The sequence below is a fragment of the Microtus oregoni genome, unplaced genomic scaffold (genome assembly GCF_018167655.1).
Source record: "Microtus oregoni isolate MIOR12 unplaced genomic scaffold, Mior012 000003F_ref0000135, whole genome shotgun sequence".
NCBI classification, from domain to species: Eukaryota; Metazoa; Chordata; class Mammalia; order Rodentia; family Cricetidae; genus Microtus; species Microtus oregoni.
In genome coordinates this window covers 8,889,511-8,957,962 of record NW_024543062.1, presented here as the reverse complement: position 1 = coordinate 8,957,962, position 68,452 = coordinate 8,889,511, and the positions used below count along the sequence as shown (strand labels likewise).

Below are 68,452 nucleotides of genomic sequence, written 5' to 3'. Positions count from 1 at the left end.
GGAATTGAACTCAGGACCTTTGGAAGAGCAGGCAGTGCTCTTAACCACTTGAGCCATCTCTCCAGCCCCCGAGAATATTCTTTTCTAGTACAAAGATGGCTCAGTGATTAAGAGCGCTTGTTGCTCTTGCAGAGGATCTGAGATCAATTCTCAGCACCCATGTCAGGTGGCTCTCAGTCGTTTGTAATTCCAGCTCCAAAGGATCCAACGCCCTCATCTGGCCTCCAAAGGCGTCCGTGTACACATAAACTAAAAACAAAAGCAAAAACAAAACAAAACAAAAAAACAGCAACAACGCAAACTGTACAATAAATACTTCGGGGTTGTAGCTCAGAGGTAGAGCATCTTCCTTAGAATTCCGCCAGTGAGGGGCTACTGGCGTGGCTCAGTAAGTGGAGTGCGTGTGTGAGGCTCTGGGTTTTATCCCCAACGCTAAAAAAAAAAAAAAAAAAATACGTTAGGTGGAGAAAGCTTCCTCTTCCTCCTCCAGGTGCGCAAACCCCCTCTCATCACACTGTCAGGGTGACGCTGACACCAGCTGGAGGACTTCTGTCACTGGTGATTTCATCCCAGACTGAGCACACGCACACAGGTGCACGGGAAAGCACCTGGACAAGCGAGGCAGTAACGCCCTTGACCTGTAGGTGGCAGCAGCTCCCAGCCGCAGAGATCCAATGAACGGACCCTAATCCCCGAGTGCGTGAGATGGAACCAGCGGTGCCCAAGACGCTTGGCAACTCCCAGGGTTCCTTTGCAAAAATTCTGCTCATTTGCTCCGGCACGATTCCTACTCAGTCTGTCGACACATCGGGAATCGAGGGACACGATCCAGTGGGTGGTGGCTGTGGCACAGGCGTGTAATCCCAGCATTGGGGAGGTGAAGGCCGAAAGAAAACAAATTCCCGGTCATCCTTGGCTACATATCAAGGTAGAGGCCAGCCTGGAGTAAATGAGACTCCGTTGTACATAAAAAGAAACCGACTCTGTTGATGTCTTCCAGCCTGGCTCTCCCCTGAATTCCAGGGCACACCTGTCTGTTAGCTTTCCCACTGGGCTGTGATGAGGAGTTCATATTTAAGAGTCTCAACCTCAGTTCAATTATCCCTTACTCAGCGGGGAGGTAGTGGCGCTTGCCTTTAATTCCAGTACTCGGGAGGCAGAGGCAGGCGGATCTCTGTGAATTCGAGGCCAGCCTGGTCTACAAGAGCTGGTTCTAGGACAGGCTCCAAAACCACAGAGAAACCCTGTCTCGAAAAACAAAAAAAAAACCCAACCAAACAAACAAACAAAAAATCCCTTACTCTGGCACGTCCTACTCCCTCCCCAGCCCATCTCCCTTCCCAATGAGATAGGCACCCTCACCCTAAGTAGCCTCGGCTGTTCTGGAACTCATTATGTAAACAAAACTGGCCTTGAACTTATTGCTATCCTGCCTTTGTCTTCCCAGTGTTGGGGGGTTACCTGTGCAACTCACACACAGCTTAGTGTTTTGTTTTTTTTTTCTTCTTAATGTATAGGTATTTTACCTGATGCCCAGGGAAGTCAGAAGAGGGTGTCAGAACCTCTGAGCTGCCCATGTGGGAGCTGAGAAGCAACCCAGGTCTTCTGGTAGAGCAGCTCTTAACTGATGACTTATCTCTCCAGCCACCCCACTTCTACCCCCCACCCCAGTCACACACCACCCTCACCGCACCCCTGAGTTTTAATATGTAGTCCTGGCTGGCCTGCGCTCTGCCTACTGAGCGCTTGAAGGCTGGCGCTAAAGCATGCGCCTTCATGCCAATCTTCTTGGCTTTAAAAAAATTTCATGTGTATTTGTGGGGGGGCGGGCAGAAAGGCAGACAGACAGACAGAGAGGGAGGGAGGGGAGGAGGAAAGGAAGGAGGGAAGGAAGGATCAGGAAATGTCATGTGTGCTGGTCCCCATGAGGCTAAATGAAGGTGTCTGATGCCCTGGAGCTGGAATTACAGGCAGTTGTGAGGGGTTCATTGTGGGTGCTGGGAACCAAATCCTGGTCATTTGAAAGAGCAACAAATGCAAAAGCAGTCAGTCTCTTAACAGCTGAGCCATCTCTCCAGCCCCTGGCAAAGCTAAAAAAAAAAGGCAATAACCATTCAAGTATTGAATTCCGTTGGCTCCATCTTTTTTTGTTTGCTTGTTTGCTTGGTTTGTTTTTCAAGTCAGGATTTCTCTGTGCAACATCCCTAGCTGTCCTGGAACTCGCTCTGTAGACTGGGCTGGCCTCGAACTCATAGGCATCCGCCTGCCTCTGCCTCCCGAGCCCACCACCGCCACCCGGCTGTTGGCTCCACTGTTAATAGATATCCACAATATGACTGTTTCTCTGACCGTGCCACCGTTCTGTCTCCTACATTCAGGAACCTGCCCTCAACCCCAGGCCATCTGTTCTAACCTGGAACAATCCTGTTAAAGCTTATGGTGGATAATACACATGACCTTTCTATGGCTCCCACGCCCCCCCTCCCCCCCTCGAGAAGCTGAGGATGGAGGTCTTCGCATAAAGCTTCCTGCGCCCAGCCCCTCCCAGGACTCTGGCTTCCCCTCTTCTCAGTCACAATGCACCAGGCCTCCTCACCTCCCTGCTGTTCCTACACACATACAAGACACGCTCCAGAGTCATTGCTGTTGTATATACTCTTCCTTTTGCCCCAAATGCTTTTCCTGACATGCCTTAACCCTCACCTAGAATTTCTTCAAAACCTGCCTTCTCAGCAGAGACTGGCACTGGGAGGCAGAGGCATGGGTTCTCTGTGAGTTTGAGGCCAGCCTACTCTACAGAGCAAGTTCTAGGCCAACCAAGGCTACATAGTGAGACCCTGGGAGAGTGTACAGATTGCAAATCTAGATTTGGGGAAGTAGAAACGGGGACCAGGAGGTCCCTCGGTTTTATACACAGTGAGTTCAAGGCTCCTTTGGGCTGCATGAGATCTTGATTGGTTTTTCGAGGCAAGGTTTGTTTCCTGGCTGGCTGTAGACCAGGCTGGCCTCAGTGACCCATTTGCCTCTCCTTCCCAAGGGCTGGGATTAAAGACTTGCAGGCCACCGCAGTACCACCACGGACTGCAGTTGAGACTCTGATTTTAGGAAAACAAACATTGAAAGGAGCCGAGGGGTCAGCTTAGTGAGCAAGTGCTTGCTTTGCAAGCATGAGGACCTTAGTTGGTTCCCCAAAACCCGTGTGAGAAAACTAGGTATGGTGGCCTGTGCTTGTGGGAGCAATGCTGGGGAGATGGAAGCGGGAAGATTCCGGGCCAGCCAGTATGGCCTGTTTGGCTCCAGACCCATGAGAGACTGTCTCTAAAGTGTGTCTGTGCCTATGTGTGTGTGTTGGCAGGGTAGCAGGCTCAGCAGTTAAGAGCACTGGCTGCTCTTGCAGAGGAACAGGGTTCGATTCCCATCACTCACGTGGCAGCTCACAGCTGTCATTAATTCCAGTCCCAGGGTATCTGCTGCCCTCTTCTGTTCTCCTTAGGCCCCAGGCATACATGCGATCCCCATGTACACCTGCAGACAAAAATACCCATATGCATAATTTTTTTTTTTTTGAGACAGGGTTTCTGTCCTGGAACTTGCTCTGTAGACGAGGCTGGCCTCAAACTCAGAAATTTGTCTGCCTCTGCCTCCAGAGTGCTGGGATTAAAGTTGTGCGCCACCACTGCCTGGCTCATAAATAAATATTTTTTTAAAAAGAATGTTGGTTCAGCCTGGTCTACAAGAGCTAGTTTCAGGACAGGCTCCAAAACCACAGAGAAACCCTGTCTCGAAAAACCAAAAAAAAAAAAAAAAAAAAAAAAAGAATGTTGGTTGCTGGGCGGTAGTGGTGCACGCCTTTAATCCCAGTACTTGGGAGGCAGAGGCAGGCAGATCTCTGTGAGTTCGAGGCCAGCCTTGGTCTGCAAGAGCTAGTTCCAGGATAGGCTCCAAAACTACAGAGAAACCCTGTCTTGGAAAAAAAAAAAAGAATGTTGGCACAGAGATAGAAATTATATAAATAAATTATGTTTTAAAACAAAACAAAAAAAACACCTGAAGAACAATAGCAGAGGTTGATCTTAGGTCTTCACACAAACCACTCTCTACAAACACAGAGGAGGGGAGGGTTAAATTGCAATTCTTAAGCCAGGAGTGATGACTAGTGCCTGTAATCCCTGTCCCTTGGGAAACTGAGACAGGATGATTGCATCAAGTTTGAGGCAGTCTGAGTGGACTACATAGTGAGTTCTAGACCAGCCTCCAATGTTAGAGGCTAGGATTATAACTCCATGGTAAAATTCCTGCTTAGGATCCCCCTCTGAGGGGATGGGGTGTGGCTCAGTGGTAGAGCCCCTGCCTAGAATCCCCCAGTGTGGGGCTGGAGTGTGGCTCAGTGGTAGAGCCCCTGCCTAGAATCCCCCAGTGAGGGGCTGGGGTGTGGCTCAGTGGTAGAGCCCCTGCCTAGAATTCCCCAGTGAGGGGCTGGGGTGTGGCTCAGTGGTAGAGCACCTGCCTAGAATTCCCCAGTGAGGGGCTGGGGTGTGGCTCAGTGGTAGAGCACCTGCCTAGAATTCCCCAGTGAGGGGCTGGGGTGTGGCTCAGTGGTAGAGCACCTGCCTAGAATTCCCCAGTGAGGGGCTGGGGTGTGGCTCAGTGGTAGAGCACCTGCCTAGAATTCCCCAGTGAGGGGCTGGGGTGTGGCTCAGTGGTAGAGCACCTGCCTAGAATTCCCCAGTGAGGGGCTGGGGTGTGGCTCAGTGGTAGAGCACCTGCCTAGAATTCCCCAGTGAGGGGCTGGGGTGTGGCTCAGTGGTAGAGCACCTGCCTAGAATCCCCTAGAGAATAAACAGGGCCATTGCTTTGTAGTAGATCATTCACCAATCCAAAAAAAAAAAAAGAAGAAGTTTAGAGCAAAGTGCACACTTTCATTTCTTCATTCATTTTTCATGCTAACATTTAACCTGTCTGCATGAGTGATGTTGGCAGGATTTCTCTGGAATCAGCTGTCTCATTTTCCTGAAGTCTCTCCATTCAGCCAGATACTGAGTTCTGAGGGCATAGCTGCGACCCACTGCACTGGCTTCTCCCTAAACGCCGGAAGCCCACCAGATGAGGGGCCAGGGAGCCTCCCCTCTCAGTCAAATAAGCCCTGTGGAGCACACAGGGTAGGGATGCGCAGTCTAGTTGCTCACTGTGCCTGCACTCCCAGCACTCAGGAGGTGGAGTGAGAAGCAGCACTAACCTCTGAGCCAAACTTCACCATCTTCAGGAACTGGGCTGGGCCTGTTCAAAACACCATCCCAGATGGGCTTGCTGACTTTCTCATAGAAGGATGGAGTAGAGAGGCTCATGGGACCTTTGCCTGAGTTCCCAGGCAGAGAGGCTCATGGGATCCCCACCTGAGTACCCAGGCACTCCTCCCAACCAGTTGTATATTTTATTTTAGGGGGTATTAACGTGGGGAGACCTAGAGGAAGGGGCTCCATCCATGCAACCATGGGGAAACCATCATCCCTCCTAAGGAGACTTTCCAGTGGGGCCTTTTGGGGTGTAGCATCGTATACCTGTGAAAGCCCCCTCACCCACGCTCTCTAAGTAAGGCCAATAGACTCACTGATGTTCCAGGGTTAACTTCGGTGGCATCATACTTTGGTTTGTTTTGGTGACCTTATAGTAGGGGGAAAGAATTTTAGCAACACTGGACCAGGAAGATGAAGGTTTCAGCATCTTCAGCTACAGAGCAAGTTTGAGGCCAACCCGAGACACAAGAGACCCTTTAAACACACCTACACACACACACACACACGCAGAGGAACACACATATATGATAAGATTGCTCACTGAGTACAGGCCAAGCCTGATGACCTGGGTTTGACCCCTGTGACCCACACGGTGGAGGTAGAAAACTAACTCCTGCAAGTTGTCCTCTGACCTCTGTATGCATGCTGTGCCATTACCATGCACAAAAAAATGATATTAAAAATAAAATATAGCGTAATGTTGATGTCTGGACAACGGGGGAGGATGTGGTTGTCTCCCATGCCAGGCCACATTTATCTCCTGTCAGATTTTCTAGGGATAAAGGAAAGGCTGAAACAGTGTCGCAGCTTGCCAGCCTGCCAGCCATCTAACCTTCGCTCAAAGTCTGGGAGAGGCGCCAGGGCCAGACACGCTGGGCAGCAGGCGGCTGGATCGCATCCAGAACCATGCCTTGGTAACCCTATGGTACAAAGAGACCTAAATGCGCTTGGCTTGGGGTCAGGAAGGCCTGAGACCACTTAAACAGAAGGTAGGTGGCAGTGGGGTGGGCAGATGAGGATGTAGAGGTGTGTGTGTGTGTCTATTCGGTAACAAGATGCTGGCAGGGAGCTAAAAGGTACATGTCTGCCAGTACAGTGGTTCACATCACTGTACGGGTACTGTCCCGCTGGGCCTGGGTCTGAGCAGCCTGCAACTTCTGCACAGGAGATAAAACACAGGCCTGCCATTTGAACTCTGGGGATGAGGCGTGAGAAAAGGGGTGGGGGTGGGTGGCAAAACTTTTATTTATTTATTTGGCTTTTCAAGACAGGGTTTCTCTGTGTAGCCCCAGCTGTCCTGGAACTCACTCTGTAAAACAAGAATTCATGGAGATCCACCTGTCTCTGCCTCCCAAGTGCTGGGATTAAAGGTGTGCACCACCACCACCTGGCTAAACGTTTGCATATGAGTACTCTGCCTGCAGGTATGCCTGCGTTCCAGGGTATCAGATCCCATCATAGATGGTTGTGAGCCACCATGCGGTTGCTGGGAGTTGAACTCAGGACCTCTGGAAGGGCAGCCGGTCCCTTTAACCACTGCCGACTAAACATTTTTTTTATTATTGTGCATAAGGAGAAAGTCAGTGGTTCTGAATCCAACAGATGAGCCGAGAAACCCTGGGAAAGGGGACAAAGTCTCATTCTGGACAGGAAGATGCTCGGAGAGGTGGGATCACTGAGGACTGACCGCTCTAGAGAGGGATTTTATTTTATTTATTTTGGGTTTTTTTTAAATATTTCTTTATTTATTATGTATACAATACTCTGTTTGTGTGTATGCCTGCAGGCCAGAAGAGGGCAGCAGACCCCATTACAGATGGTTGTGAGCCACCATGTGGTTGCTGGGAATTGAACTCAGGACCTTTGGAAGAGGAGGCAATGCTCTTAACCTCTGAGCCGTCTCTCCAGCCCCCTTATTTTGGTTTTTTGAGACAGGGTTTCTAGTGTGTGTTTGGAGCCTGTCCTGTGTAGACCAGGCTGGCCTCAAACTCACAGAGATCCGCCTGCCTCTGCCTCCACAATGCTGGGATTAAAAGCGCGCAACAGCACCGCCCGGTTTATTTCCTTTTAAATTCACTCATTCATCCCCCTGCCTCCTTCATGTAGTTGTACAGACTCATGTTGTAGAGCTCATGTAGAGATAAAAGGACAACTTAAAAGAGAGGATTCTCTCCTTCCGTCACGTAGGTTCCAGGAATAGAACTGAGATCTTTAGGCTTGGTGGCAAGCACCATAACCAGTTCAGCCATCTCAGGACATGGTGAAGGGGGATTTTGACTTTGGGAAGTGTAGGGGTGGAGGAGGTCTGAGGCAGTCAATTCAAGATGGGACTTTCAAACTCGGCAGGAAGGTTCATGCCTGCAAACCCTGTACTCCTGAGACTGAGACAGAAGCAGGACCGAGTTCAAGGCTAGCCTGGGCTACTCAGTGAGACTCTACCTTTAAAACAAAGGTGTGTGTGTGTTGTGGGGAAGTCCACTCCAGCCACTCTTTGAGGGTCAGGATCCTGGATCTAGATTAGGGACACTGGGTGGTTGAACAGAGGTGGGGGCTGAGTTGGAGCCACATCGAGGAAGAGATCACTCGCGGATGCCTGGAGGTAGGTACCAGAATCTAAAGGCCGGATTTGTACCCACTTTGGACTCCCCGGGGGCGGAGCCCTGGGCGGGATCTATCCCAGCGCGGAAGGATGATGGGCGTGGCCATCTGGGGTTGGGCTGGTGGGGGGGTCCCAGGGACTGGGGCGGGGCGCGGGCTGGCGCTGCGCAGCCGCGGGGAGGCATCCGCGCATGCGGGGCTCACTCGGCTGCAGCCGGCGCCTACTGCCACTCCCGGGAGCATGAAGGACCGAACCCAGGAGCTCCGCACGGTGAGTCCGATCCCCGCGCGCTTCTCGCCCCGCGCCCCACAATTCTCCACTCGGCTCCCGCCGACCACCGGTGCGTCCACAAGGAGTCAGAGGTAGCTTTGCAAGCCTGAGGGACCTCCAAACCCCCCTGGGAGTCCCACCCCTCCGATCCACTTCGGGTCACGGACTCGAGCTCTTCAGCACTGGGACTGATGGCTGGAACCTGGGGTCTTGAGGAACTTTTTGGGGCGCTCCTGTTTGGGGGCGATTGGGGAGCTGTTATGGGGTTTCAGTGGCGGGATGCAAAATCGTGACCTGTTCCCCGCCCGCTTGAAGCCGTCCTTGTACTGTCCCCTGGAGGCTGAGCCTCTCGTCTCCCCCACCCCCTGCCCAGAGTTCCCCTCCCAACTCCATCCTTGGGCGCGCTGCGGAAATGAGGCCGCCGGGTGGGGGTGGCCTCTGCGGGAGCTGTCTCTTGGGGCGCCCCATCACCTGTGGCTCCCATCACCTGTGGCTCCCGATCCACCCTGGTCGTCTTAGGGATCCCCGGCTTGCTCTGAATTAAGCACTCAACCATACCTACCCTTGGCCCACCTTTGGGCTTCTAGGCCACTCAAGCTGGCGTTGCCCAGACCCTTCCCGGATTTCCAGGTCTAACTGCGACCTGGATCTATTTTCCTACCTGTGTGACGGTGGCCTCTGGGGTGTGGCTCTTGGGGCGGGGTTTGGAGAGGAGTGGAAGGCTGTAGAACGGCTCTAAGTTAGACCCATCATCTCTAAATCCTGAGACCCCGGTCGCCTACTCTCATTACCCAGGGAAATATCCTTCCTCGGGCCTCAGACCGAGGGATAGAAGTTAAGCTAGCCCGAGGGAAGGTTGAATAAGGATGCTTTATCGGGCTGTCTTATCTGATTACCGGGCTGACCATCCCCAGCGAGCTCCACCCACTGATTTCTGGGAGCCCCCTCCCCCCAGCTGGGTGGCTCCCTAGATCTCTCTTCTTGTGCCCCACTTACAGCGTTTCATGGAAAGTTTTGTCTTTGGGCTTTTGCCTAATGGCTTTGATTTCTGCTTAGCTTCCCCGTTTATGCCTGGATCCCCCCACCCCCACCGTAATGCCAGCCACATCTGTCCTCTCCAGTCTTGTCTTCCTCTTGGTCTACCTGCAACCGACCCCCACATGCCTTCAGACCCCTATTATTCCTGGCTGGCTGCCCAGTGCCTCATCTATTTCAAAGGAAATAGACAGTCTCTCATGTCATGTATAGTCTTTAAACACTTCCCCCTCCGGTCCCTTGTCACCCCCCTCAAGTTTCCTGTGCTATGTTTTTTGTGTTTTATGTCGTGTCTTTTTTTTTTTTTTAAATAAAATCTTTCTTGTAGCCCAAGGTAGCTTGGAACCATGTAGCCCAGTTGGGTCTTAAACTCAAAGCAATCCTCCTGCCTCAACTTCGTGAGTGCTGAGATAGCAGCATGCACCACCGCGTCGGACTGGTGCCAGACTGATTCAGATAGCATGTCCAGGTGATGGACAGCCGTGCACATGGCCGAGTCCGGCTGGGGTACCTAGTGCGTCTGTTGTGGGTGGGTGAGGGAAATCGTGCCCAGGAACACAGCAGGCTTTTCCACATGATTGTACTCTCTGGCTCTCAGCCGTCAGCCTCTCTGCCGAAGGTAAAACTGAGGCACAGAAAAAGTGGCCCACTTGTTTGTCGAACAGGTGGTAGATCAAGGTCAGACAGTTGGGTTGTAAAAAACTTGAACCTAGGGCCGGAATGGTGGCTCAGTGGTTAAGAGCACTAGTTGCTCTTCCGGAGGTCCTGAGTTCAATTCCCAGCAACCACATAGTGGCTCAGAACCGTCTGTAATGGGAAATGTTGCCTCTCTTCTGTCATGCAGACCTTCAAGAAGGCAGAGTACTCATATACATAAAATCTTTAAAAATTTTTTAAAAATCTTAAATTTATCTTAAAATCTTAAGGAAAAAAAAGCTTGAACCTAGATATATGTTCCCAACACTAGCTTGGGGATGACTAACTGACTAACAAATTAACCGTACATGCATTCTACTCCATCTAGGCATCAAAGCCCCTGGAGATGGTCCTCATGGCCTGCTGGCCATGTCCGTGGAGGACATAGCTGATGCAGGCATGGCTGGACTGAAATAGTCATGGGGGCTGCTGCCATTTTTAGAAATCCCTTACTCTCGCTGGGGAGTGATGGTGCATGCTTTTCATCCCAGCACCCGGAGGCAGAGTCAGGTGGATTTCTGTGAGCTCGAGGCCAGCCTGGTCTACAGGTCGAGTTTCAGGACAGCCAGGGCTACACAGAGAAACCCTGTCTTGAAAAAGACATCCGGCCGGGCGGTGGTGGCGCACGCCTTTAATCCCAGCACTCAGGAGGCAGAGGAAGGCGGATCTCTGGGAGTTCGAGGCCAGCCTGGTCTACAAGAGCTAGTTCCGGGACAGGCACCAAAAGCTACAGAGAAACCCTGCCTCGAAAAACCAAAAGAAAAAAAGAAAAGAAAAATCAAAAAAACATCCGTTGCTCTCCTGTCCCAGAGTTCCTGTTTATGAGATGCAAAGAGGGGATGCTTGGCATATAGCTCAGCTGGTAGAGTGCTTGCCTAGCATAAACCCAGAGTGTTGGGGCACACCTGTCAGTCATCTCAGCACTTTGGAGGTGGAGGCAGAAGGATACAGAATTCACCATCATTCTTAGCCCTATGGGAATTTTGATGCTAGATAGCATGGGGTATGTGAGAAAATAAAAAGGGAGAAACTCAGAGCCCAGCTTCTTGGGGCTTGGGAGGAGATCCCAGGTCTTCCAGTTGTGACTGCATTTGCAGGAGCCCCTGAAGTGCAGGAGTCACCAGGGATGGGGACGCTGGTGCTGATGCTGCAGGACGCCTTCATGGCATCGATGTGCCTGCTCCAGCCTTCCCTCCCTTTTCCTCGTCCTCTGCCTCCTCCTCCTCCCTTTTCTCCCCCACCCAGCACCAGCACATTTGGAAGGAAGGAGAAGAGAGCTTATTTATAAAAGTCACACTTGGGGAAGGAGCTGGCGTGCTTCCTCGCTGCTGCGCTGTGGGCTAGGCCCAGCCCTCTAGCCTTCCTCAGCCCCACCTCTCCCAGATCTGCAGATGCACAGTGAAATCGATCATGACAGGGCTAGCAGGTTCCCCTGTCCCTTGCCTTGTAGCTAGGCCCCCAGATCAGAAGCCTAACCCGGCAGAGGTCAAGATCGGTCTAGGATCACACAGCTGGGGAGAGAATTGGGGAGTAAGCTGTTCCCCTGACATGTGACATGCAGAGGCCTCATGCCTGGAATTCAGAGGTCTCCCTCGCTTTCTTCCTTCTTCCTGCCTTCATTTGTTGGAGAAGGGCTCATCTTAAACTTGTTATGTTGCCTGGAACTCCTGATCTTGCAGGCTCAACTCCCTACTGCTAGGGTGGCAGGTGCGTACCACCAAACTGATTCTTTTCCTTTTTTTTTTCTTTTTTTTTTCATGTTCCCCCCCCCCCCCCCCGACACAGGTTTTCCCTGCATCCCAGGCTGGCCTGGAATTCATTATGTAGCCAAGGGTGGCCTCAGACTTTAAGCATTTTACCTCAGTTTCCTAAGTGTTGAGTAAGCCACCACACCCAGCTTTTATTTATTATCATTATTATTATTTTAATATCTTTACATGTATTCATTTATTTATTATGGGACGGCTGCGTGTGCATGGAGGTCAGAGGACAACTTTAAGGAGCCCTCTCCTTTCATCATGTGGGTTCCAAGGATAGAACTTAAGGTGTCATGGTTGGTGGCAGGCACCCTTACCTGCTGAGCCATCTTGTCGGCCCTTAATTTTTCTTGGGACAGGGTCTTTCCTACATTGGCCATGTGAGTCTACTCTTTTGGCCTCTCTAGCATTGGTATTTTGGACACGCGTGAACAGGTCTGTACCCTGATTTTCTGTGGGGTTTTGTTTTTTTTTAAGTTAAGGTCTCCTATAGCTGAGGATGACTTTGGACTTGCTGATTTTCCTGCCTTCGCTTTCCTAGTATTGGGATTTCAGGTGTGCCCCGTCACTAACTCAGTCTCTGCTGCGATGGGGATGGAACTCGGGGCTTCCTGCCTGCTGCTCAGGCAGCTCTACCAGCTGAGCTATAGTCCTAGACCCCGTTCTTCATTTTCTTCTGAAGAATTTCTGGAACGGACACACACATACACCAATAACCCAGAGTATCCCCAGATTGTTGGTCACCTCTGTGCAAGGCCAGCATGGCACTGGAGACCCTGTGACAAGAAGTAGAGGGTGCCCAGGGACAGTCAGGGCAGAGGAGAAATTAGAATTTCTGTGGCCCAGAGGGAGCTGGACATCCTAAGATAAAGACTGTGATCGGAAAGGAGGGGTCGACTGACAAGAGAGTAGAATTTAGGCCTTCCCCCAGATGAAAGGTTTCCGAGCCAGGCCTGTCTTATGGTGCATGTCTGTCTTCTCGGCTACTCAGGAGGCTGAGGCTGGAAAACTTTCGAATCCAAGGTCAGTCTGAACTGCATGGTGATTTCAGCATTAGCCTCAACAACTTGGTGAGACCTTGTCTCAAATAAATATAAAAATATAGCAGGGAGCTGGAGTTAGGGCTCCGTGGTTAAGAACACTTGTGGCCTGGTGGTGGTGGCACACGCCTTTAATTCTAGCACTCAGGAAGCAGAGGCAAGTGGATCTCTGTGAGTTTGAAGCCAGCCTGGTCTACAGAGCGAGTTCCAGGACAGCCAGAGCTACACAGAGAAACCCTGTCTTGACAACTCCAAAATAAATAAATAAATAAATGTATAAAAAGAGGGGGGTGATATCAAGGCCCCTGACACCTTGCTCTCAGTGCTCTATGAGACTGAGGACAAGCAGAACTTTCTGGAAGAGGTAGCCCAGGGTTCTCTTTGTCTGTGCCCACTAGTCCCCTGTTCCTCAAGGTACCATCTCTGTCTCCTGCTTAACCTATTTTCTCTGCTCCTTTGTCAGATGGAACTGGTATTAGCTAGGTTTAGTGGCATAGGCCTGTATTCCCAGAATGTAGGAGATGGAGACAAAAAAATCGGGAGTTCAAGGCCATCTTCAGCTACTTAGCTACTTAGCAGTTAAAGCCAACTTGGGCTACAGGATACCCTGTGTCAAAACAAACAAGCAACAACAACAATAAACCCAGAATGAAAAACAAATAATAAAATGGATATGACATTATCTGTTGCCCAGAGGAGGTGACCTAGTGTGTGGTTATCTGTTGCCCAGAGGAGGTGACCTAGTGTGTGGTTTCCTTATTCCTCCTCAGCTCCCCGGGAGAGGGTTTAGACTAAACTCTATACTTGGGCATGTGTACGGCTGGGATGCAGATGGAACCGGCTTACAGGACCATCTAATCAAACCACCTGTCTCCCATAGCACAAACATAAGGTTGAGAGAAGACCAGGGGTTTATTTAAGGATACACGACCCAGTACTACCCCTTTCTGGGTTGTATGGAGGACGCTGAGCCAGGGCAGAGACTTTAAGTAAGTAGGAAGTAGAATTGCAGGGATCATCCAGCTCTGGGGTGGAGATAGGAGACTAGGCGGGATTTGGGAGCTTGCTTTTCTGGAGACCCAGCCTGCTTCTCTCTGTATACCCCTGTCTGGAGCTCAGGGCCTCTCTGCACTAGCAATATTGACTTTGATTAGTCATTAAAGAGGAAGGGGAAAAAAAGCCTTGGAGGCAGCCAGACAGCAATGCTGGCTGGGCCAGCAGATGAATCAAACCCTGCTGGCTGGCCTGCTGCCATCCCCCGGCCTCTGCGCCTTCCAGAACAATCACACTGGCTTTCTGGAGGAAAAGTGTCCTGGAATACGGGAGTCTGTGCCAGGAAGATCACATAGATTGTCATCAACACCGCTAGGCGCAGCTCCGAGCTCTCTGCCCACAGTGGCTCAGGGGAGCTCCTGTGTTCCTCAGTTATCTTTGCCGGGGACAACACTTGCTTCCAGCCCTGCAATTTCCTGGCAGTCATGAGGTCAGAGGGTCAAAGGACAGCTCTGGGAAGTCCATTCTCTTCTTCCTCCTCTCTGTGGGTCCCAGGGATCAAACTCAGGTTGCCAGGCTTGAGTGGAAAGGGCTTTTGCCTGGCTGAGCTATCTCACGGGCGTTTGGAAGGGGCACCCATGAACCACAGTGCACCCATGGGAGTCAGAGAAGACCTTAAAGGAATCAGTTCTTTTTATCTGCTATGTGGGTTGAACTTAGGTCATCAGGCTTGGTGGCAAGCCACTGAGACATTTCACTTGTCCAAGGAGTGTGTGTGTGTGTGTGTTTTAATTGATGGCTTTTTTGTTGTTTTGGGGCAAGATTTTGATGTGTAGCCCAGGCTATCCTCAAACTTGTATTGCTCTTTCTGCCTTTGCCTCTTTTGTGCTGGGATTGCTGTTAGGTACCGTGGTGCCATAGTTAGGGTTTCTGTTGCTGTGAAGAGACACCATGACCACGGTCACTCTTATAAAGGAAAACTTTTAATTGAGGTGGCAGCTTACAGTTCAGAGGTTCAGTCCATGGCATGGCAGCGTGCAGGTAGACATGCTTCTGAGATGTAGCTCAGCGTTCTACATCTTGCAGGCAACAGGAAGTGAACTGTCTCACTTGGGCGTGGCTTGAGCATATATCAGATCTCAAAGCCTGCATCCACAGTGACACACTTCCTCCAACAAGGTCACACCTCCGAATAGTGCCACTCCCTCTGGGGGCCGTTTTCTTTCAAACCACCACACTTGACTTCTGTGGAGTTTGTCTTACTTGTTTGCAATGTTAGAGGTCAAACTCAAGGCATTATATAGTCTAGGCAGGTTCTCTACCACTGAACTTTGTCCCCAGCCCCTCACTGGGGGACTCTAGGCAGGTGCTCTACCACTGAGCCACACCCCAGCCCCTCACTGGGGGATTCTAGGCAGGGGCTCTACCACTGAGTCACACCCCAGCCCCTCACTGGGGGATTCTAGGCAGGTGCTCCGCCACTGAGCCACGCCCCAGCCCCTCACTGGGGGATTCTAGGCAGGTGCTCTACCACTGAGCCACACCCCAGCCCCTCACTGGGGGATTCTAGGCAGGGGCTCTACCACTGAGCCACACCGCAGCCCCTCACTGGGGGATTCTAGGCAGGTGCTCTACCACTGAGCCACGCCCCAGCCCCTCACTGGGGGATTCTAGGCAGGTGCTCTACCACTGAGCCACACCCCAGCCCCTCACTGGGGGATTCTAGGCAGGGGCTCTATCACTGAGCCACACCGCAGCCCCTCACTGGGGGATTCTAGGCAGGGGCTCTACCACTGAGCCACACCGCAGCCCCTCACTGGGGGATTCTAGGCAGGGGCTCTACCACTGAGCCACTCCCCAGCCCCTCTTTGGGGGATTTTAATTGTCTATATGTGTATGTCTGTATGTGGGCATGTGCACATGTGTCAGGTGCCTTAGGGTTCTAGAAGAGGGTGTCAGATCCCCTGGAACTGGAGTTGCAGGCCCTTGAGAGCTCCCAAGTATGGGTGCTGAGTCCTGAAGTCAGTCATCTGAAAGAGCAATGTGAGTTCTTAACTGCTGAGCCATTTCTCCAGCTCCCTGGAAATGGATATTTAACCCCTCCCCTAGAGGGTCCTGGATATGAATCAGGGTTCAAAACCGGGGATAAGCAACAAAACCCACCAGGAAAAATCAAATCACTAGGCTCTATGAAAGAGAGGAAGAGCATTGAGGGTGGGGTTGTCAAAGAGCTGCACAGCTGGAATGCCAGCATTGGAGAGGTGGAAGCCAGAGGATTTCTTTGTACTCAAGGTTAGCCTGGGACCCTGTCTCATAGAGCAGAGCAGGAAGGGAGGGAGGGAGGGAGGGAGGGAGGGAGGGAGGGAGAAGATAATTCATGTTTCTGATTTGGGGGCTCTTGGACACAGGAGGGTTCCAGTCTGGGGGTTTGAGGAGATGGCTCTGAAGAGGGCCAGAGACACTCTGGCCTGACTGGCAGCAAGACTGGTTTCTGTGCATGTCTGTCCATGGGATGATTGGGCCTTGGTCTATCCTTACCTCTAACTGTCGCCTTCATGCTAACGTTCACCAAGTCCTTACTTACCCTGTTCCTTCTGTGTAGCTTCCACTACCCCCCACCTGGATCCTTAATCATCAGATAAGTAAATAAATACCTGGCTGCTCATTTGGGTTTGTCTGTCAGTGACAGGGTCTGTGTAGCCCAGGCTGGCCTCAAACTTGGTATGTAGTTGAGGATAATCCTAAACTTCTCACCTTCCTGCCCCCACCACCCCAAGTGCTCAGATTACAGACATGGACTACCACGTTGATTCGGTGGTGGGGAGCAAACCCAGGACTTCATTCATGACAGGCAAGCACTCTTCCATCCGAGCCACATTCCTGGTGCACGGGTGACCAGGCTGTGCTCATGGACCATGCCCACCCCGGTCAGGACACCAGGAGGAAGGCCTGCCAGGATAGCCAGGTTAGCCTCATTACCGGGTTTGCTTTGGTCAGGAATATGTCTGGGAGGAACATCATAGCTTACGCCTGTGACCCCAGCCCTGGGGAGATGGAGACAGACAGATGGCTGTTGCATCGACTCAGGACAAACCAAGCATGAGAGGGGAAGCAAACGAAGTGAAACAGGATAGGTCCTTTTCGTGCCCCCATTCCAGCCACGTGGACTGTGGGCAGGAGACAGTTTGGGCTTTTCCTTGAAAGAACGTATTATGTGGTATAATTTTTTAAAATTGTTTCAATTTTCTCTATTTTTCTGTATGCATCATGTATCATACATGATGTATGATGAGGGCTGGCTTGACACTAGGGCTTGTGTGTGTGTGTGTGCGTGTGTGTGTGTGTGTGTGATGTATCGTGAGGGTACATCTGTGTGTGTGTGTGTGTGTGTGTGTGTGTGTGTGATGTATCGTGAGGGTACATCCGTGTGTGTGTGTGTGTGTGTGTGTGTGTGATGTATCGTGAGGGTACATCCGTGTGTGTGTGTGTGTGTGTGATGTATCGTGAGGGTACATCCGTGTGTGTGTGTGTGTGTGTGATGTATCGTGAGGGTACATCCGTGTGTGTGTGTGTGTGTGTGTGTGTGTGTGTGTGATGTATCGTGAGGGTACATCCGTGTGTGTGTGTGTGTGATGTATCGTGAGGGTACATCCGTGTGTGTGTGTGTGTGTGTGTGTGTGTGATGTATTGTGAGGGTACATCCTTGTGTGTGTGTGTGTGTGCGTGTGTGTGATATGTATTGTGAGGGTACATCCTTGTGTGTGTGTGTGTGTGTGTGATGTATTGTGAGGGTACATCCGTGTGTGTGTGTGTGTGTGTGTGATGTATCGTGAGGGTACATCCGTGTGTGTGTGTGTGTGTGTGATGTATCGTGAGGGTACATCCGTGTGTGTGTGTGTGTGTGTGTGTGTGTGATGTATTGTGAGGGTACATCCGTGTGTGTGTGTGTGTGTGTGTGATGTATTGTGAGGGTACATCCGTGTGTGTGTGTGTGTGTGTGTGTGATGTATCGTGAGGTACATCCTTGTGTGTGTGTGTGTGATGTATCGTGAGGGTACATCCGTGTGTGTGTGTGTGTGTGTGTGTGTGATGTATCGTGAGGGTACATCCTTGTGTGTGTGTGTGTGTGTGTGTGATGTATTGTGAGGGTACATCCTTGTGTGTGTGTGTGTGTGATATGTATTGTGAGGTACATCCTTGTGTGTGTGTGTGTGCGTGTGTGTGATGTATCGTGAGGGTACATCCTTGTGTGTGTGTGTGTGTGCGTGTGTGTGATGTATCGTGAGGGTACATCCGTGTGTGTGTGTGTGTGTGTGTGTGATGTATCGTGAGGGTACATCCTTGTGTGTGTGTGTGTGTGCGTGTGTGTGATGTATCGTGAGGGTACATCCGTGTGTGTGTGTGTGTGTGTGTGTGTGTGATGTATTGTGGGGTACATCTGTGTGTGTGTGTGTGTGTGTGATGTATTGTGGGGTACATCCGTGTGTGTGTGATGTATTGTGGGGTACATCCGTGTGTGTGTGTGATGTATTGTGGGGTACATCCGTGTGTGTGTGTGATGTATTGTGGGGTACATCCGTGTGTGTGTGTGTCTGTGATGTATTGTGAGGGTACATCCGTGTGTGTGTGTGTCTGTGATGTATTGTGAGGGTACATTCGTGTGTGTGTGTGTCTGTGATGTATTGTGGGGTACATCCGTGTGTGTGTGTGTGTGTCTGTGATGTATTGTGGGGTACATCCGTGTGTGTGTGTGTGATGTATTGTGGGGTACATCCGTGTGTGTGTGTGATGTATTGTGGGGTACATCCGTGTGTGTGTGTGTGATATGTATTGTGGGGTACATCCGTGTGTGTGTGTGTGTGTGTGATGTATTGTGGGGTACATCCGTGTGTGTGTGTGATGTATTGTGGGGTACATCCTTGCCATTGCTTCTGTCTGTGCATCTTTCTGTGGGTCCTAGGGATCCAGCTCAGGTCGGCAGGCTTTGTGGCAGGTGCTCTTACCTGCTGACTCCCCCTTAGTTTCCTCCCACCTTGATTTTGAGACAGGTTCTCTCCTCTCATTCCGGGATCTGTGGCATCTGCACCACTTATGGATGCTTCCAGTGGGTTCTTCTGGCTCTGCCTCCCTTCTCCCTGTAGGGCACTGAGAGCTAACATAACAGCCACCGCATCCAGCTTTTTTTTTTTTTTAATAAATATGAATTCCAGGAATTTAACCCAGGCCACTGAACTTGGGTCATCAGGATTGCAAGGCAAGCTCTTTGACCTGCCGAGCCATTTTGCCAGACAGCCCTGTTTTGATTATCTGGCTATATTAAGAGAGTTAGACATCTTGATCAGCCTCTGTCTCCCACGTGCTGGGATTCAAGGTGTGTATCACCACCGCTCAGTTTTTGACACTGCTCAAACTACAGTAGGTTCAGTTTGCCTACTGCACAACACAGGCAGGGCAGAGGCTGAGCAGAGCGCTTCTCGGGCCTCTGGAGAAAGGAATGCCTACTGGAGTTGAGAGGAGCAGAGCAGGGAGGACGCTGGTGACACTGTTAGCTCCGGTAGGGCCACCCTAGGGAGGACGCAGGAACAGACTCTTCAGAGCAGAGAGCCAAACCACAGGAAAGAGAGGAGACTGCCAACAGCGGTGCCTTTCAGAAATGGGCAGTGCTGTCTGGAAAAGGTAGTAAGGGAGCATTCCGAGGTGAAGGGGCAGGGCTCCTCAGGTTGCCCAGGGCTTGAAAGCATGGCCATGGCTCCCATCTGGATCTGAAAGGTGTGTGGGAAACCAGAGGAATGGGGCCCATTAGAGGACAGGGCCCCCTGATAGAGGCAGCACCTGAGGGTGAAGGGATGGTAGACTTCCTGGAATTGGAAGTCCAGGGGAAGCAGCGTGAATTGCAGGGGCGGGAAGATGTTCACAGGGGCAGTCGGTAGACTCTGGGATGTGGGGAGGAGAAGGAACTGGTCCTAGTGAGGCGGAGACAGTGATGGCCTGTAGCCAGCTTTGACTGTTGGCTTTATACAACCTGGGAAGAGACTCAATACTTCAGCTAGTCTGTACTGCCTTGGCCCATGGGCATATCTGCATAGGACATGTCTGTGTTGTTCATGTGGGAAAACCCCGCTCACTGTGGGTGGTACCGTTCCTTGGGTCGTGCGCTGAGTAAGAGTGAACGGCTGTGAGCCACCATGTGGGTGCTGGGAACCGAACTCAGGTCCTCTGCAAGAGCAGCAAGTACTCTTAACCACTGAGCCAGCTCTCCAGCCCTCCTCTCTGCTCTTTACTGGCTGTGATGTGGCTGGCTGGTCCTCTCAAGGTCCAGCTACTGTGACTTCTCCACAGTAATAGGCTGTAACCTGGGGCTGTGAGCTAAGAAACCTTTCCCGCCAAGAGACCTTGAGAAAGGTGATTCCTACGGGCTTCTCCCCCAGGGTACCTGAGAGCCATGCCAGGTTTGATGACCACAGCTGGGAGGTCAAACCCAAACCTTCCGACTGGCTTTGGGGCCACTCTGAATGGCCCCTTCAGAATCTCTCCAGGCCCTTCCTTCCCAGCTTTGCCGTCACAGACAAGGTCTGGCCGTATCCCTGCCAGTCTCCACTCTAGCTCCAGCCCTTAGGCAGTGGTGGGGATGGTAGGATGAGCTCTAGAGAGATCGAATGCCTGTGGGATGGATGGCAAAGTGAAGTGTTACGGAGAAATACCAGCCTAGCCCCAGGAGTCCCAAGGGTGGAGCAGGGGGCTCGGCAAGGCTGGCACCCAAGTTCTGAGGGACTGGGGATAGAGCCAGGGTTATGTGTGTTCTAGGCCCTCTACTAACTACTAACTGACCTTTTTTTTTAGTGTTATTTTTATTGTTTTAAAACTTTTAGTATATGTATGTCCTTGAGTGGATATGTGCACTTGAGTCCAGGTACCGCAGAGGGCAGAAGAGGGCACCAGATCCATTTGAGCTGGAGTTACAGGTGCTTGTGATCTGCCTGTTGTGGGTGCTGGGAACCAAAACTCGGATCCTCTGTAAGAGCAATGTGAGCTCTCAACTGAAGAACCATTTGAATGGTTTTGAGACCGGGTCACTGTAGCCCAAGCTAGCCTGGATTTCCCCACACAGCTGGGCATGACCTTAACTCCTTATCCTCTTGAGGAGTGCTGTTGGGATTACAGGCTCCGGCCTCTCTTCTGCTATTCTCAGATAAGAAAGCTGGAAACCGGGCAATTCTAGCACCCAGGAGGTGGAGCTGGAAAGGTCAGGAGTTCAAGGCCATCCTCAGCCGCACAAGTTCGCTCAAGCTGACCAGTTGAATTGGTGGTTAGTTTGGGCTGTTAGATAAAGGAGCAGACAAGATGGTTCTGGGGTAAAGGTGCTTTCTGCTGGGTCCAATCCCCAGGATCCACATGGTGGAAGGTGAGGATCAACTCCTACAATTTGTTCTTTGACCTACGGAGTGCAGGCGCGTACCTACCCATGCGCGGTGTACACATGCATACCCATATGTATCACAACTATATGTATTTTTTGTAATTAAAATTTTTTTATGCGAATAAGCAAAAAGCAAAGGAGATGGAACAATTCTCACTCTACCTTTCCAAGTACCTCAGAGACCGAATGGCATAAACCCCAATTCCAGTGCTCAGGACCTGGTTAGCTGCAGAGTGAAGGGGACAGAGCTCTTGCAGGCTATGTCATGCCTCAGTTTCCCTAAGGAATACCCTGTGTGACTCAACTCCACAGCCAGGAATGGCTCCTAAGTGTGACAATAGCTCCCAGTGTCTTCTTGTCTATGGATGGGGGAGGGATGGCCACCTGGTGAAGTCCACAGGCACTCTGAGGAGAAGGAGCAGAGCGGGGGGTTTATTTTAGCTGCCCGGGGGAGGAGGTGTGATCTCTAGATGGGAGGGGGCCCCTCAGTGCTGCCTCCAGAGAAGCTTCTAGCCACCCCCTTGCATTGGGTGGGTGCTGCTTTGACGAGGTAATGGAGCCCAAGAAAATGCCCGCGTCTCATTCTTCTAAGTCCTGTGCTCCTACAGTCAGCTCTCGCTATCCCCAGTTCACAGAAGAGTATGTTTCACAGGGATGGGACATCCTTGAGCCAGGCCTTCTCATCCCCTCAACCTGAATCGTGTTGAGAGAGCGGACAGTGCCCTCTGCCATCAGGTACTGAGCAGTCAGCCTTGGCAGAGCCCTGACTCCTGACCCAAAGGTGATAGTTCTTGTCCTAGGTCACATTGGTGGACCTTGGCTGTGGGGAAGGACACTGAACTAACCAGCTCATGGCCTTGGTTGACTCCAGGTGTTGTTGGCTTGGATGACCATGAGCAGGGGCTGGGGAGATTGCACAGCAATTACAATGCTTGCCTCACAGGCAAGAGAGCCTGAGTTCAGATCTCTGGAACCCATGCCATGTGAGTGTGGCCGCCTGCCTGTAATTCCAGCCTCAGAAGGAAGAGACGGGGCATCACTGGAGCCAGCTGGCTAGCAAGACTATCCATATCTGATCGGCAAGCTCTGGGCTTGATTGAGAGACCCTGCCTCAATAAATAAGGGGGATGAGCAACCGAGGACATCAACTTCAGGCCTTTCACATGCGTGTGCACACGCACACAGACAAACATACCTGCACATCACATACATACACACATGTGCACACACACACAAATGGAAAAGGGAAAAACAATGACCATGACCAGAAGACAAGCCTAGTCTAATTATTCCCTGGCTGGTAATTGTGGTTTTTATATGGCTGTTTTTGGGACGCTGAGACCTACAGGTCTTAGAAACACTGAGCTCCATTTTAATTGAGAAGCAGGCATGGTAGCGCTCACCCGTAATCCCAGCGCTTGAGAGGCTGAGGGAAGGTCAGAAGTTTAACCGTAGCCTGGCCTAGAAAGTGGGACGCCATCTAAAAACAGAACAAAACAAAGACCATGTGTCTGGAGAGTAGGAAGCCCTGGCTTGCAAGGAGTCTGTCCGGCAAATTTTGGAGACTCGAGTGGAGCTCGGTTAACTCAGACAGCTACCTATTGGTTGGCTTCAGTTTTAGGGACCACTGGTATGGTAACCAAGTTCCATAGCTGCTGGAAGGGGACATGATTCTGTCACCCACTTGACGGGCAGATCTTCTCTACTGTGCCAGGGGCCTGGGGATCCTCCAGGTGGCACTGTGGCAGGAAGCTGGGACACAGCTTATCTGTCCTTGCTCCTGCCCAGAGACTCGCATGAGGGAGATAAATGGCCAAAGAGCCCTCTGTGCCTGTGTATAAAGAAGGTTCACAGTTTAGGATCCCAGGGGACCCACTCATGTCCACTCACATGTATGTTTGACCCTGTCTAGGCCAAGGACAGCGATGACGATGATGATGTCACTGTCACCGTGGACCGAGACCGCTTCATGGATGAGTTCTTCGAACAGGTGGGAACCAGCCTGCTCGATGTCCCCTCTTGCCCCTGCCATTCCTTACCCAAGAGCTGGTGCAAGATTCTCCTGCACCTAAGTCTTGCTCTCCCCCCACCCCCCACCCCTCAGGACGGGGCTCCAGTCTGAGCCAATTTGAGGGTGGATAAGTTGATGCTTACTTAGCAAAGCAGAGTCATGCTTGGGAATTTCCAGGAGCGGTTGCCAGGCTCCCAATGCTGGCGCATCTTCCCTCTGAGTCCCTACTGTTTTCCTCTTAACCCCCCTGACCTGGGTCCCCAGGTGGAAGAGATCCGGGGCTTTATTGACAAGATTGCTGAAAATGTGGAGGAGGTGAAGCGGAAACACAGCGCCATCCTGGCCTCCCCCAACCCGGACGAGAGTGAGTGAGAATGGGGGCAGCTGCAAAACAGGGCTCCTGAGCCCCAGCCCCCCTGGACTGGGGTGTGAGGGGCAGTGGGGTTCGATCTGCACATGTAGAAGGCAGGGGCTCCTTGCCCTGATCCAAACCTGGAGTTGAACGAGTCATTGCCCGTGTCACCGATAGACCTGGGCCTGCTGTGAAGATTGTGGTGGCCAGGGATGGTGGTACACACCTGTGATCCCAGGAGGTGGGGGTTGGAAGATCAGGAGTTCAAGGTCATCCTCTGTTACCAAGAGAGTTCCAGGCCAGCCCCCCCTTCCCCAGCTACCTGGCTTTTTCCTAAGGGCACAGGGATGTCAGGCAGCTCTCTTAGGGTGCTGGGAATAAGAATCTGTGGATGGATGGATGGATGGATGGATGGATAGGGAGAAGGAGAGAGTCACCTGATGAATTGGAGGTTGCCCAGTCCAGCCCCTCCCTCCTTGACGCCCCTGGGAGCAGATGGCAACTCTGAGGTGACTCTCTGACAGAGCAGGCAAGCTTCCTGTGAGATCTGGTACCCTGCCCCTTAGTAGCCCAGAGTCCTGCATTCTTGTAGCTCCAGGAAGTTAATCACCTGTCTCCCTTCACACAGGGAGCCTGCGTGTATCTAAATCCCACTCGGTCCTAAACAAACAGGGTCTGGCCTGGTCTTCACATTCCTGTTGAGGGGTGTGAGTGTTGCAGATAGGCCCAGCTGAGACCCTCTGCCCTGGAGGGTTTTAACTTCAGGCTCCCGGAGGCACTAGCCGGCCACTCCTCTGCCTCAGGGATCCAGGCGTACCTGTGAACGCTCCGTGGTCACTAGTTCCTGGAAGCTTGCTCACCTGTAATTCCCTGTCCTCTGGGAATGCCAGCCCCCTGTGGTTCACAAAAGATAAGGGAAGGCTTTTGTGTCAAGCATGTGACCCCCTCATCCAGGGTCCCTCACCCTCTGGGCCAGGATAAGGTTCCCTCTGGCCCTTTGGTTCAATATGTCCAGATAGCAGCTGCTCTGTGCCTGGCCTACCTCCCACCCCCCCAGGCAGAATTAAGCGCCTGGGACCTAAGAAGATATCCTAGGAGGGGAGGGGAGGGAGGAACCACCGGGCCATGGGAAGGCTGCACAGCCATCTCACTTTATCCCTTCCTGAAGCTTTGCCCACGATGGCTGCAGTGCTGTAAGTGTCGCTGTCTGTGGTTATCTAGGTCACCCTGTGGCCTCGTGTAGGCTGTATAATCTGGTCGTTTTGTGGTGAGAAGAAAGCAGTGAGTTCCAGATGTAACTCAGTGGATGGAGTACTTGACTAGCTTGTGCAAAGTTCTGGGTTCAATCCCCGGCTCCCTGTAATTGGGACGTGGTGGCACCTGGCTCCCTGTAATTGGGACGTGGTGGCACACGGCCGTAGCCATTCTAGCACTCAGGAAGGTAGAGGTGGGAGATTAGAAGTTCAAGGTCATCTGTGGCTACGGCAGTAAGTTTCAGGATAGCCTGGGGTATATCTGAAGGAAGGGGAGGAGCTGGCCAGGGGACCCCTCAGCTGCTGGAGGTGGGGCAGGCACACCATACCAGAACTACCCGGCTTCCTCTCTCAGCTTCCAGAGCTACCGCTGTCCACACTTATCCCATACCCACAGAGTGGGTATGGTTCCCACGAACTGGGCGGCAGAGCCACATGGAGATGCAGCTGCTCATCAAGGGGAGAGGGCATCCGGTGGGTCTGGGCGGCAGGGCAGAGCTAAGGAGGAGTATGGTCATTGGCAGCGGGTCGGGGGCTTTCCTGGATCAACGCTGCTTCTCGCTCCTTGGGGGCCGCCATCCGGCTGGGCTATTTTAGGTCTGAGCAAAAAAGGCTGAGACGGCAGAGCAGCTGGTGACCAAGTTTCCTTTTGTTCGTGGGAGGAAGGCTCCCTCCTCCACTCCGCAGAGCCCCCCTGACATCCGTCAGGATCGGTGACCCTCCTATCCTGATAGTGCTATCACCCCTAAGCCCTCTGTCCCCAGTGTGTATGGGAGGAAAGGTGAGAGCCAAGAACCTGACCCCAGTCTCTCCTGAAGAGAGGGTGGTACTGGTGGCTGGGGGTGGGGGGCAGCAAGCTGAGCCCCCTGAGGCCTCTGCCAGCTTAAAGTCATAGCTGTGGCTAAGACAAGGCTTTCCCTCACCTTTAGTCACCTCTCATGACCCCCAGTGACCTGTCACCTCCAGGGCTACAACCCCCTGGGGGAAGTGCTTGCTCCCTTTGAAACTGCTACCTCTCACCAAGACCACGGTGGCCCCTCTCAGCCACGCAGGGGAGCTAAGCACCTAGAAAAGACAGCTTTGTGAGGAGTTCAGGGTCAGCTGTTGCTTCGACTAAGTAGGCAAGGTGGGCACCCTGCTGACCTGGTAGGTTTCCACTTACCCTCCTGAGCCACCAGGTGAAGCCAGGTGAACCCAGCCCCATCCCACCCCCAGCACCCAACAAGCAAACAGTCCTCAGCACCGACTGCAGCCTGACCAGCCTTAAATTTAGCCCCATCTGTTATCTGCAAGGGATGGAGGAAGCAGCTAAACCGGAGGGCGGCTTCTTGGAAGACAGCGGGAGGGAGGGGGGAGACTGTAGCTGAGGTGGCTTCGGCTAGAATTGCGACTGTAGACAAAGAGGTAGCCGAGGGAAGAGAGGACGCCGTAATGCTGGGGTTTGCCCAGAGCCCCCTGTTCACTCCTGGTGCCAGAGGCCAGGTCTGAAAGAGGAGGAAAACATGTATGTATCCTATACCATATGTCCCCCCTCCCCCTGTAGAGACCAAGGAGGAGCTGGAAGAGCTCATGTCGGATATCAAGAAGACAGCAAACAAAGTTCGCTCCAAGTTAAAGAGTGAGTCACTCCGGGTTAGGTGGCTGGGGATGTGGCCCAGTTGGTACAGCCCAGCCTATGTGAAGCCCCCTGAATCTGATCCACAGAACCCTACAAGAGGGTGTGGAGACTCACCTGTAATCTCCAAACACAGAGTGGAAGAATCGAGAGTTCAAGGACAGTCTAGGCTACATAGTTTAAGGACAGCCTGGGCTATATGAGAATTATGTAGAAATAATAAATTTTAAAACCCACCCAAGGAGGTGGTTGGCATCCTGGAGTCATGCAGAGACCATCTGCTGTGTTGTCTGCGTCCACAAATAAACATACATGTCCCATGGCCGTTGCAGTTAAAGGAGCATGTCCTGCAGGTGGCACACACCCGGTCCTCACCTTCCTGAACAAAAGAGGAATTATCAGGTCACAAAGTGGCCCGAACTGCCAGTCCTAGCATAAGCAAGTGCATCCAGGTGCACTCACACACACCCCTACCTTACTTAGGTATCCACAGGTGGGTGTGTGCTTGCACACAGCTGCACACACTAGCCAGCGAGAAGAACCGTTGTTGGTCCCCCCCCTCCATTATTGTTTACAGTTTGCTTTCTGTATGGCCCCATCTCTCCCATACCTTTTGACACGGGCAGAGGCTTCGTTCCCGGGGTGTGGGGTGGGAAGCTGAAGCCTCCACTTGTGGCTGGAGCCGATGCAGGGAGGCCGTGCACTGCTCAGCCGTCCCCTATCATCGCCCTCCACCCAGGCATCGAGCAGAGCATAGAGCAGGAGGAAGGTCTGAACCGCTCATCCGCCGACCTGAGGATCCGGAAGACGCAGGTGCAGAAGGACGGCGGGGGTGGGCGGGTCTCTGGGTCCCCGTGGAAGCCTAATACCTACCAGCTCTCCCGTCCCTCCACCCCCGACTCCCAGCACTCCACTCTGTCACGAAAGTTTGTGGAGGTTATGTCCGAGTACAATGCCACACAGTCCGACTACCGAGAACGCTGTAAAGGACGCATCCAGAGGCAGCTGGAGATCAGTGAGCTGGGAACAGGGTCCGGGCTGGGAAGGAGGGGCCTGTGGCTGAAGGAGTGGTAGATGGGGCTTGTGGCTAGTAATGCAGTTTGGACTGGAGTGTTGGAGCCTCAAGCCCGGGCCGGTGGCCACGGTTCTAGTGGTGGTAGGTGTGGCCTGTGGCTAGGGGTGTGGTTTGTGCTGCATGGGTGGTGCCATGGGTGGAGCCTGGGTATGGGCCTTGGACTAAGGTGAGGTGGGTAGGACCTTGTGGTGCCTGTGTGGCCTGGGTCGGAAGGATGGGGCCCTTCCCTTAGGGGTGGGACTTGTAGCGGGAGGTGTGGTTGAGGGTGGGGCTTTGGCTGGAGGGCTAGGACTAGAAGCTACTGAGTTCCCTGGAGAAGGCAGGATTTAATGTAATTCCATCCACAGCTGGCCGGACTACGACCAGTGAGGAGTTGGAAGACATGCTGGAGAGCGGGAACCCTGCCATCTTTGCCTCTGGGGTGAGTGGGAAGCCTTCCCTGTTACCGGGACCCATGGACCACATGTCTCCACACTAGGCCCAGTGTGAATGCCAAACCCATGGTCAGGACACTGTTTGGATTTTAGAGAAAGCCTGAGTCTCAATCAAGAAAAGGGAGGAGACCAAGTTGAGGGTCCCATAAATATCAGGGGCAAAGGTGAAAATCAAAACTTGTGTCCGGGTTAGGATGCCTCATCAGATAAAGGAGCTTGCTGCCAGGCCTAGCTGATGACCTCAGTTGGATCCCTGGGACACGATGGTGAAAGCAGAGAACTCCTGCAAGTTGTACACACACACACACACACACACACGCACACACACACGCACACACACACACGCACACACGCACGCACACACGCACGCACGCACACACACGCACACACACACGCACACACACATGCACACACACACACGCACACACACACACACGCACACACACGCACACACGCACGCACACACGCACACACACACGCACACACGCACACACACACGCACACGCACACACACATACCACATAGATACATACATATACCCCACATACATACACAGCACGCGCCCGCAAATAAAACGTAGTAAGAAAAATTAAGACCGGTATCTAAGCCGGGCATGATGCCTCACACCTGTAAACCCAGCACTTGAGAGGCTGAAGAGCACACAGTGCTGCTGGTTCAAGGCCAACCAGGGTATGTCTGTAGACCAAGCAGGTGCGATGTCGCACACCTGTCGTTCCGGCACCTGGCAGGTGGAGGGAGGAGGGTGGAGTCAGCACCAGGCAGTTGGAGGGAGGAGGGTAGAGTCGCTGTCGTCCTTGGCTACACAGCACGTTGGCAGGCAGGCTGGGCTCATGAGACCCTGCCTCAGAACAGACTCGGAGTACCTGCAACTGCAGCAGTGAGCAGGCAGATCCAGGCCAAAGCTAAGAGCTGCCGGCCGGCCAGCCTAACCAAAAAGGTGAATTTCTGGTTCAGTGAGAGACTGTGTCTCACAGAGGCAGGGCCGACAAGATGGCTAAGAGGGGAAAGGAACTTGCTGCTGAGGCTTAAGACCTGAGTTCAATCCCCAAGAAGTACTCAGAGGAAGGAGAGAACCGGCTTCACCAAGTTGTTCTCTGAGTACGAGCAAGCTGCAGCATGCACACACTCCCATACACGCAAATAAAAACTGTTTTACGTCTATTTTTGTTTAAGAAATGGTGAAGAAGAGTGATAGGGGAGAATACTTTGTTCTGGCCTCTGCGTGTGTGCAAGTTGGTACACAGACCTGTTCATGCACGCTTACACACACACACACACACACACACACACACACACACACGTTTAGAAAACCCCCGAAACAGGACTGGCCTGTAGCTCGGTGGTTAAAGTATTTGCCTGCTACTCATGAAACCCTGGATTTAGTTCTCAGCACTTACGAAAACCCAGCGAGGTGGCAGGTCAGGCATGGTGGCGCAGGCCTTTAATCCTCACATGTAGGAGGCAGAGGCAGGCGGATCTCTGTGAGTTCGAGACCTGACCGCTCTGCCAATCGAGTTCCAGAACAGCCAGGACTGTTATACAGAAAAACCCTGTCTCGGAAAACCAAAAAAATAAAGAGAGTCAGGAGGGTCAGGAGTTTAAGGTTATCTTTGTCTGTGTCACCAGTTTCGGGACAGCCTAGGATACATGAGATCCTGTTTCAAATGTTGATGGCTCAACAGCTACCTAGGTTTGATGCCGGGACTATTTCTGAAAGGAGAAAATGACGCCTTGTTTGGCTTCCACCTATGTGCTGTTGAGCATGGTTGCATGCACACTCACATACACACAATAAATAAGGGCATGTGTGCATTTTATATTATTTATTTATTTGTTTATTTTCGGTGGCAGGGTCTCACTATGTGGCCCTGGCTGTCCTAGAACTCTCTGTGCAGACAGACCTGACTGGTTTGGAACTCACAGAGATTTGTCTGCTGATGCCTCTCAAGTGCTGGGATTAAAGGGGTTCACGCTCATGCCTGCCTTAATAAAGCAGTCATTTGTTGAGCACTAACTCTGTGTGTGTGTGTGGGGGGGGGGTCATCAGCTGCTCATTTCAGGCAGGAATTGAGTCAAACAGAAACTAATTAGCAGTGGAGCCAAACAGGAGGCGGGAAGGGCTGTGGCGGCGACTGCTTCTGCGTAACCTCTGCTCATCCTAGACACCTTTCTCCTTGGCCCCTGTTCTCGTTTCATTTCCATGGCTGTGAGAATGGCTGTCCATGCCTGGACAGAAAGCAACTCAGGGGAAAGGGGTCATGATCTAGCTCACAGGAGCTTGAAGTAGCTAGTCACATCACAGTCAAAGCAGAGAGAAAATGAATGTTCACATGCTTAGTGCTCGGCGAGCTTCCTCTTAACATAGTCCAGGATCTTCTGGGTAGGGAATGGTGCCACTCCCAGTGGGCTAGGTCTCCTCATCTCAGTTAACATTGATAATTAGACAATCCTTCATTGATAATTAAGACACTCCTTCATAGATATGTCCGTAACTAAGCTGATTTGAACAGTCTCCATTGAGATGAGACTCTTCCTGGTGATTTCAGGTTATGTCAGATTGACAAAATTAATGTTGTTAATGCGGTGTTGGTGCATGCCTTTAATCCCAGCACTCGGTGGCAGAGACAGGCGGATCCCTGAGTTTGAGGCCAGCCTGGTCTACAGAACAAGTTCAGAACAGGCACCAAAGCTATAGAGAAACCCTGTCTCAAACAACAACAAAAACAATAAATTGACAAAACTAATCACTGAGCCTGGAGAAATGACTGTGGTTAAGATCCCTTGCTGCTCTTCCGGGGAGCATGAGCTTCGTTCCCAGTACCCGTGTCTGACGGCTCCTAACCACCTGTCACTCCAGCTCTGGGGGGTCCAGCATCCTCTTCTGGCCCTCAGTCACTACACTCACACATCTAAACAAACACATACACATAAATTGAAAAATGAAAAATGACAGGCTCCCCGTTCTCCTAGATCATCATGGACTCCAGCATCTCGAAGCAGGCGCTGAGCGAGATCGAGACCAGGCACAGTGAGATCATCAAGCTAGAGACCAGCATCCGGGAGCTGCACGATATGTTCATGGATATGGCCATGCTGGTGGAGAGCCAGGTGAGTACCCGCATCCGCGATGCTAGGACCTCTGGCTCCCAGCAGCATCCAGGACCACACTAACCCCTTCCCTTTCCACCCAACACGCTGCCCTGCCCGGGAGGGACAGTGTCTTCAGGTAACCATAGTCTGTTGTAAGGGCCTCCAGGGATCCTGCTGCATGGCTCTGCTTGGTCCCCCTGGCCCTGCCTGATCCCACCCCTCACCCCAGCCCCGTCCTGGCTTCACAAACTCTGTCATGGGTCACGAGGAGCAGAAGGCATAGCAATGGGCAAGACAACCGAGCATTGCTTGCAGGAGCGAATGGCTGTTGAGTGGGAAAGGACAGCACAGCGTCTCTATAGAACAAATGGAATATTCTCTGGTGATGCTGGGGGCTCAGAGTCCTAGGTAGGCATGTTCAGCCTGTGGCTTGGGAGCCACAGGAGACCTGAGATAGTCATGAATGAGGCCTAACACAAAGTCATAAACTAAAACTTGAGATCGCGTGTGTGTGTGTGTGTGTGTGTGTGTGTGTGTGTGTGTACACATGCATATGTGCCTTATTTCTTTGAGACACCTCTCACTGAATCTGGCGCTCACCAAATCAGCTAGACTGACTTACCAGTGAGCCTCAAATCTCCCATTTCTTCCTCACAGAACTGGGGTTAGAGGCACGGGTCTCTGTGGCTGACTTTATACGTGGGTGCTTTTTACAGGGGATCCAAACTGAGGTACTTGACAACCGAGCCATCTCACCCCAATTACCTGACTTCCACATGCCACTGCAAGTTTGTTATTTCTTTCTTGTTCTGTTTTTGCTTTGATTTTTTTTTTTTTTTTTTTTTAGTTTTTCAAGACAGGGTTTCTCTGTAGCTTTGGAGCCTGTCCTGGCACTAGCTCTTGTAGACCAGGCTGGCCTAGAACTCACAGAGATCCACCTGCCTCTGCCTCCCGAGTGTCTTGATTAAAGGCGTGCGCCACCACTGCCCGGCTCTGTTTTTGCTTTGAGACAGCGCCTTGTTACCGTAGACCAGGTTGGCCTTGAACTCAGACATAGAGATCCAACTGCTTCTGCCTCCTGAGCGCTGAAGTGAAGGCTGCGCCCGTGTCCTAACACACATTCGGGGCTCCATCCACTCAGGGCTTCCTTTGCCCTTCACAAAGGAACCAACCAAGAAGGGCTCCCAGGAGAAATGAGAAGCAGCATCCGGCTGAGGGACCGGCAATGCCAAGGGCTCAGCAGGAGGCTGAGCTTGAGGAGAAAGGAGGTCTGTGGGATGCAGGGAGTGGTCAAGGCCAAGCCAAAGTTGGAGACAGATGAGGTGGGAAGACTGGTGGTACTGAGTACCATACCAAGAAGCTGTTCCTTTATTTCTTTAGCTCTTATTGAGTGGGTTTTTTTATTTTATTTTTTTAATATTTATTTATTATGTATACAATATTCTGTCTGTGTGTATGGCTGCAGGCCAGAAGAGGGCACCAGACCTCATTACAGATGGCTGTGAGCCACCATGTGGTTGCTGGGAATTGAACTCATGACCTTTGGAAGAGTAGGCAATGCTCTTAACCTCTGAACCATCTCTCCAGCCCCCTTGAGTGGGTTTTGTTTTGGAGACGGTCTCAGATGTGCCGTGCTAGCCTCAAACTTGATTTGTAGCTTAAGATGACCTTGAACTAATAGATATACACATATATATTATTTATATATATTTATATATTGTATTACTTATATATTATATATATATTATTTATTTATTTATTTATTTTGGTTTTTCGAGACAGAGTTTCTCTGTGGTTTTGGAGCCTGTCCTGGAACTAGCTCTGTAGACCAGGCTGGTCTCGAACTCACAGAGATCCACCTGCCTCTGCCTCCCAAGTGCTGGGATTAAAGGCATGCGCCACCACCGCCCGGCTATATAATATATATTATATATTTTTTAATGTGTATGGGTGTTTTGTCTGCATACATGTCCGTGCACTATGTGCCTGGGGCTCATGGAGGCCAGGAGAGGGGGTCCAATCCCCTGGAATTGGGGTTTTGGGCTTATAACCACTGAGCCATCTCAGTCTAACCTTGGATTTTTTTATTTAAAAAAGAAAAACAACATTTTACATCTGTGTGTGTGCTTGCGTGTGCGTGTGTGTGTGTGTGTGTGTGTGTGCGCGCGCGCACACACACAACCCTATGTATCTGTGTTCATTTGTGCTTTTGGAAGTAAGTTTTCTCCTTCAGTTATGTGGGCCAACTGAACTCAGGCTTGGCCAGAATCAGCCTTATCTCCTGAGCCATCTCACGTCTTGGACCTTGTACTGCCCATCCTATCCCCTTGCCTCCACTTCCTCCCAGATGATGCGATCACAGGTGTGTGCCACTGAACTCAGTGCTGAGGATCCGAATGTGAGAGAGACATCCTGCATTCCAGGCATTTCCGGCAACTGCCATAGCAACTGAGCCTCAGCTCCAGCCCTTTGTTCTGAGACGGGGTCTTCCTTGGCTGGCCTCAGGTCTATGGTGATCCCCTCCTCCAGCTCCTGAGTGCTTGGAGTACAGGGCTAAGTCTCCACATCTGGCTTTGCTGATGTTGATTTTGTTGTTGACTTTTAGTGTCGATTTAGTTTTGTTCTTTTGCTTGCTGTTTATAGCACAAGCCAGGCTTGGACTCCTATGCTGGCTCAGCCTCCTCGGTGCTAGGATTTTAGCTGTGGCACCACACCTGGTTTTCTTGGGGTTTTGGTGCTGTTTGTTTGTTTTTGGTTTTCTTATTATTATTATCATCATCTGTTTGGGTCTTTTTGTGGGTGTGGGGGGGGGATTGTGATTTCTTTTACCTTTGTAAGGAAGGGTCTTGCTTTGTATACCAGGCTAGCCTTGAACTCCTGGTCCTCTTGCTTAGCCTCTCAAGTGCTAGGCTCCTAAGTCATGCCTGGGTATACTAGGGGTTCTGTGGGTAGACGTAATATAACCTTATGTCCTGGTGTCCTGGTGAGAAGCTCCCAGGAGGAAGTGTCAGACTCAGACTGAGACACACCATTGCTGTGAGTCTTGTGGGGCGGAGTCATGGGCAGATGAAGAACACAGGACCCAGAGAGGACTGTGGGCTGGCTAAAGGGTCTCAAAATTTGAAGACAGCAGATATTAAGAGCTTCATGGAAGGCTGGAAAGATGTCTTTGAGATTAAGAGCACTGACTGTTCTTCCAGAGGGTCCTGAGTTCAATTCCCAGCAACCACATAGTGATTCATAACCATCTATGATAGGATCTGGTGCCCTCTTCTGGCATGCAGGTGTACATGCAGACAGAACACTGTATACATAATAAATAAATAAAATCTTTAAAAGAATCGGAACTGGCCCGTAAGGAGAGAGTAAGAGGCTTGCCCATGGTCACCTGCTACACCTTGGCCAGGCCCGGCTCAGGATACAGCCCACCCACTCCCGCCCTGCCTTTCTGTGTCTGGCATTATGCACTTCATACGGTCACAGCTGACCACCCTCTGCATGATCTTCACCCTTGCCTGAGACTGCATGGCCAATTTCACCCCCAGGATGGCTGCTGTTTGGGAAAGATGGGAGCTGTTCCTGGCATGCCTTGTACTCAAGATGCCCTGGCCAGGTGCCTGGCCTGGTGGCACAGGTGAGAAGCTCCCTGCCCTCTTCACCACTCTCTTCTCTCTCTCTCTCTCTGACTTCAGGGTATTTTCTTGAATCCCTCCTCTGAGCTCCCTTCTGGTTCTGAGGAGGGAGGCCTGGACCTTGGGTACCCCTGGTCCTGCAGGGAGAGATGATTGACAGGATCGAGTACAACGTGGAGCACGCTGTGGACTACGTGGAGAGGGCAGTGTCTGACACCAAGAAAGCCGTCAAGTACCAGAGCAAGGCGCGCAGGGTCAGTGGCCAGCTCTGTCCAAGCCCGTGCCCCAGAGAGCCCCCAGGCTGTGAGACACTCCTCCCCACCTGCCTCTGTCCCGTTTTCAGAAACCCAACCATAGCCTTCACCGCTCCATCAACAGCCCATTCTAGGCCATCCCCTACCCCTTGTCCTGACCCTTCAGATCTCAACCCTCATTTTCCTGATTTTTGGGTGTTTTTGTCCATATAGGGGATGGAACCCAGGATCTAGCACATGCTAGACAAAAGCTCTACTACTGAGATCTACCCCCAGCCCCTCACTGGGGGATTCTAGGCTGGCATTCTGTTATTCAGCCCCAGTCTGAGCCCTCATTCTGGCTCCCCCTTTCTGGTACCCCCATGCTCTTCTGAGGCCTGCCTTTGTCTCCCTGCAGAAGAAGATCATGATCATCATTTGCTGTGTGATTCTGGGCATCGTCATCGCCTCTACCATCGGGGGCATCTTTGGATAGACACCAGCTCCACCCACCTCTCCACTCTGGACGGGTCTCCCCGAAGAGGCCTCTGGCTGCTGCGCCTAGCTGGGTTGCCCTCCCCATCCCTGCCTTCTGGCTGGGAACCCTTTTCCTCCCCATCCCATACTGCTCCCTCTCTGCCATGAGGCTCCCGTTCCTACCACCCTGCCCCAAGCCGTGTCGTGTGCATGATCTTGTGACAGTGTGTATCTGTACAGGAGGCAGAGGGGAACAGGATCGGGAACAGCCAGAGGGGCTGGGGACAGGTCAGTGTGGGCAAGACTCGGGCCCTGACCAGGTCCGTCTTTCTTCAGGCCTGAGGTCCACCCTCCCCTGGGACTTGGGCTCCTTTCTGGACCCCAACCTTGCCCTCCCCTGCCCTGCCCTCTGGCTTCTCCAGCTCTCCCCACCATGCCATGGCACCTGGAGGGTGGGGACCAGCTGGTTACATGGTGCTGCTTTTCAGGTTAGGGGAGAGGTGTCCTAAGGGATAGCCCAACACTGAAGTCTTTGTTAGCTTACCACTGCCAGGAGGCTCAGGGTGTCATGGCTGCCGGTGTGTTAGGAGCACCCAGCATCCCCACTTTGGGCAAAGCTGACAATGTCTCTGGCCTCGGCTGCCCTTATCACAGACTCGGGAGTCGTGTCCCTGGGCTGGGCCTGAGCCTAGTGAACTTCTGCAAGAAGCGTGGTGGTGTCCTCTCCAGCCTGGCTTGGAGCTGAGAGGTAGATCAGACCTCAGGCCTCTGCCCACAGTCTCTAACAGGCATGTTGAGTCGCGGCCAGGGTTGCATGTTGGGGACAGTGGTCCCCTGCTCTCTATATGTTCTGAAAAGCCAGGTGTCTCCCACTGATGTGCCACGTGATGTCAGGTGTACTGGATGCAGTATTCAGTAGCCAGCTGGGGAGGGGGCTCCCCACTCCCCTCCCCTGCTATCTTGGGGCTTCTCAGAGTCAAAAATGTATCCCGTGCCCCAGGAACCTTTTCTTGTCCACAGGCAAGGAGTATGCATGCGAGCGCATGCAGTGGGAGTTGGGGCCGTGTCTGTGTGCCCCCTCCCCTCAGCTTTGCTCCTGCCCAGTGACTGTGACCACTGTCCGTGCTGCCTTCTTTCACGGCCACTCCCTCCACCCCTTCACCAAAGGTCTTGGTACAACCAGCTACCCATTTTGTGAGATTTTTATGTAGAATAAACATTTGTATCTGTAGTGAGCCTCTGCTTGGAACTTTTTTTTCCCATTTGCAGTGTAGGGGGTACGAGATCAACCATGTGGGTACTGAAAGGGAAGGGGCTCAGAGACGGAGGATTCCCAACTTTCCCGCAATACGCAGGCCTTCAGCTGCTTCTGGATGGACAGTGGGTAACATCTGGGCTTTTCTGAGACCACCCCAGAACCCCACCCTTACCTAGGGGAGAGCCACCTTCACCTATCAGAGGTATGAATGTTTTGCCAGCATGTGTGCCTGGAGCCAACAGAGCTCAGAAGAGTGAGTTGGATCCCTGCAACTGGACATATGGATGGTTGTTAGCTGCCACATGGGTGCTGAGAACCAATTCCCAGTTTCTCTGCCCAGACAACCAATGCTCTTAACTGCCAAGCCATCTCTCCAACTCCCAGATATTTATTTATTTATTTAAGTTTTGTTTAAGACAGGGTCTCACTATGTAGCTCTTACTGTTCTGGAACTTACTAGGTAGATCAGGCTGACTTCAAATTCCGAAGTCAGAAGTCAGCTTCCCGAGTGCTGGGATTGAAAGGGAGCAAGCACCACCATGCCTGACTATTTATGTGTGTCTGTCGTGTGAGTGCAGGTGCCTGTGGAGGCCAGAAGAGGGCGTTGGATCCCCTGGTGCTGGGATTATAGCTGGTTATGTGGGTGGTAGAAACCAAACTCAGGACCTCTGGAAGAGAAGTACATGCTTTTAACCACTGGGCCATCTCTCTAGCCCCTAAAAAGAAAAGTACACATGGTGCCTGGGTGTGCGTGCATGTGTGAGGAGATCAAAAGATAACTTTGGGCTTTGGTCCTCACCTTCTGCCTGTGCAAAGCAGGATCTTTTCTTCACTGTGTATAGCTGACCCACGAGTTTCACCGACTTCTGCCTAACTAGCAGCATTACTACATCTGGCTTTACCTGGGTTCCTGAATCTGAACTCCTCATTCACATGGCAAGAACTGTACCCACAGGGCCTAAGTCCTGGATCTGGTCCCTGGGAGATGCAACTCTAGGGGTTAAGGCCCTTAGGCTCCTCTCCTTCCCTGTTCAATGCATTCCTGCTGTGCCATATCTAGATGTAGTTGCCTCCTCCGAGGGAGATACATATGTATCAAATGTCCTTAGCCTGGCAGACACCACACCTAGAGCAGGACCTGTGCTTCTGACCACTTGCGACTGTCCCAACAGCCTGAGGTCACCTCCCATGTGAGACAAGGGACTTGGCAGAGACTCGAGGCAGTGGATACCTCAAGTACCCAAACCCCATTCCCAACCTCGCATGGCATTGACATGAGAAATGAGTCCTGATTCAAGGAACCCATCTGTGCCCCTCCCAAGATGGAAGAAAGCTTCTGTCCATTCCAGGTTTTTAAATCCAGCTCCTGGCTAGGAGCCATGCAGTGGTCCCTAACAGAGGAACCCGAGACACAGGTTAATATAGAGCCACCAGTTACTTAGAAACTAAATTAATGTATTTAGGACAAAATAAAACATTCTTAGAAAATTTTTTTCACTTTGTTTTTTTAAAACAGGTTTTTTTGCTGTGTAGCCCAGACTGGCCTGGAACTTTCCATCTTGATGCCTCAGCCTCCAAGGAGGGTGTTGGAATTACATGATCTGGGCTGCCAAACCCAAATCCCTGGAACACTTTTAGTGAAAAAATATTTTGAGAAATTCGCAACTTTTCTAAAATACTATGTTGCTAGCTGCTGAAGTAAACAGTTCAATCTAGAAAATTCCTCAGAGGCAGGTCCTGGATTGGACAGCTCCCAACCTCTGAGCAGAGTGGGTGGCCAGGGCCATCTGCAGGACTGGATGCAGGTGTGGGTGGCCAGAGCCACCTGCAGGACTGGATGCAGGTGTGGGTGGCCTGGGTCGCCTGTAGGACTGGATGCAGGACTGGATGCAGGTGTGGGTGGCCAGACTCCCCTTGATTAGATGAAGCGCCCTCAGAAACGGGGCTTGCGCTTGCGGCCTGTGTACTGGGTGTCAGGTCTGACCTCCCTGCAGACAGACAGAACAGACTCAGGAGAAGGAAGAGCTCTGTGACCACAAATGCAGATTACGTCTTGGTGGGCACGGCCTCCTCCTCCCTGCCTGCCGCCCACCCCCAGCTGGTACTCACTTGCCCTGGCGCCTGCGCCGCTCCTTCTTCTCTAGGACCCACTCGCGGCTCTTTTTCACCAAGTCCCGCCGTGCCTTCTTGTGTGGAGCCCTAGGCAGAGACAAAAGTGAGAGGGTGCCTAAGCTGTCACAGGGAGGGGGAGTGTTAGCTCTGAAGCCCCCTCTTCCCATCTATCACCTCCACTCTGGACACCTCCGTAACAGGACCAGAACCTCTGGTTTAGCAGAGCTGTGGGGCAAAGTCCCTGTCCCTACAAAGTATCATTAGGCAGATGGCCTTGTGTCTGGAACACACCTTATCTATAAGGTGACTCCAGAAAGGAGGAACTCAAAAAAAAAAAGTAACCTGGTTGTGTCCAAGGAAAGCCATGGAACCTGCACAGTCCAATGCTGCCACTTAAGGTCCCTGTCTGGGTTGGGGCTCAGTGTGCCTAGCAGAAGCCAGTGTCATTCAACCTCACCCCCCACCCCACCCTAGCTTCTGTCAATGTCTGAGGCCGGAAAACAAGGCTGCCCGCTCATGGCAGTCCTGACAACAAAGCCTCTCACAGATCATCTTGGCCTCCAGCCCTGGCTGAGGAGGAATGTGTTCCCCACAGCCCAATGGACAAAAGGCCCATGGAAGAAAGGGAGTCTACGCACCCACCCATAACCACAATCCCATTGGCTGCCGGGATGAAGTGATTCAGCCTAGCTTGAGGGAGAGCTGCCGGCTGCTTCAGTATGGTCTGTGGCCCCTGGGTGCAGACAGGAGCCATGTCAAACCTTCCTCTAGCAGAGGCAGAGCAGAGCTCCAAGAGCTACTCAGCATTGTAGCAGGGGCTGGGCTATGTGCAGCGACCCACGCCACCAGGAAAGAGGGGCAGGCCACACGAGGCCAAAGGGAGCCACGGAAGGAAAGGAGGAGCATCCATGTTGCTCCTGGAAGTCGGGCCAGGTGCAGTCAGAGGTTACTACAAATGCAGGGGATCCAAAGGTCATACAGAACACATGGAACACACAGAACACTGCAAGGGCAGTGCAGACGGGAGCATGCTGTGGAATAGAATATTGTTTTCAGTAAGGATGTGTTATATTTGTTTGTGTTATGTTTGTGTTGCATAATATTTGTTTTACTAAGATGTGTTTCATCTGTTCCTGCTGCATTTGTTTAACTATGTAAAGATGTGTTGCTGTTTCACTTTGCCTGCCTACGGTACCTGATTGGTCTAATAAAAAGCTGACTGGCGAATAGCTAGGCAAAGAAGGGCTAGGCAGGGCTGGCAAGCAGAGAGAAAAGGGGGCCTGGTCAGCCAGGGGTCAGCCAGCCACAGAGGAAGCAGGAAAGCAGGATGGACAGTGTGTAGATGAGGTAAGCAAGCTTTGGGGCAGCACACAGATCAACAGAAACGGGTTAAGTTAAAGAAGCTACCTAGAAACAAGCCTAAGGGAAGGCCAAGCACTCAGAACCAATAAGCCTCCGTGTCATGATTTGAGGGCTGCTCCAAGGGAGCCTGCTACAGGAACAAGATGCGAGCCACTAAAGAAAGGCAAGAGAAAGCCATCGAGGTGGGTGAAAGGAAAGGGCAAGTGAGCACGGGGGCCAGGAGTGATGGGCAGGGAAGTGACGCCATGTGGAAACCTGCTTCTTCTCATAGTGACAGAAACAAACGGCAGATGAGCTGGCTGAGAGCAGGAACTTGCGGTAAGCCTGGCCCCTGATCCTTGCCCACTCCTCTTAGCTTCCCTGCTCGTTCCCCATTGAGACTCTTCTAGATGTTTCTACTTGGCTTTGCTGAGGAAGTACCAGGCATCCAACTCCTCCAGCACCTAGGGTCCCTCGCCCTCATGCTGGTGTTGGATGGTGACATGTGTGTGTGCTCTATGTTAGCTGGGCCGTGTTGAACAGCCTGGGCATCTGTTCCCAACTGTGAGCTGTGTGTGGATAGGAAGACTCTAGAGGGTAGAGCCGAGGATGCAGGAGCCAGGGAAGCCTGGGGTCCAGGCTGTAGCTAAAGTGGCTGGGGGAGGCCGAGAAGCGGGGGGAACGTCACAGGAATGCCCTGTCAAGTGTGTGAAGGGAGCTAAGGCACTGTGGCTGCCCCAGTACCCAGCCTGAGGAGGAGGAGGCACATCTGGTTGTGACATCACTTTGGCACTGTAGCTGGGTCTAACCTGACTCAGGTGAAAGCAGAGGAAAATGCCCGAGCCCTTGCCTGGGTCCCGCACCTAGGCCCCTCACACCTTACCTTTCACTGGTGAAGGCGGACTCGGTGGCCTGGTCTGCATCCTGACTTTCAGTCAACCCCTGTAGGAGACAAAGCTTCTGAGTCGCCCTGGCGCTCTCTGCCGCAACACAAGACACGTGTGTATTCAGGCCTGAGTAAGTCCAGCAGGCCTAAAAGTCAGGCTACAGGGGTTGGTGGTCCGTCCCAGGACCTGCAGAGGTCTCAGTTGAGCTCTGTGCAAGGGATTGGGGAACCCTAACCACCGAAGCCCTCCCAGCATGCTCTTGCGCTGGGAGTAGAAGGCAGCCTGGGAGCCCAAGACCCTTACCTTTGGCAGGGAGGTGGAAGGCCCAGAAAAGAGACAGAGGTAGAACCTGAAACAAGGCAGAGCAACGTGAGGCCTGGCTCATAAGGCCAAGCAGAAGAGACAACTTGCATCTTCTGTGCCCTGACCTCCTACCCAGCATCCCTTTGTTGACTCAGTAGACTGCAAGGGCCCCAGCTGTGTAGACAGTGCTAGGCCCAGCACTCACTGTGTATGTGTATACCGAGGTCAAGCTCAGCTGTCACTCCCCAAGACACTCTCCACTGCATGTTTGACAGCGTCTCTCACAGTACTAGAGCTCACCATCCAGGAATCTGCCTGTCTCCGTCTCCCCAGTGCCTCGTTGGAATTACGAGCAAGCACACCACGCCCAGCCTTTTACACAGGTGCTGGAAATGGGAGCTCAGGCCCTCATGCTTGCACAGCAAGCACTTCACCAGCTATGCCGCCGCCCCTGCCACTTACTTCTTTGCTTTGGCACTGTTGGGGAAGTCCACCACCACGCCGCCGGTGAAGCCTGCCCTCGTGGCCTGGGTTGTGATCAGCTCCAGCTGAGGAGAGAGGGGCCAGGGAGCAGATGGAGGGGTGGGAGGGACAGACAGAGGTCCCCAGCCCTCATTGGTCAGAATCTAAAGCACGGTCTAGCTAGGCCTTTCTGACTCAGAGGCCTCCAAAGCCACCAAGGCATAAAGTGGGGGCTGTAACCAGTCTCTGTAGCCCCACCCTGAGGAGAGTGTCAGCACAAAGCGGTTCTGCTCGTTCCCATGTTCTGGTCCAGGGACCCATCTCCCTACTCTCAGGAAACCAGACTCGGTTCTGTTACATGTCAAGGACCTGCAGCTCACTGTCATTCTAAGCCCTAACTCCTGCCACAGAAGGCAGAACTGCTGAGGTCCTCTAGCTGTGGGTTATGGAGATGCATTGTATCACAGCACATTCTGGGACACCGCCTTATCTGTTTCCATTTTACTCTCTCTGTGCTGGGGATGGAGGCCAGGTCCTCATGGATGCTAGATGAGTGCTCACTACTAAGCCACATCCCCAGCCTCCCACCATCTCATCTATCAACAACACACCAGCCTCCCCTACGGCCACACCCCCTCTCAGGGAGCCATCTGGGGTCACTGTGCCATCACTAGGGTGCTCCTTCCCTCTTTTCCACCAGGCCGCCAGAGTTCCTTGTTCTACCACAGAAAGAAGGCAGTTGAATGGAGAAGGCTGATCCACACCCCGCTCCCGGCAGATCTAGATAGCGGCTCACCTGCTCCGAGTTCTCAGGGTACAGCTGCAGAACAGCTCGAGCCCCACGGACCTGTGAGCAGCAGAAATGTCATTGACCATGTAAGCGCATGTGGGATGATGGCCACGGTGCACTTCACTTACTAAACATTTACAGAGCTCCCGTCACAAGGCTCAGAACACCATCATGAACACGACTCCTGAATGGGGCACTCGCTGGTAAGGCAGGCACTTAACTTACAGCTATGGCAAGAGACAAAGGAAAACATAGCGCGTGCCTGTACCCTAAGCCTTTGGGAGGCAGAGGCAGGAGGATCACTACTTGCTCACGCCCAGCATAGTTTACACAGGAAGTCCCTGTCTCAAAAGAAAAAGGACAAGAGCCGGGCGATGGTGGTGCACGCCTTTAATCCCAGCACTCGGGAGGCAGAGGCAGGCGGATCTCTGTGAGTTCGAGACCAGCCTGGTCTACAGAGCTAGTTCCAGGACAGGCTCCACAGCCACAGAGAAACCCTGTCTCGAAAAACCAAAAAAAAAAAAAAGAAAAAGGACAAGAAACAACAATTACGCAGTAAGTGTTGGGATTGAAGGTGGCACCACAACACCTGCCATGAATTTTTTTTTGAAAATTTACTTATTTATTAATTATGTATACAATAGTCTGTCTATATGTATGTCTGCAGCCCAGAAGAGGGCACCAGACCTCATTACAGATGGTTGTGAGCCACCATGTGGTTGCCGGGAATTGAACTCAGGACCTTTGGAAGAGCAGGCAATGCTCTTAACCACTGAGCCATCTCTCCAGCCCCTGAATTTTTTTTTTAATTAAAAAAGAAGGTGACAGTGCAGGGAAGTGCAGAGGACATGGGCACTCTGTGTGCTGGACATGACATCACTGCCCTCGCTCAACTGCCTCAGATGTTGACTGCGATGCTCCTGGGTTTAGTCAGATGTCCGCCCTTTGCACTTGGACCCTTTTTCCTTTTGCATTTTTGAGACATCTCTGGCTGACTTTGAATTTTCTATGTAGCCAAGGCTGGTCTTGAGCTCCCAACTCTCCAGTCTCTGCCTCCAAGTGTTAGGATTCCAGGTCTATACCACCACGCCCAACTGAGTCTTGACAGGCTACGTGTCCTTTCTCAACAGCTTTCCCATCATGACCTCAACTTCATCCTTGCACTTCCGAGGCAGGAGAATGACAGACAGACAGAACCAATAGGAGGGGAGCTATACTCACGAGGGCAGAGTACAGAGAAGAGAAGAAGCGGTAGAGTCGCCTGGCAGGGACGTCTGACTTCTTGTTTGCATTGCAGAGCCACTGAACAGCTGAGATGCTGAAAAGAAAAGGACCCAGTCAGGAGGGCCAATGCCCTCACCAGTGACTCCTGAGGAATCTGCCATTATCCACCATACTCTGCTGCACACAGCTCCTGTCCTACAGGCCAGTCCACTCTTGGTCACTTCCTTGCAACATAGAACCAACTGGGGGCAGCACTCACTTCCTTTAGTTATTCCAGGAAAATCCTCTCTCAACCAACGTCTGTGTGTACGTCCAGGAGCCCAGGCCGTTACTGCCCACCTACCCCTCCACTCTCCGCCGACCGACAGAGGAAACCCACTAGACAGCAAGCACTTACACCCAGCCATTCATCTGCCTTTCCGTGTTCTGCTGCAGCTCTCAAGGCTCGTACCCTCCCCCACCTGTCCCTTGATCTGGATCTCACTCTGGCCCACACCTCCTCACTGCTGGGGTGACAACCATGGGCAGCGACATTTCATATTTTTAACAGCAATTTTAATGCTCCAAAGCTCGTTATTAAAGTCCAGGGGCTGGAGAGATGGCTCAGCAGTTAGGAGCACTGACTGCTTGTCAGTTCCCAGCACCCACACAGCAGTTCACAGCCATCTCCAGTTCCAGGTGGAACTGAACACTGTCCTCTAGCCAGCACAGGGACAAGGCACGCATGTGAAACACACACACACACACACACACACACACACACACACACACACACGTGTCAACATGCTCAAAAAATAAATTTTTAAAAACTTAAGTTTTTCAAGACAGGGCCTCTCTATGTGGTCCTGGACACCCTGGAACTCACTCTGTAGACCAGGTTGGCCTTAACTCAGAGATCCACCTGCCTCTGCCTCCAAAGTGCTGGGATTAAAGGGGTGCACCACCACCGCCTGGGAAAACAATTAATTATAGGTCAGTGTGTCTATAATCCCAGAAATGGGGAAATCAGAAGCAGAGCCAGGCAGATGCCGGAAGCTCACTGGGAAGCTAATCTGGTCTGTGTGACAATGGTCCACAAAGAGAGCTTGTCTGAAACAAAAGAAAGAGTCTGAGGATTGGTACCTAAGGATGCTCCCTTGCCTCCACCTGTTTGTTCCCACATACACAAGATGTGCATACACACAACAATTTTTTAGCAGCCTTTGACCTTATAAATCTCAGAATCTTAGAAGATGTACATTTGTTTAATTACATTTACTGCACATGCATCCTGGCTGATGCACAGAAGAGAGACAATAATCTTCAAGAACCTTTATTCTCTCCACCATGTGTTTTCTGTACCAAACAGGTTTGTCAGGCCTGGTAACAAGTACCTGTAATCAGAGCCAGCTCACAGGCCCAGAACGTGTAAAATTTTAAATATCACGTATGCCCGCTATGCAGCTGCGTTTAGGAAACACTGGTGTACGAAATTACAAGTAGGAAGTGAAGACCCTCACCTGATACAGCCATCAAAAGAACCTGGTCGGAAAGGGACTCCCTGCCCCATGTCCCCTAGCAGCAGGTCTCCCTCTGTGTCTCGGTCTAAGGCAGCATCTACATGGGAGGAAGGGAAAGTATGGGTACTGCTGCTGCAGACAGGTATAGTGGCCGGGCCTGTGATCTCAGCAACAGGGAGGCTGAGGCAGGAGCATCCCACGTTGGGGACTGGTCTGGGCTATATGGCAAGACCTGATCTCAACCAGAAATCCAATTTAGCTGTTCCATACTCAAGAGGATAGTCACATTGGTACAGACAGAGCTAACTTACCCAACATGGCAGAGCTGATGTCAATGCCCACCCAATAGTGCCCCTCCTCTGAGATATAGTCTCCACTCAGTCCAGTACCGCAGCTGTAGGAAACAACCGACAGGGGTCACAGAGCTGAATAGTAAAGACCCTCCACCCCACCCAGGCAATGAGACCTGGGGCCCCAGGACCTCACCCAATGTCCAACAGATAAGAGGGCTGACCCTCTGGCAGACAGAGGAGCTCCAGTGCCCTCTCAGTCATCTTGGTCTGGATGTCAATCATCCGTGAGCTGGGAAGCAGAAAAACATAGGAGTAGTTAGAGTTTCTCTTAGTTCAAAAGAGTTAGGAGAATTTAAAAAAACAATCAACCAGAGGTACTTTCTCCTAACTTTAAAATTTTTTATTTTGCCTGGCAGTGGTGGCGCACACCTTTAATACCAGGACTCGGGAGGGAGAGGCAAGCAGATCTCTTGAGTTCAAGGCCAGCCTGGTCTATAAGAGCTAGTTCCAGGACAGTCAGGGTTACACAGAGAAATCCTGTCTTGAATAATTTAAAAAAAAAATTATTTATTTCATTTAGTGTGTGTGTGTCTGGATGCATGTGGAGGTCAGAAGCCAACTTGCTCAATTTGGTTCTCTTCTTCCAACATGGAGGTTCTAGGGATCAAACTGAGTCATGAAGCTTGGTTAGTAACCCCTGAGCTATCTCACCAGCCCTTGCCCAACATTTTAAACCTACAATTCTCACCGGAAATCAACAACTCAAATGCAGTTATTGAACGTAGCCCCATCATGGGCATGGATGTTCCCACAAAATCCCACCACTCAAAAGGCTGGCATGAGACTAAGAGTTTAAGTTCAATCTGGGCAAGACTTGCCTCAAAACAGCATCAACAAAGTAAGCCCAAAAGTCCATTTGATACAGTAGTATGTCATTTTATCGTGTACAGATTGTTAAGTGCACCAGCTGCAAGGCTGACAGGAGTAGAGTAAGTCACTCAGCAGATGAGCAGTCAATGACTCTCTACACCTGTGCTGGTTTGGATGCTCATTCCCTAGGGATGCGTTCTCTCCGAGAGTCATCTGCCATATCTACTCCCGTCTACACGGACCAACAATGCACAAGTGTTAGGCATGTGTGACATGTGTCTTGGGGGTGAAGCACTTGTCAACTCACAAGAGGCCCTAAATTCAAAGCCCTGTACCTCCAAAAACCAAAATGATTCGCCTCGGTAGTAAAAAGTGTGTGCCAGACCACACATCCTACCCCCACTACCTGAAAACAAAAACCAGGTGTGGTGATGCACACCTCCACTGAACCAGAACCTGAGCAAGCACACCTCTGTGAGTTCAAGGGCAGTTAGGGCTACATAGTGAGACTCTGTCTCAAAAGGAAGGTGGGGGAGGGAGAGAAACAGTAAACAGAAGAACAGGACATGATTGTACATGCCTATAATCTCAGCATGCAGAAGGCTGAAGCAGGAGGGTCACTTCAAGTGAGGCCAATCTGGGTCACCTGATGTGAACATATCTCAAAAAAAAAAAACTAACAAAAATAGAACAAATAACCTATTGTAATTATGTTATGTATGTTTTATATACTCAAAGAGTTATTTCAATATGGAATCAGCAAAAAAAAATGTGAGTTGTGTCTTTTTTTTTCACTTCTCCACATTGTCATTCAGAGTTAAAGAATTTTACTAGCTAGCTACTGGCTGCCATATTGAACAGAATAGTCCTACATCTGGTCTGTCCAAAATAAAAGTAAATAATCACACACAATAGTTCCCATAGAGCCACACATGCTGGACCATGTCTGCAATTTCCACACTTGGAAGATGGAGACAGTAGGGTCAGGAATTCAGTCACCTCTGATACACAGGAAGTTCAAGAATACCCTGGGCTAGGGGAGACCATGTTTCAAACAAACAAAACCAAATAAACTATCCTGTAGAGTATTCAGACGATGTTTCTGTCAATGGCTGCCATGACAATTTAGTGCAATCATGCATTTAAATAAGAATCACAAGAAACCCATAATGACTATGTCCTCCCTCCTAGTAGTATTCATTCCTTTCTGGGGGTGTGGCTCAATGGTAAAACTTCTGCCTAGAATCCCCAAGTGAGGGGCTGAGGGTGTGGCTCAATGACAGAGCACACAGACAATATGACAGTATCCTACAGATATCCTCTAACTATGCCTACTTTACCACATGTTTAAAACACATTGCCGGGCGGTGGTGGCTCACGCCTTTAATCATAGCACTTGGGAGGCAGAGACGGGTGAATCTCTGTGAGTTCAAGGCCAGCCTGGTCTACAAGAGCGAGCTCCAGGGCAGGCTCCAAAGCTAGAGAAACCCTGTCTCGAAAAAGCCAAAAACAAACAAACAAAAATAACCACACATTGTCAAACGACCTAGTGTAAACTAGAAACGAAAACATCCACACTGGAACCAAGGTATCAAAATCCCTCCAAGAGTTCGACGGTTTAAAATTCACTTTACCGGTGGCAGAACTGCATTTACTCAGGTCCCTCATCTCCCCCACTCCCAAATTCTAGATGCTTTCCAAGCGACACCCATAATGAGGGCGACTTGCCGATCCCGACCCCCGATGCCATTCAACAGCCATGTTCTCCTCACTTGCGAACGTATTTCCGGGCTTCATTTTGGTCATAAAACTGTTGGGAAGAGAAAGACACATGGGATATGAGGGGGAGAACCCAAAAACAGGCATGCTAGAAGAAGACCAAGCCCTGACAAGGTTCTCACCAGCTCTGGCGGTCCGCTGTGCTCGGGTCTCCGGCTACGAGACGCCATCTCTAGGGTACCGCAGCACGCTGGTGCCGGCAAACCTCGGAGCAATGTTTGACGTCATCAACTCTGCGACTATTCCCCCCCCCACACACACACACCTAGAGCTCACACTCTAAACGTTCCCCGCCTATCTTTTTATTTGATTGGCTACAAGCCGGAGGCGCCGCTCACGATTCGCGGTTCCCATTGGCCGGCTGGGCGCCGCCCAGTCCCCGCCACAACATGGCGGCCGCGCGCTGCCTGGGCTGGCCGCTGTCATCGCTGTGGAGGCTGTGGCAGGCTCGGGGGTTGCCACAAAATTCGGCCGCCGGCTGGTGCTCGCGAGGGAGGCCTTACTCCCGCACTGCCCTCTACGAGATGCTGGGCGTCCCCTCCTCGGCCACGCAGGCGCAGATCAAAGCGGCGTACTACCGGCAGAGCTTCCTCTACCATCCTGATCGCAATCCCGGGAGCCCCGAGGCCGCCGAGCGCTTCACGCGCATCGCCGAAGCTTATCGAGTCCTGGGCAGCACCATCCTCCGTCGCAAGTATGACCGAGGTCTGCTCAGCGACCAGGACCTGCGCGGACCCGGTGTCAGGCCCTCTAGGGCACCCCCGGACGATCCCCCTCCTCCACCTCGCCCTCCTCCCCATACCCCTAGGGCTCACTATGGCTCTCGGGCCTTTCCCGGCGACCGTCGCACTATGTTCGACTTTGACGCCTTCTACCAGGCGCACTATGGAGAACAGCTAGAAAGAGAGCGGCGTCTACGCGCCCGGAGGGAGGCCCTTCGCAAAAAGCAGGAGGACCAGGCCAATAAGGGGCTACGCTGGGATGATACCCGAGATGCCACTTTCATTGTCCTCTTTTTCCTCATCTTCGTCTTCATCGGCTTTCGTATTTAATCGGAGAAACGGAAGGAAGGGGAACCAGCCCAAGAAACTTGCCTTTCTTGACCTTTGAACTATTGGTCTTGGAATGAATTGATTACCTCTGGTGGCGTTCCCTTGACTCTCCTAGCACCTTCCCAGCCTGGCTGGTGATCAACACAGCCTTCTCCTATGGTCAAGAAAGAGGTCCCAGGAGAAAGATAACCGAAAACCATGAATGTACGTGCTTTCCAGAGCCGCCCCTGGGTGCCTGCTTGTTTCTAGAAGTTGCCTTCCACATGTCAACTCCCAGAACAAGTGCTCTGGTTTTATCCGGAAGCCCTTAGCAAGCCTTTTCTGGTCCCTTACCTCATGTTTATACCATGGGGCAGCACTTCCTCTGTAACCCTTGAACCGTGCCAATCTTTTTGTCCTCTGTCAAAAAGATTAATTCTTGGGGCTTGCCTGAAACTTGTCTTTCTGTGTTACCCCAAGCCACAGGTGAGACTTGATCAACCATCCCGCAGATGCTGGGGATGTAGCTCAGTGAGAGAATATGCTAGCATGCAGCAGGCACTGGATTTGGTTCCCAGCATTGCTGTTGTCCTGTGACCCCTTTCCCCTCCAAGAAAAAAGTTAGTGAAAGATTGCCATTTTCTTAGGTCTGTTCCACACTGCGTCTCTCGCGTGGAAACAAGGAAGCCAAGCCCTTGAGTAAGAGGAATGTGTTCCTGTGTTCATACTTTTCTAGGGTGTGACCTTGGGGAAGGTGCCCTGTGGGTGTGATAGCAGAAGAGTAAATAATTTGCTCTCCTGAGGTCTGTCAACTAGTACGTATTCTACTCGTATTCTACTCATGGTAGTGAAGAAGGGTGATACTACTTAGGCCAAGTTCTTGGGACAGTGTTCCTGTCCTTGGTCTGCCTTTTCCTAGCCACTTGCATTGCTAACTGAGCAGTCTGCTGACTGTGACAAGACTTAGCACTTGAGTGTGGCCCATGCATCTGCAGTGCTGATCAGAGGTGCCACGAGTCAAATCTTTCTAACAGGCTCTTGGATTATGTGAGTAATTTTGGGTCCTGGAATAGAAGCAGCAAGAAGCTCACTAATTAAGAAGGAGTTGAAGTCCAGATTGTAGTACAGGCCTCTAATCCACAGAGGAAGCTGAGGCTGGAGGATTGTGACCAGTTACATAGCAAGGCTTGTCTTTAATAAATGTAAGACAGGCATGCTGACTCACATTTTTAATCAGAGCTACATAGTGAGACTGAGACTCTTAATCTCAGGGTTGTGGGTTTGAGTCCCATGTTGGGTGCCATTTGTAGACAGAAATTTCTGTCCCACCTGTTTCTGCAGTTATTCAGTCCCAAAGAAACACACGGAGACTTATATTAATTATAAACTGTTTGGCCTATTGCTCAGGCTTATTACTAACTGGCTTTTACAACTTAAATTAACTCATAATTCTTATCTATGTTTAGCCACGTGACTTGGTACCTTTTCTCAGTAAGGCATTCTCATCTTGCTTCCTCTGCATCTGGCTGGTGACTGACTCACTGCCTTTCCTCTTCCCAGAATTCTCTTAATCTGGTCACCCCACCTATACTTCCTGCCTAACTACTGACCAATAAGTGTTTTATTAAACTAATACAAGTGACAAATCTTTACAGTGTACAAGAGCATTGTCCCACAGCATAAGACCCTGTCTCAAGAAAGAAAAAAGATTCAAAAAAAAAGTTGAAAAATAGGTTCCTTGGCCGGGCAGTGGTGGCGCACGCCTTTAATCCCAGCACTCGGGAGGCAGAGGCAGGCGGATCTCTGTGAGTTCGAGACCAGCCTGGTCTACAAGAGCTAGTTCCAGGACAGGCTCCAAAACCACAGAGAAACCCTGTCTCGAAAAACCAAAAAAAAAAAAAAAAAAAAAAAAAAAGAAAAATAGGTTCCTTATATGCTGCTGACCAAGGATTGTAATGAGTTTTTTTTAAAGATTTATTCATTTATTTATTATATATGCAGTATTCTACCTTCATGTGTACCTGCACCCCAGAAGAGGGCACTAGATCTCACGTGGTTGCTGGGAATTGAACTCAGGACCTCTGGAAGAAGAAAGAGTCAGTGCTCTTAACTGCTGAGCCATCTCTCCAGCCCTGTGATGAGTTTTTTTGGGGGGGAGACTTGTCATTTTGATTTGGGAAAATTTTTGTTGTTTTGTTTTTTGAGGTAGTCTCTAGTAACCCAGGCTGATCATGAACTCTCTTTGTGCCTGATCATGAACTCTTGACCCTTTGTTTTTGTTTTGTTTTTGATACAGGGTTTTCCTAGCTGTCCTGGAACTCGCATTGCTCTGCGGACCAGGCTGGCCTCAAACTCAGAGACAGCTGCCTGCTTCTGCCTCCTTGAGTGCTGAGATAAAGGCATGCACCACCACACCCAGCTTTCTGCCTTCACCTTCTGAGTGCTGGCACACTCAGAAGTACAGAAGTGCACAGGTGTGTACCATCACGACTCCGTTAGTTTTCTGGGTTTTGGTTTTCTTATACCAAGCAGTTAGTAGTAACTTGTGGTCAGAGCTACAGTAGTCCTGTGGTCCCCTTACGTCTGACTCACACTGGGAATGGGCTAGGACATCCTGAGTGCAGGGGCACACTGGGGCCGTGTGCAAAGCCAAGAAAGTAGAGATCCACAGCAGAGCTCAAGATGTGGCTCAGTTGATGCACAGGTCTGTGGGTTCCACATCCAGTACCCTATAAACCAGGCTGGATGGTGCCGTAATCTCAGCATTTTTTTTTAAATATTTATTTATTATGTATACAATATTCTGTCTGTGTGTATGTCTGCAGGCCAGAAGAGGGCACCAGACCTCATTACAGATGGTTGTGAGCCACCATGTGGTTGCTGGGAATTGAACTCAGGACCTTTGGGAGAGCAGGCAATGCTCTTAACCACTGAGCCATCTCTCCAGCCCAATCTCAGCATTTTTTCAAATCATGGACAGGCCTAGAACTTTCCATCCTCTGCCTCAGTCTCCTGAGTGCTAGGATTTCTGGCATGGGCCACACACCCACAGGGGTATAGGAGACTTTCTGAAGGACTACCACATGGTGGCTTCCTCCTCCCAGGACTGTAGTGAGTTTTCCCTTTCCCTACTTCCCAGATGCCCTAGCAAGAGGGTAAACTTGGCAGTGGCCATTACCCCTGCCTCTGTGGCTCTGGCCCAGTCTGGCAATGGGGGGCGTGGTTGAAGGGGGCAAGTACGGCATGGGGCTGAAGCGTGTGGGCCCAGTCAAGAAGATAGGAAACAAAGGTCCGTGCAGCTGATTGTCTTTTAGACAGCAAAAGTGGGCAAACTGGGCCAAATGCCCTCCTAGTGACCACAGTGTTCGCACAACCGATTCCTTCCTTCTGAATTCACATGGTGCATCTTTGGCCTCCATCTTGGTTCCAGTATTAGTTAGGATAGGATGTGATAGCATATATATATTCCCAGCATGTGGCAGGCTGAAGGGAGACAGGTCTCAGTTTAAGGCCAGCCTAGGCTATGTAGTGAGACCCTGTCTCAAAAAAGGGTAGAAGCTGGATGTGGTGGTGGACACATGAATTTACAGCGCTGGAGAAGCAGGAGGATGACCCACGAGTTTGTGGACCAGCTGGGGTGACATAGTGAGTTTCAAGCCAGCTAGGGCTACATAGTGAGGTCCTGTTTCAAAAAGAGGAAAGGGAGTGGGGGTAGACCCATGAATGGCCCAGAAGGTTAAGGAGTTTGTCTTGTTCTGTCCCGGGACCTACATGTTAGAAGGAGAGAAGGGACCCCAGAACTTCTAACTTCCACATAAGTGCAGTGGCATGTGCACCCACATACCTCACACAGACTGAATAAGTACTTGTTATTAAAAGAGATGTGTAGCTTTGGGCCGGGGAGTTGTTCTCGGTCACCACTGACTCAGGAGATCCCCGCAGCACCAGGAGAATGGTCACCAACACTCGTTTTGTGAAACAGGGTCCTGTATCTTGAACCTGTGTGCTTCCTGGGATGTCACCAGACCCCACGAAGGGAGAGAAGGAACAGCTGACAAGTCACGGGGCTCTCTCTGCCGTTGTCTGTGGGGAGGATGGAGAAAAGTGGGAATTTGGCTCAGCCGGCAGAGTGTGTGCCCTGGCTTCCGCCTGCAGCCTGACTGGCGCCGAGCATGGTGGTGGCCCCTGTAATCACAGCACTCGGCGAAGGCAAGAGGATCCGAAGTTCAGTGTCATCCTAAGACACAGAGAATTTAAGACTAGCCTACACTACATAAGCCCTGTCTCAAAATAAATAAAGGATATTTACTTAATCTCAGACTTTGACTGCTTTCAGTTCAGCTTCCCTGTGATGAGGTCATATTCCCATCTGTTTGTAGATAACATCATAAGGAGCATGTCCCTCCCAGGTGCTAACCCCCAGGTAGGTTAGCTCTGAGATCCAACTCGCAACATAGGTAGGGTGCTGAGAGCCCTGAGTGGGTGAGTAGTGCCCCTCTCTGTGTTAAAGCCACAGTAAGCACCGGGAATGGAGCGCACTGGAAACTCTGGGTTCCATCCCTAACATGGTCTCCATGGAAATGGTGGTGCATGTCTAGTATGCAAGAAGTGGAGGAATAAGGATCAGAAGTTCAAGGTCTTCTCCAGATGCAGTAGAATAAACCTTTAATGCCAGCATTCAGGAGGCAGGAGCAGGCCCATCTCTGAATCTGAGGCCAGCCAGGGCTACATAATCAGACCCTGTCTCAAACCATAATAGCAAAACATGAAGACAGGATAGAGTGTAGGGCTTGGAAGTATGGGTCTGTAGTTAAGAGCATGCACTGCTCTTGTAGAGGACCAAGTTCCATTCCCAACACCAGTATTGGATGGCTCACCTGTAGCTCCAAGGGATCCAACACCCTCTTCTGGTTTCTGTGGGTACTGCATTCACACATAGACAAAGCCACACATGCAAAAAAAAACTATTAAACATCTGGGTGGAGGTGGCACACTCTTTAATCCCAGCAGGCGCATCTCTGGAAGTTTGAGGACAGCCAGGGCTACACGCAGAATTCCTGTCTCGAGAAAAACAAAAAACTCTTGTTCTGGGACTGGAGGGCTGGCTCAGTGGTTAAGAGCACTGTCTACTCTTCCAAAGGACCTGGGTTCAATTCCCAGCACACACATGGCAGGTCACAACTGAGTTCCAGGAGATCCAACACCCTCAACGGAGGCAAACATTAATAATAATAATAATAATAATCATCATCATCATCATCAGAGGGAAAGAGGCAAAAGTTGGGTAGAGTCCCACAGCCTGCTGGGGCTTGTGTTTTAAAATTATATAAAATAAATCCCTAAAAAGAAAGGATGGCCAAGTAGTGGAGGCACACACCTTTAATCCCAGCACTCAGGAGGCAGAGGCAGGCGGCTCTCTGTGAGTTTAAGGCCAGCCTAGTCCAGGACAGTCAGGATTATTAGACAGAGAAACCCTGTCTCAAAAAAGGAAAGAAAAAGGACGAGTTTGAGGCCAGCTTGGGCTACCCATGAGAGATAGTGTCTCAAAGCAACCTCATAAAAAAGAGAAGCTAAATGAAAGAGAGAGGGTGGGAGCATTTCTTACAGAAAAAGACTGCTTTGCCTCATCACCTTGCTGACCCCTGCGGGAATTTGGGTTTGATACAATAACCCATACCTGGATATAATAACCCATACCTGGGCCTATAAGATGGATCACCAACTGAAGTTGCTCACCACCAAGCCCAACAACATGAATCGCTCCTGATCCCCAGGATCTACAGTAAAAAGAACCAACTCCCAGAAGTTGTCCTCTGACCGCCCTTATGTGCGCACGCGCTCACACACACACACACACACACACACACAAATAAATACATGTTTTTAAATAACTTTTCTTTTATACAGATGAGTATAAATCTTCATTTTTTTTTCAGTGCTGGGATTGAACCCAGAACTTGCACATGCTAGGCAAGTACTCTACCATTCAACCATATCTCTAGCCCCACTCTGGGGGATTCTAGGCAGGTGCTCTACCTCTGAGCCACACCCCAGCCCCTCACTGGGGGATTCTAGGCAGGTGCTCTACCACTGAGTCACACCCCAGCCCCTCACTGGGGGATTCTAGGCAAGTGTTTTACCTCTGAGCCACACCCCAGCCCCTCACTATGAAATTCTGGACAATGTCTCCACCTACTTTGGAGTTACACAGAGTCTCAGCTCCTGAGTGTACTTCACTGTAGTTAGAAGTCATGGTTGGTTTGTTACCATTGGCAGGGACAGCGTATTTCTATGTAGCCAAGGCTGGCCATGAGTTGTCTGAATTCTTTACAGGTACACTAAGGATCTTTAAGGATCCCTAACGACGGCAAGGGCTTAGCCAAATGCAGAAGTTCTTGGCACAGTCACACCAACTTCTCCACTCAACCCTGAGGGTAAAACTGGTGTATAAAGTGGGATAAACCCACAGCCAGCCCAGATACTGGAAACCACCTATGTTTCCCTCCCTGGTGATTAGGGGCAAGCTTTTAGCCAGACCTTTGTAGAGATCATAGGCTGGTTGGCAACTGCTTGGCTTGGTGAACCCTGGTTAGCATAGTGTTCACTTAGCAGAGTATAATGGCGCACACCTTTAAACCGAGCACTCAGGAGGCAGAGGCAGGCAGATCTCTGAGTTCGAGGTCAACCTGGTCTACAGAACGAGTTCCAGGATGGTTAGGGCTGTTACACAGAGAAACTGACTCGAAAGCCCCCAAAACAACAACAACAACAAAAACAATACCAGACAGTGGTGGTGGCATACTCCTTTAATCCCAGCTCTTGGGAAGCAGAGGTAGGTGGGTCTCTGAGTTCAAGGCCAGCCTGATCTACAGGGCTAGTTCCAGGAAAGCCAGGACTACACAGAGAAACCCTGTCTTGAAAATACAACAAAACAAAACACTGTGTTTACAAACCCAATGCTCCTGTAAAAAGAAAAAAGTCCCCTATAAGGGTTTTTAAAGTTTATTTATTTTTTATGTATACAGTGTTCTGCCTGCATGTACGCCTGCAGGCCAGAAGAGGGCACCAGATTTTATTATAAATGATAATGAGGCACCATGTGATTACTAAGAATTGAACTCTGGAAGGGCAGCCAGTGTGCTTAACCTCTGAACCATCTCTACAGCCCTCCAGGAAAGGTTTTTCAGGTTGGTTCAGTAGGTAAAGCACTGATGCCAACCTGATTGACACCTTGAGTGTCACCCCTGAGACCCACAATGCGGAAGGAGAGGACCAACTCCCATAAATTGTTCTCTGGCTTCAAAATGCATCTCATGACTCGTGGCCTCCCTTACAAATTAAATAAATAAATGTGACTTAAAAATATTTTCCAGAGCCGGGCGGTGGTGGCGCACGCCTTTAATCCCAGCACTTGGGAGGCAGAGGCAGGCGGATCTCTGTGAGTTCGAAACCAGCCTGGTCTACAAGAGCTAGTTCCAGGACAGGCTCCAAAACCACAGAGAAACCCTGTCTCGAAAAACCAAAAAAAAAAAAAAAAAATATTTTCCAGGAGCCGGGCGATGGTGGCGCACGCCTTTAATCCCAGCACTCGGGAGGCAGAGGTGGTAGGCGGATCTCTGTGAGTTCGAGACCAGCCTGGTCTACAGAGCTAGTTCCAGGACAGGCTCCAAAGCCACAGAGAAATCCTGTCTCGAAAAACCAAAAAAAAAAAAAAAAAATTTCCAGGGGCTGGAGAGATGGCTCAGCGGTTAAGAGCACTGATTGTTCTTCCAAAGGTCCTGAGTTCAATTCCCAGCAACCACATGGTGGCTCACAACCACCTGTAATAAAATCTGGTGCCAACTTCTGGCCTGCAGGGACACATGCAGGCAGAACATTGTATACATAATAAATAAATATTTAAAAAAATATTTTCCAGTTCTTCAGATAACCAAACAGTTGTTCCTGGGTTATGGATGTGTGCTGTGGGGCTAAGTGCAGATTCTAGGAGTCTGTAATAGGTAAAGCAGGATTTAACCCCAGGAATCAAACACACCAGGCAATCAGGGGCTCTACTGTTGAGGCAGACCTACAGGCCCCAGGTGAGACTTTCCTTCTAGACCTTTTGCTGCCTACTCTAGTTTTTCCTCCCTCACAAAGAGTCATCCCAGGGTCATTCCTGGGTATGTTCATCCCTAGAAACCAGAGGCAGAATATTGAAAGTAAGCATGGCTGAAATCTTCAGAACATACATGCACCTGCTAGTCAGGGACATATGAGTCTTAGTTTTTAAACGGTCTCAGCATGTTGTCCTGCTAGGCCTGGAACTCACTACGTAGACTAGGTTGGCCTTGAACTCATAGAGATATTTCTTTTTTTAAATATTTATTTATTATGTATACAACATTCTGCCTCCATGTATGCCTGCATGCCAGAGGAGGGCGCCAGACCTCTTTACAGATGGTTGTGAGCCACATGTGGTTGCTGTGAATTGAACTCAGGACCTTTGGAAGAACAGGCAATGCTCTTAACCGCTGAGCCATCTCTCCAGCCCTCTTAGAGATATTTCTATCTCTGCTTCCCAAGTACTGGGATTAGTGGGTGAGGTGTGACCCACACCTCACCTCACTGGGAGGTCACTTGAAGGACCCATCTGGTTCCCATGGTAACATTTATCTCTTCCTATACTCTCTCTTGACTAGAATTTTTTGTTTTGTTTAAATTTTGAGGCGGAGTTTTGTTTTGCTCATGCTGGTTTTAAACTTCCTTTGTAACCATGGATGACCTTGAATTTCTGACCCTCCTGCCCCAGCTCCCAAGTACTGGGATTACCTTACAGGCATGCACTACCATACCTAGCTTATGCGGTGCTGGGGACGGAACCCAGGACCTTCAGGCACGTGAGACAGACACACTACCAACTGAGTTACATCCCCAACCTGGCTCTTTCTCTATGTCTTACCTGCCCTAGGTAAGAGGCCAGTCCTGGACACTGACCCCTTCTAGAAGCTACTCCTCAGAGTCCTGGTGATGGAAAAAGAGGTAGCCATGCCTAACCTTAGCTCTCCCCTATTCCACTCTTTTGCAACAAAGTTTCACTGTGTAGCCTTGGCCGGCTGGAATTCACAGAGAGTCTCCTGCCTCTGCCTCCTGAATGCTGAGATCAAAGGCGTGGGCCACCACACCTGCCTCGTTCTGTCTTTGGTTGAATTCTTAAATAAAACTGCCCAGAATGTTGATCCAGGGATGGGGCATCGTGTATGTTGTGAGCATCCAGTCTGCTCTCAGGCTGAGCTGGAAGTCAAGGGAGGTCTTCCCAAGTTGTTCCCCAGGCACCCTCAGCCCCCAGCAGCAATGAGGCTGGGAGAATAACCATATGGGGTTTCTCCAGTTGGGTGCTTTTCCCTGCACCCTTCTGGGGGTGACTGAGCTTAAAAGGCTCTAAGGTTCGACACCCCCCCCCCCAGGTGCTCCAGCTGTTAGGTGAAGTTCCAAAGATCATCAAATCTTTAAGTTCTTCTCACACATCCACAGGGGTCTCTGCCTCCAGAAACAGCCACTAAGAGCCCCTACCTGGTCCCCAAATTCTCACCCCACTGTTCTTGGCTCTGTCCCTGGGGTCACACTTAAAGTGGACTGAACACCATATGCCTGCATTTGCACACTTTCCTTGTGGATCTTAGTCCCAAGCCTCCCTCTCATCTTTTATACTTCAAAGATGCCATATGGGGTCCCTTTTGTATCTCAAACTGCAGTGAAAAGTAGAATCAACTCAGCATCAACATTCTAGATGATACTATCTCTAGTAACACAGACAAAGATCACACTAGCTTTGTAAACTTCAACAGCACTCTTGTTACTTTGAGACAAAATCTCACTCTGTAAACTAGGTGTGGTAGCGGCACTTTTACTCAGCATTCCGGAGGCAAAGGAAGGCAACCTCTGTGAGATTAAGTCCAGCCTTTTCTAAAAAGTGAGTTCTCCTGTCTCAAAAACAAACAAACAAATAAGAAGCAAAACTCACTCTGTAGGGCTGGAGAGATGGCTCAGAGGTTAAGAGCACTGGCTGCTCTTCCAACGGTCCTGAGTTCACTTCACAGCAACCACATGGTGGCCCACAACCATCTGTAATGAGATCTGGTGCCCTCTTCTGGCCTGCAGGCATACATGCAGGAAGAACACTACAGATAATAATAAACCTTTAAAAAATTTTTAAAAACTCACACTGTAGCTTACAGTGGCCTGGAACTCTTCACTCCAGGCTAGATTCAAACTCAAGGCAATCCTCCTGCCTCTGCTAAGCGAATGCTGAGATTATGGGAATGAGCCAGCATGCCTCTGGCAGACTACTCTTGTTTATAGATGTGTCTATGCCTCTTGGCCAAATTTCCTGTGCGTGGACTTGACCCTGGTTGACCCCAGGAATACAGCTACTGCTGTATTATTTCAAAGATAGGGCCTCACCATGTGTTTAGTGTGGACTTGAACTTCCTATGTTGCCTAGGCTGGCCTTGAATGTGTTTTTTTTTTTTTTTTTTTTTTTTTTTTTTGCCGGTTTTGTTTGTTGAGACAGCAGCCTAGCCAGCTTCAGACCCACTTCTTGGTGGTGGAAAATGACCTTGAACTCCTGATCTTTCAGCCTCCACCTCCTACTTGCAAGATTACTGGTGTCATCCAACATGCCTGGTTTAAGGGGTGCTAGGGATGGAACCGAGGGCTTCCTGCATATTACACAAGCATTCTTCCAACTGTGCTATGGCCCCCAGCTCCGAGTCTTGAATTTCCAATCTTCCTGCTTCAGCCTCCCACGTTCTAGGTGGGGGTCACAGTTTTGCCCCTTCCCCCGACGCTCTGTTCACCAGTCTTCTTGCCCCACATCCAGCAGCCTAACTGGCCAGCTAATGTGTCCCTAGTGGAGGACAGATGCCTGCATTCCTAACAGAGCCCTCCTCTGTCACCCATCAAAGGTGTGTCACCAGCAGAGGCTATGGTGAGGCAGGAGAAGGTACGGTACCATCCAGATGAGCAGGCAAGCAATCCTAGAAGAGAAGGTGCAGCCAGGTGAGGCTACTGGTGACAGTGGAGTAGGCGGTGTCACTTCTGGCCAGGCTGGGAAGAAGTAAGGCTTAGAAAAGGTTCTTTGGAAACCAAGCAGCTCAGAGGAGGAGGCTTCTATTGGCCTTGCAGGTCAGTTGGGTTTTGGATGGGCAGGGAAAAGAAGGACAGCTCCATGGGAGGATGAGCCCGAGGAGCTGCGGAGGCCGGCTGCGGGAGCAGAGAGGAGGCGGGGCATCATCACCGTCATCCATCAGCACATTTATTGACAGCCCCTAGGAGGCGGGGCTGGGGACAGAACATACAAAGACAAGGACCTGCCCTCAAAAAGGTTCCATTCTAAGGAGACAGGGACAGAAAAATACAGAATGGTCTTTCCTGGGGATGGCCGGCTCTCACCTGGGCAGGTCAGAAGCCTCTGTCCTATTTCGCCCCAGGGCCAGCTGCAAGGCCCTTGGGGGTGTCCCTGGGACCGCAGCTGGGGCATGACCACCTGGCTCCTAGGCGGAGGGCCCCCAAACTGCGGGAAGGGTTAGCTCAGGAGGAGAACAATCCAGTAAGCCTTGGCCAATAAGTTCGAGCCCAGTAATGTGGCAGGGTGCGACAGCCCCCCACCCCAAGCAAGACCCCCTGGGGGAAGCAGGCCCCCATAAAGTTCTTTTCATTTGGGGACCTGGTTTGGCACCCTGGAGGACCGGGGAGACGAAATAAAATAAAATAAAATAAAAAGGCAGAGTTTCCTTGGTGACCGAGGTCCAGCACCCTGCCCACCCACCCCCCAGCCCTCAACGGGCCTCTTCGGGGAGCCCCTTTTCCCCAGCTCAGCCTCCGGGGCCCTGGGCCTGCCTGAGGCTAGGGGGAGGGGCCTGCCCCTCCCCCCACCCAGACAGTGGGGGAGGAGGAGGAGCCACGAATCAAGTTTGTCTGGACCCCCGCTGGGAGGCCGTACCCTGGCTCCTACCGATGAGGGGGTTCAGGCTGAGAGGGTCGAGGGCTCAGCAGAGGGGCTGGGCCAAAAGGGCACCCGGGGGAGCCCTTCAGTGGGGGCACTGGGCGGGAGTCCAAGGGAGGCAGGCTCCGGGGTACGGCTGGAGGTGGTCCCCGGGCGGCCCCAGTGGGCAGGACGGCAGCAGCAGGGAAGGGTTTCGGGGGATCCATGGCGGTGGCGGCGGCAGCAGCAGCAGTAGTGGGAGCCGGCTGGGCAGAGCGTTCCCGACGCCTCAGCACTTCCTGTAGTTTCTCTGCCTGGGTCCGCCTCAGGTGGGCCAGGGCACGGCCCCTCTGGAAGGCTGGCAGGAAGGCCTCCAGGCTTTGTTCCCCCAGCAGCAGCTGCTCCATCTGGATCTGAGAGTGTCCAGGAGGGAAAGGGAAAGTTGGGAGGAGGCAATCCGATCAGAGACTGAGTCCTTCTTCCCCCACGGTGACCAGCCAGCAGAGGCCCTGAGCTTCCAACCTGGCCCAGCCTCTGGGTTACCCAGACTGGACAGAGTCCACCCTCTTTCCACAGTAAAGGGCTGTCTCAGGCCTTTCAACCTCATTTAGTGTTCATTCCCAACCCAGCCCAGAGGAACGGGGGGGAGGGGGGCATTCCTACTCAGCGGACCCTGCCCTCCAATGTCTGTAGACATTCCTAGGACATCAAACTCTGCCATTCTGGAAAGTTCTGTAGGAAATCATGGTGGGGTTCTTAGAGGAGACGCTCCCAAGTCTTTGATGTAATGACAACCCCAATGGGACAAGATGGGTCTCCCTCCCTGTTCACCTGGACCCAGCCACCTCTACCCCTCACCTCAGCCTCCTGCTCAGCCTCTTCCAGTTCAGCCTGCAGCCAGCCCAGCGCACATTGGGGGCTCCAGCGATGCATGCTCTCCTCTGAGGACCACAGGGGGACAGACAGGGACTCTGACTCTCCCATTGACCGCAGGTGGCTCTACAGTTCCCATCTCTGTGGCCTCCAAATCCTCAACTTTTTTTTTTATTTGTTTGTTTTGTTTGAGGCAGGGTCTCTTACAGCCTCTAACCTTGAACTTGCTGTGTAGCCCAGGCTAGCCTTGACCCCATCCTCCAGTCTCTAGACCTCAAAGTGCTGAGATTATAGGCATGCACAAACAAGTTCGGCTTATTTTTTTCTTTGTTTTTCCACTGTTGTTTCTTTTTAAAAAGCTTTTGTTTTTAATTGTGAGTTTGTATCTGCACATGGGTATGTGCGCTTGACACAGTTCTGGCACTTGAGAGGCCAGAGGTTGTCAGACCTGCCCAACATGGCTGCTGGGAAGCCAACTCCAGTCCTTCCCAGCTGCTGAGCCATCCATCTCTCCAGCCACCACCATCATCACATCACTGTGCAGCCCAGGCTGCCCTGTCAAATGTGGTACTCCCCAGCCTCCTGAGTGCAGGGATCATAAGCATGCACCACCATGCCTGGCTCAGCTTCTTCAGTAACGTGGACACTGCTGGGCATTTATGGACAGATACGCTCTTCATTGCCACACCCAGGCCACCGCCACCCAACCTATTAATTAGGTCAGACATGAGGCAGCCCTTCACCCTAGAGTAAAAAAATAAAGTCGAGACTGATGGGGGGGGGGGCACTCCAGGGTTTAAGGTTAGGTTCTCATTTTCCTTTTCTTTCTTCCTTTTTATAAATTTTATTTAATGTGCACATTTGTTTTGCCTGCGCGTATGCATGTGTACCATGTGAGTGCCTAGTGCCCGTGGAGATCAGACAGTATCACTGGATCCCCTGGAACTGGAGTTCCAGGCAGTCGTGAGCTGCCATGTGGGGTGCTGGGAATCGAACCCAGGTCTCCTAGAAGAGCACACGGTACACTCACTTAATCACTGAGTTGTCCTCCAGCCCCCCTTTCTTGTTTTCTGTTTGTTTGGGTGTTGGCTTTTTAAAAACTGCTTACATTTTTATTTTAATAAATAATAAATAGATATTTATTTCTCGTGTGTAGTCTGTGTGGGCATACTCATGTCACTGCATAGCTGTGGAGGTCAGAGAACAATTTCTGGGAGCTGGTTTTCTCCTACCATGTCAGTCCCAGGGATCAAACCCAAGCTTGGCACCGAGTGTCTTTACTCAGTGGACCATGCCAACCATGTCATTAGACTTGATCTTTTTCCTTTTTATTTCTTCTTTTTTTTCTTTTTCTAGTGTCTCAGGTAACCCAGGCCGGCCTCAAACTCACTCGGTAGCCAAGTTTGGCCTTGAACTACTGATCCTCCTGCGCCTGTTTCCCAAGTGGTGGGACTATAGGCATATGCCTCCATACCCAGCTTGGGCCTCCTTTCTTCTACTACCCAGAACCTCCACCACACCACTACTTTTTCTTTTTCTTTTCTTTTGGGGGGGGGGTGGGGTTCAAGACAGAGTTTCACTGTGTAGCCCTGGTTGTCCTGGAACTTTCTCTGTAGACCAAGCTGGCCTCAAAATCAGAACACCGAGATCCACCTGCCTCAGCCTCCAAAGTGCTGAGGTTAAAGACATGTGCCACCATCGCCTGGTTCCCTTAGGCCTCTTCAACCCAGCTGTTTGTTTTTGGTTTTTGAGGCAGGACGGCCCCTCAAGAGGCAGCACAGTCCGGCCCAGAACTCACTACAGAGCCTAGGGATGATCTTGAAGTTTTGCCATCCATCTGCCTCTGCCTCCCAAGTACAGGGATTACACACACAGGGACCCAGCCCAGCTTTCCAAGTCTGCTCCTCCATAGCTCACAACCTCACTTTCCAGAAGGCCCAGATCAGCTCTCTTCAGATTTCATCCGGAAGTAGCGGTGTCCCAGCCCCACCCTTAGGAGCCCAGCACAAATGAAAGCCAACCCCACCCCAGGCAGGTCTCCTGCGCCTCCCCTCACCCAGTCTCTGCAGTTTGTCTGCGCAGTTCTCAGCCACCTCTCGGAGCTCTTGGTACTTGATGGCCAGGGCAGTCCGGCCCATCTCCAGGCGGGGCCGCAAGGCCAGGTTCTCCTTAGCCAGCGCGTAGTTAGAGGCCAAGCAGGCATCCCGCTCCAGCTGCAGACCCTGGAACTGCCAGTGGAGGAGAGCTAAGAGGCCTGGGCTCAAACTGCCCAGGGTCACCCAGGAGTTCACCATAGCACAACATCACAGGCCTAGTCAAAGGCACCCGGGAGTCCCCAGCCGGCAGGGGTATGGGGACCAACAGGTGGAGGGGCCTAGGTTGGCCTAGGCTTTGCCTGGCGTCCTCTTTCTGGGCCCCAGTTCCTTCTACAATTAAAAACAAAACAAAACAAAAACAAAACAAAAACCACCTCTCTTACCGAGTTGTCGTGAGACCTAAGTGAGCCAAACTATGAAGGCCTCTACAAATGTTAGTTAATTTTTAATTTTTCAATTAATATGTCTGCTCAGGTCCCCGAGGACTACCCCCTCCCCTCTCTGTCCCATTTTCCATGCTTGGACAGCTTGCCTCTCATTCCAGGCCTTTGTCTCGCGTCCTCCTCAGGTGTTTGTGTGGAAAACATTTCCACCCTCTGTTCTGACTCTTGGGGGAGTGGTGTTTTCACCCTGTGTCTTCCCAGCATCAACCCCCCCCCCCCGACTCAGGTCACCCTCTCATCTCTTATAACCCTTCATCGGCCCTCTAGCGGAACCCCACACACCCCTACGAATACAATACACACCCCCTTTGCTTCTGTGGTCCCCTGCACCTGCTAGCTGCTCACCTAGCAGAAGGCAGCACTGGGGCCCTGAAGAAGACTCTTTGAGCCTATTTCTAGGAGGGCCAAGCCTCGCTCCCCGCCCCTGGAGAACACGCTCCCCTCCATCTGTCCCCTGATCCAAGCACATGCCCCTCCTCATCTGGCTCCTTCTAACACACACTTTCTCTTTATGCAACCCCCTCCCAACAGACAACCAGCCAGGGCCTATGTCTCCTGTGAAATATACAACTTTCTCTTATGGTGGCCTACGGAATACAAGCCTCTGTATTCATAGACCCATCCCCAATGGCAGACACAAAGCCCCCTCCCCATCTAAAGCATAACCCTCCTTCCCAGCTATCCTCCCCACCCCAGGTGTCAAGCAGGCCTTCAGTTCTCCCCCAAGCAAGGCGCCTCCCCTTTCTGGCCCTAAAGAACGTGGGTGTGCTGAGCCAGGGCCCCCAACAACACAGCTCACCCTCCACCTCCCGCCCCCCAGAACACACCTCCCCGGAGCATCCTCAGGAGGGCATGCCTCGCGGCCATCCCGGGGTGCACGGGTGCATCCCCGGGCGCCCCCTCCCGCACCACCCTCCCCAGGCCGGATCGGGGCGCCCCCCATCCCCCGGGGGCGGCTCCGCGGGGCCCACTCGGACGTGCCAGGCTCCCATGATCCCGAGGCCTGGCAGCTCCAGGAGGGTGGCCTCCGCTGGCTGGGTCTCCGGGTCCCCGCAGGCCGCGGCCCGTCCTCTCCATCGCCCCCCTCAACACCCTCCTCTTGCCCGCGCCCCCCGCGTTACCTTCCTGCTGAGCCGCACAATCCGGTCCAGCTTGGGCTCATCTTGAAGCAGATCCCGGAGCTGCCCGGTGCTGAGGATCCCAAAGCGCCCCGGGCTGCCGGGCTCCGGCCCCGCCCGCGCCGCCCGGGCCCGGTACATACCGCCCGCCCGCGCCCCCAGCTCGGCTGCTGGCTCGGCCCGATCGGCCCCGCTCCGCCCCGGCTCCGCTCCGGCTCCGCTCCGGGCTCCGGGCTCCGGCTCCAGCTCCGGCCGTGCGCTGCGCTGTTTGCGCTCCGCCGCCAGGGGGCACCTCGACCGCTCTTAAAGGGACCGCCGCCGCTGGCAGGACTGGGGGTGGGGCAGGTAGGGGGCGGGCCTCACCCGGAGATTCCCCCGCCGGGGTGCCGCGGAGCCACCGCGAACCTGTCGCTCAAGGCGGCCTCTCACCAGAAGCCCATCCCCTCTCCTCCCTCTGGAAACCCAAGTCTTCCTCTCCTCTCACCCGTTCATCCTGCCACGCTTCACCGCAGACCTTCCCACCCTAGGCGCCTACAGTTTGCAAGACTCTTTCAATTTCCTCTTTGGGTTCCTACAGCTTTCTTAGTTGGGCTGGGCGCCAAAGCCCCTGTCTGGCTGCTAACTTGGACACGTCATTCATCGTCCCCACCACACTCCATGCCTCAGTTTTTGTCCTCTGTAAAATGGGGAGTTGAGCATGCAGAGTGATTACTGAGTTACTTTAGAGATACCGAGGTACCACAGAGGCCCGGGGCCGTGGCTCGGCTGTAGTGTGTTTGCCTAGCCTGAAAGTCTTTCCCCAACACCACCAAAACATAAATTAATAAAAGGTAACACACAATAAAATAGATTTAAATATCTTAGAGATGACATCAGCTCCCTAACATCACATTACAGATGACTGACAATCGTTGCACGGAGCACAAAGGCTGAACCACTACCTAGGGGCACGCTTTCCCACCTTCAGAGAGTTCATAGGTCAAGGCAGAGTCTCCACCCCGCATCTAGAGCAAGACAGAATGGCAGAGGCAAGCACGGTGGCACTTGCCAGTAATTCCAGCACTAAGAAGGCTGAAGCAGGGGTATTGTCCCAAGTTTGAGGCCAGTAAAGCTCTGTTCCAAAATAATCAGTATGGCAGGAGCAAGGACTCAGCCGGTGAATGCTTGCCCCACGGGAACGCGGACCAGAGCGCAATTCCTTGACGTCAGGAAAAAAGCCAGGCATGGTGGTTCATGCTTCTCGTCACAGTAGGTCAGAGGCAGGTGGATTCCTAGGACTCGATGGTCAGCCAGCCTAGCACGGTCAGTGAGGTCCAGGCTCTGTCCAAAAACAAACCACATGACAGCCACCACTGACTTCTATTTTCCATCCGCACCCACACCTGCGCATTTCCCCCAAGCGCGTACACACACAGAGTGAATGTGTTCCCTGTGTGTACACACGCAGCACTGTGAGAACACGTGACTGGGACCAGCCAATCAGAAAGTTAGCTGAGGAAGCGATGCCTGAACCGGGTTTCCTAGGCTAAACAGGAATGCTGGAAAAGACCATAAACCAAGGCACAGGAACCAAGAGAGCATTAGGGACTCTCCCTCATCCGGCTCCATCCTCCTGCCTCAGCCTCCCGGGTGCTAGGACGGCAAGTGTGCTCTTCCGCCACCTTCCCATAACTGAAATCCACTCACATGAAATTCCGTGTCCCCGTCCCCCCCTACCCCCACCCCCACCCCCGTCGTGTCCCGTCCTGTGTCCTGTGTTGTCCCTTATCGTCTGTCTCCTCCCAACCCCCAGCCCTCTGCACCTCCACAGCCTGGGCACTTACCGTTTTCCTGTGAACCCGCAATTCGGCTCTCCCTTGACCATAGTCGCCGGGAGTTATCAACAGTCTGTCTCCTCACACCCTGCTGACCTCCCCTATTCTGCTTCCCTAGGCCCAGCTATTTGTGGGAATTTTTCAGGGGTCTCTTCCTGTCCGGATCTCCCTTGGTCCCGCCTATTCTGGAAACCTTTGTCCTCTTTGATCCATAAGTGAGATGGTGGGGAGGTCCCCCCCCCCCCCCCCCCCCCCCCCCCCCCCCGGTCTCTGGTCTGTTTATTCAACCCCCCTCCCCCATGCCTCACATAAATGCTCTCAGTAACACAACACAACCTTCTCCCCTCCCTCCCTCCAGTCCCAGAGACCAGAGAGATGGCTCAGCATTTAAGAACATTTGCTGCTCTTGCAGAGGACCAGAGTTTGGGTCCTAGAGTCCTCATGGTGGCTCACAGCTGCCTGTAATTCCAGTTCCAGGCGAACTAATGCCCTCCTTAGGCTTCCTCTGGCACCTGCATACATATGGTGCACATATATCCACTCAGACACACACACACACACACACACACACACACACACACACCACATAAAATAAGTAGACAAGGGCTGGAGAGTTGATCTCAGAGGTTAAGAGAACTGGCAGCTCTTCCAGAGGTCCTGAGTTCAATTCCCAGCAACCATATGGTGCCTCACAACCATCTGTAAAGAGATCTGGTGCCCTCTTCTGGAGGCAGAATGTTGTGTACATAATAAATAAATAGATAAATTTTTTGTTGTTGGTTTGAGACAGAGTCTCACTCCATGGCTATGGCTGGCCTGGAACTCATGTAGACCATATTGGCCTCGAACTCACAGAGATCTGCCTGCATCTGCCTCCTGAGTGCTGGGATTGATTAAAGGCGTGCGCCACCATCTCTGACAATAAATAAGTTCCTTTTTTTTTTTTTTAAGACCACTGCTCCCTCTGTGTCCTCCTAGAAAGAGAGCTGTCTGTCCCATC

General features: G+C 51.6%; 4 protein-coding genes and 1 non-coding gene across 9 annotated transcripts; 2 read left to right on the top strand and 3 right to left on the bottom strand.

Annotated features, from left to right (window-relative positions):
• Positions 1-8,025: 8,025 nt before the first annotated feature.
• Stx1a (syntaxin 1A) lies at positions 8,026-36,523 on the top strand. Of its 2 annotated transcripts, XM_041648481.1 has the most exons (10): positions 8,026-8,163; positions 23,014-23,091; positions 23,377-23,476; positions 26,261-26,335; positions 27,072-27,145; positions 27,239-27,347; positions 27,755-27,828; positions 30,833-30,970; positions 34,728-34,838; positions 35,236-36,523. In XM_041648481.1, the coding sequence occupies exons 1-10, from the start codon at positions 8,134-8,136 to the stop codon at positions 35,311-35,313; spliced, it is 867 nt and encodes a 288-aa protein (XP_041504415.1). In that variant the 5' UTR covers positions 8,026-8,133; the 3' UTR covers positions 35,314-36,523. The 2 variants fall into 2 exon arrangements, 1 of the variants encoding a protein (XP_041504415.1); XR_005974038.1 differs by lacking the exon at positions 35,236-36,523 and having other exon boundaries at positions 30,833-31,088; positions 34,645-34,742.
• A 1,372-nt stretch (positions 36,524-37,895) lies between these two features.
• Positions 37,896-48,350, bottom strand: Bud23 (BUD23 rRNA methyltransferase and ribosome maturation factor). Of its 3 annotated transcripts, XM_041648482.1 has the most exons (12): positions 48,235-48,350; positions 48,106-48,143; positions 45,657-45,752; positions 45,482-45,564; positions 45,171-45,267; positions 43,669-43,765; positions 42,454-42,504; positions 41,658-41,743; positions 41,196-41,241; positions 40,889-40,947; positions 38,662-38,751; positions 37,898-38,540 (listed from the first exon to the last, which is right to left on the bottom strand). In XM_041648482.1, the coding sequence occupies exons 1-12, from the start codon at positions 48,280-48,282 to the stop codon at positions 38,486-38,488; spliced, it is 846 nt and encodes a 281-aa protein (XP_041504416.1). In that variant the 5' UTR covers positions 48,283-48,350; the 3' UTR covers positions 37,898-38,485. The 3 variants fall into 3 exon arrangements, with proteins under 3 accessions (XP_041504417.1, XP_041504416.1, XP_041504418.1); XM_041648483.1 differs by lacking the exons at positions 48,106-48,143; positions 48,235-48,350 and adding an exon at positions 47,968-48,020 and having other exon boundaries at positions 37,896-38,540; XM_041648484.1 differs by lacking the exons at positions 48,106-48,143; positions 48,235-48,350 and adding an exon at positions 48,062-48,089 and having other exon boundaries at positions 37,906-38,540.
• LOC121446634 lies at positions 39,146-39,277 on the bottom strand. The gene has a single exon (XR_005974074.1).
• A 129-nt stretch (positions 48,351-48,479) lies between the features above and the next one.
• On the top strand, positions 48,480-53,444 carry Dnajc30 (DnaJ heat shock protein family (Hsp40) member C30). The gene is made up of 2 exons (XM_041649083.1): positions 48,480-49,368; positions 53,126-53,444. Exon 1 carries the CDS (start codon positions 48,502-48,504, stop codon positions 49,162-49,164), a length of 663 nt encoding a protein of 220 aa, XP_041505017.1. The 5' UTR covers positions 48,480-48,501; the 3' UTR covers positions 49,165-49,368; positions 53,126-53,444.
• Positions 53,445-60,423: 6,979 nt separating this feature from the next.
• Vps37d (VPS37D subunit of ESCRT-I) lies at positions 60,424-65,852 on the bottom strand. 2 transcript variants are annotated; one of them, XM_041646402.1, is made up of 4 exons: positions 65,642-65,852; positions 64,038-64,209; positions 61,967-62,049; positions 60,424-61,521 (listed from the first exon to the last, which is right to left on the bottom strand). In XM_041646402.1, the coding sequence occupies exons 1-4, from the start codon at positions 65,777-65,779 to the stop codon at positions 61,135-61,137; spliced, it is 780 nt and encodes a 259-aa protein (XP_041502336.1). In that variant the 5' UTR covers positions 65,780-65,852; the 3' UTR covers positions 60,424-61,134. The 2 variants fall into 2 exon arrangements, with proteins under 2 accessions (XP_041502336.1, XP_041502343.1); XM_041646409.1 differs by lacking the exons at positions 61,967-62,049; positions 64,038-64,209.
• Positions 65,853-68,452: the final 2,600 nt, after the last annotated feature.

What these genes read in the sequence shown, in the direction of transcription:
- Stx1a (XM_041648481.1), top strand. Translation starts at nt 8,134, where the DNA reads ATGAAGGACCGAACCCAGGAGCTCCGCACG. An exon ending in TGGATGAGTTCTTCGAACAG is followed by an intron (nt 23,092 to 23,376) that starts GTGGGAACCAGC and finishes CTGGGTCCCCAG; the next exon opens with GTGGAAGAGATCCGGGGCTT. An exon ending in CCAGAGGCAGCTGGAGATCA is followed by an intron (nt 27,348 to 27,754) that starts GTGAGCTGGGAA and finishes TTCCATCCACAG; the next exon opens with CTGGCCGGACTACGACCAGT.
- Bud23 (XM_041648482.1), bottom strand. Translation starts at nt 48,282, where the DNA reads ATGGCGTCTCGTAGCCGGAGACCCGAGCACAGCGGACCGCCAGAGCTG. An exon ending in CTTCCACCTCCCTGCCAAAG is followed by an intron (nt 40,948 to 41,195) that starts GTAAGGGTCTTG and finishes TGTCTCCTACAG; the next exon opens with GGGTTGACTGAAAGTCAGGA. An exon ending in CGGCGCAGGCGCCAGGGCAA is followed by an intron (nt 38,541 to 38,661) that starts GTGAGTACCAGC and finishes GTCTGTCTGCAG; the next exon opens with GGAGGTCAGACCTGACACCC.
- Dnajc30 (XM_041649083.1), top strand. Translation starts at nt 48,502, where the DNA reads ATGGCGGCCGCGCGCTGCCTGGGCTGGCCGCTGTCATCGCTGTGGAGG.
- Vps37d (XM_041646402.1), bottom strand. Translation starts at nt 65,779, where the DNA reads ATGTACCGGGCCCGGGCGGCGCGGGCGGGGCCGGAGCCCGGCAGCCCG. An exon ending in TTGTGCGGCTCAGCAGGAAG is followed by an intron (nt 64,210 to 65,641) that starts GTAACGCGGGGG and finishes CTCCACTGGCAG; the next exon opens with TTCCAGGGTCTGCAGCTGGA. An exon ending in AGGCTGAGCAGGAGGCTGAG is followed by an intron (nt 61,522 to 61,966) that starts GTGAGGGGTAGA and finishes GGACACTCTCAG; the next exon opens with ATCCAGATGGAGCAGCTGCT.